The 56,555-nt window shown below is 42.8% G+C and overlaps 1 protein-coding gene across 1 annotated transcript; it reads left to right on the top strand.

The window, feature by feature from the left end:
- Window positions 1–371: 371 nt before the first annotated feature.
- Window positions 372–50,343, top strand: zzef1 (zinc finger, ZZ-type with EF hand domain 1). Its single transcript, XM_080749174.1, has 55 exons — window positions 372–583; window positions 1,123–1,418; window positions 2,744–2,888; window positions 3,020–3,214; window positions 3,608–3,791; window positions 4,448–4,647; window positions 5,326–5,536; window positions 6,680–6,796; window positions 7,734–7,912; window positions 8,255–8,353; window positions 8,450–8,541; window positions 8,643–8,788; window positions 10,112–10,217; window positions 11,165–11,416; window positions 11,626–11,717; window positions 12,253–12,464; window positions 12,692–12,825; window positions 13,007–13,077; window positions 13,186–13,300; window positions 14,671–14,833; window positions 14,979–15,100; window positions 15,195–15,317; window positions 15,557–15,726; window positions 15,809–15,890; window positions 16,393–16,594; window positions 16,908–17,032; window positions 17,118–17,355; window positions 17,550–17,629; window positions 18,139–18,229; window positions 18,324–18,810; window positions 18,923–19,087; window positions 19,509–19,628; window positions 20,189–20,350; window positions 20,604–20,736; window positions 22,128–22,266; window positions 22,921–23,086; window positions 23,397–23,659; window positions 23,876–24,048; window positions 24,192–24,387; window positions 25,420–25,592; window positions 25,728–26,008; window positions 27,038–27,212; window positions 27,360–27,492; window positions 27,611–27,825; window positions 28,393–28,701; window positions 29,817–29,917; window positions 30,062–30,197; window positions 30,497–30,856; window positions 31,082–31,225; window positions 31,459–31,627; window positions 31,717–31,815; window positions 32,234–32,399; window positions 33,869–34,019; window positions 45,659–45,730; window positions 47,624–50,343. The coding sequence occupies exons 1-55, from the start codon at window positions 436–438 to the stop codon at window positions 47,705–47,707; spliced, it is 9,162 nt and encodes a 3,053-aa protein (XP_080605300.1). The 5' UTR covers window positions 372–435; the 3' UTR covers window positions 47,708–50,343.
- Window positions 50,344–56,555: the final 6,212 nt, after the last annotated feature.

Raw genomic sequence — 56,555 nt, 5'->3', positions numbered from 1 at the left:
CTCTGACGTTTTCTTTTAGAAAATGTCAACTGATCGGGTAAAAGTGCTTTTTATTAAACAATACAGAAGATACGGATAATTCCGTTTAAGCGTACCATATTGTGACACCAGTGATCCTTTGGTAAGCACTTTATTTTTGAAATATGGACGTTTGTGTAGACGTACGTGGCATATTGGCTAAACTGCTCAACACCAAGTTGAGGTCGATCCATGACGGTCGTGAGATAAAGCGAGGGACGTTCTACGTCACGTAAGCTGACGGCTGACGTACCGTACGTCAATGCGGTAGTGACTGAGTGAACTCCGGATCGCAGGTTAGAAAGGTCTGTGTGTACATGGTGTCTACACCGAGCCAGACCTGACCAATTCGGTTGAAACGGCTACTAAATCGGACCGCGAACGACTTCTAGGGAAAGGCTTTGCCGCTGAACAACGATGGGGAACGCGGAGAGCGGCTGCGGGGCTGGTGGAGGCGGTAGCGGCGACGAGGAAGACGTCGAGACGGAGAGCCCCGCCGCCGGGTTCCAGGAAGACAGCCCGGCCTCTGCGGCCACGGGCGTCGGCGTCGGAAGCGGCGGGGGAGGTAGGGATGATGGGACGGTGATCCTTATGATCGTTTATCGTGGTAAAAATCCCTCGCGATAATCGTATCGCGGAGATTTAATTTGATCATTCACTGCCTGGGATCAATTCGCCCTTTCTGAGCTGCATCTCCGGTACCACGTCCACTCATACGGTCACTCTGTAATTGGTAAAGAGGACCGACCTGTAGAGCTATTTGGTAGAAATATGCTCTACAGGGGTTACACAAAGGCACTCCGAATCATTGCTATTCCGACCACCTAAACCTAACCTCAGCTCAGTAAAACTAACGCTGGTGAATGCTAACCTGCCGACGCTGGTGAATGCTAACCTGATGTTACTGTTGAGAATGGATGTACAAGCTTTTAGGTCTGCTATTTTTGGCAAACAATCCCGCCCCAGAATATGGATGCTGGGGTTCAAGTGGTTTAACAAAAGTGTAATTTCAAGAGTTTTAAGCATAATTTGATTTATCGCGATATTATCGTAAATAGCTATTATTTTTTGACATGACATTTTCATATCGTCTCCCATCCCTAGGGGGAGGCTCTGCTTCGGCGAAGAGCGGAGGAAGGGGTTCAACCAACAACCCGGCAGTTCCCAGCCACGGACCCCCGACCCCCGGCGTCCTGCTGGAGCAGGTCAAGCTGAGAGAAGCGGCCGCTCGCATCAGCGACTCCGGGGTCGCCATCCCAGAGTCGGTCCTGGCTGGTAATGAGGGCGTGCTGGTGCGGTGGCTGGAGGACCGGCTGAGCCGGGGAGAGGAGTCGGTGAACGTGGAGCAGTTCTGCGAGATGCTGGAGAGCAGGGATGCTCCGCGAGATGAATGTGAAGAGGTGCAGTATATGTTTCAAGTGCCAATCATCCATCATATCAGATCATTAGTGTGGGTGCCTATAGGGCAGTTTATAGAGTAAAGGTCGTTGCACACTGCTGTGTTTTTTTGGCCGAATATAGGAGCACATTTCAGAGCACATAAATAAAGAAATCAACCTCACGTCATGTCAATCACGTTTGCACACTGCCGCCCGTTTTGTATTTATTTTCGGACTACTGGGTCCCTTGCTCTCTCTCCTTGCCCTGAAAAACGCAGCAGTGTGCAACCAGCTTAAGACTTTAGAGTAAACCCCAAAAGTCCATTGAGTTCAATGGAATAGTGGTGCAAGCTTGAGGATTTGTCAAGTATCACATGACATTTTGGCTATCCAGACTATAAATTGGCAACCACACTTGCAATTTCCCAGAACAGCATCTTCCTAGCTATTCTGTCAACGCGGGCCCAACAAATACAAAACACTAATCCACACGAGACGTGACACGTGAGAGAGTAGTAGCTATGATCGGAACCTCTCCCTGAGGTTCCAAACGGGGCTACTAGTGACAGTGACAGAGCTTCTATAACGTTTATTATATATGAGTAAAATTGATCACGCCTTAATGATGTCAATGAGGATTAGATATCTGTTGTATTGTATATTTAATGTTAAAGCAAAATTCACAGGCGTGCATGTGCTATGATGATGTTGCCTTGTGAGTTGTGACTGTTGTTTACGTTCACCTTTGGCTGCCAGGTCCATTGTTAGTTTTCAGGTTTCAGCTTTGGTCTCTACTAAATGGCGAAGCCAGTTGCTTTGTTGCTAGTACTACATTTGTTCAGTCAAAGGTTTACAGATGAATGGCATATCTCTAATGAATGAGCACCGTAGTCTGTGTTTGTTTTTGATCAGATGCACATGGAATGCCATAGCTTTGCTTTTGCTTTGAATACAATTGCACCACTGCTGCCTCACATATCACAGTTATTGTTTCTTTCAGATAGAGTGTAGAATAGCCTGTGTTCTGTGGGAAGAACAGGTTCTAACTTCTAAACCTGTAGTGTACAGTGATGAAAAATTAGGAAGCTGAAAAAAACAAAAAACAAACACTGAGTGGGGGTGTAATTTTGACATGCCATTACAGTGCATATTGGCATGTTATTGTAGTGTGTTGTCAGGTTTGATGTCTGACTTGTCTGTGGTCTATTTAGTTTAGTTTAGATTACATACAACCTACAATACATTGGTTATACAAAACAATCAAGTCCAGGACTTGTTGTTGACTGTGTCTATGTGACTAATAACATTGCAAATGACTCTCTACTGCCTGTCTGTTCCTGTGTCAGGCCTTTGGTCAGTTTGATGCAGAAGGTGATGGAGTGGTGGAGGTAGAGAACATGTTGATGGCCCTGAAGAACTCCAATGGGGCCAATCTTCAAGGAGAGCTGAGTCATGTGATCAGACAGCTCCAGGCATGCTCCCTAACCCCAGGTAGGGAAAATTCTTTATGGGACGGCTCAACGTCAACTTCATTTGACTAATCCTTAAAGGCATTTCATAGAGGATTTAGCCTTGGACATTTTTGATTTGAACTAAATGAAAATGGTACTATGTCTTCCCAGGATTTGTTGACATATTCTCCAAGTCGAAAGACCGGTTGGGGGCACACTCCGCCAAGATCCTGAAATTCCTTCACAGGAACCGCATTCCCAGCAGTGCCATCCCCTTCCCTCTCTTAGAGGGTTACAATAGCATCTGCACCATGAGATCTACTGTGGTGCAGGATTATCTTGAATTCCTCTTGCAGAAGGAGAAAGGTAAGCCAAGATCAGAATAACAGAGCACAGTCATCCAGCATTTTGTAGTATTAATGGTATAATTAATTTGATTTAGGTAGGTACTATATACATACAGTAGGTACCTTATTCATCCCAGAGTGGTAGAGACATCAATAAATCAGATCTACGACTACACTAATACTGTAGGCATCTAAGCATAGTCAACCTACAATACAAAAAAAAAAAAACGACCAAACACCACGAGTCCAATGGCTTGAATTCAACATCCTCCTAATCAGCCTGATCATGCCAACCAGAAGAGGAGTTGTACACTCTTATTGCTGCAGGCAGAAAAGATAGAACAATTTTGAGCCTTCGATGCATTTTAGCAGCAATATATTATCGTTTCTTTATGCTCTTGTTTCACATCAGATTTAGACATCCAGTACAGAGCAGAGCTGAACCGGGACCCAGAGGTGGACAAGGTGAAAGTGGTGACACAGTGTTTCAGCTTCATAGAAGCTTCATCCAATGCTGCTGACATTCACAAGATGACAAATGGGGAAACAGGGTCTTTTTGGCAGTCTGACGGCAGCGCACGCTCGCACTGGATAAGGTAAGCACTCCTGGCCAGGAGAGACTTCACCACGGTAACCGGAAAGCTCGCCACCAAAACACGCTCGCTTCCATCTTTTTCCAGCCGACCACACACTGGGGCGGATCTTGTATTCTTGTATTTGTTTTACTGAGGATAAGGTTAGAAATAAGTTTAGCGTTAGATATAGGTGGAGGTTAAGTAAATATGGGTTAGGGTTAGGGTTAAGTTTTGGCACAGTTTTACTGAGGTTAAGGTTAGGATTAGGGTTAGGTTTAGCCATTTAGGCATAGTTTACTGAGACTTAGCCTCGCGTAGCCAGGCTTACTCATCTGCAAAGAGAAAAGCCTGGTGACAATATCGGGCAGAGACTGTTCAACTTCCGCTGTGAGAATTTCAACGGAAGACTACAACGCATGACGTAACTTCCGTTAAACACAGCACCTCCGCCACTTCCGCTAGAACCAACCGGAAGTCCTATTGTGGCCAGGGTGACTGAGACTTAAGTTTAGGAATACCGGGTAGAGACTCAGATCAGCTGATTTGCACCCGGGGCAACTGTGTTTTGGGGCAAGAGTTTTGGTATTCTTCTAGCACTACCCCTACCTGGGTTGACATAACCAATGCATTTTGCCATACATTTTCAATGTGGGCCACTGTCTTCCTTTTGTTCTCAGGTTAAAAATGAAACCAGATGTGGTGTTGAGACGCCTGGCCATCGCCGTGGCCTCCAATGACCACAGCTACATGCCTCAGCTGGTGTCCGTAGCTGTTGGGAAGAACCGACGCTCCCTGCAGGAGATCCGTGACATTCGCATTCCCAGCAACGTCACTGGCTATGTCGCTCTCTTGGAGAATGCCAACATCACACACCCCTGTGAGTTGTGATCTCTACAGTATATCTGTCCCCTCAAAAGTATACCAATCACGTTTCCAACTCAAGCATGATGTTACCAAACAGAACCACCTCCAGCCATGAAAGCCCAAACCGTCTACTGTAGGAAATCATGCCTGGTGAAGTAGAAGCAAAAACTAATTAAGTGTGTGAAAGTTGACTCATAGCGGTTAAAAAAGAGAACCAGCAAATCTCATAGTTACACCAAAATTATAGGAGATGATAAGTATTTACATTCTTCCAAATGAGAGGTAGAATATCATTATGAAATTGCATGCATAATAACTTACTATCTATAGCTAAAAGAGCTGAACAGAGAGACTATGTAGTATTGGCTACTGTCTTGTTTTATTCAAAGTCAAAAGGGTGGGTATTCTTTTATATGTTACATCATTTTTCATCATTGTGCTAACCATATCATCACTGTCGGGGCGGAAACATTTTATCTCCAAGTTTCAAATTTGTACATTTTGTGATGCCCTGCTTCATTACACAAGACTGTCGCACAAAACTAGTGAAAATAGCAGATCTACAAGCACACAACGCTAGATCGGCTATTTTCTCTATTTTAAATCATTTTTGAAATGATAAATACAAAACAAACGGTTATGGACATACAAGGTTTCCACCCGACAACGACGAATATGATGTGTCCCTCAGACATCCAAATAAACATCAAGCGGTGTCTGAGTGACGGATGTGACACTCGGCTCCACGGCTTGAAGACCCTGGGCTATCAGATCACCAAGAGTAAAGAGGTGTCTGTGTCCGACGCCTCGGCAATCTGGTACCTGTCTCTCCTCACCTCCCTGGTCACCGCCTCCATGGAGACCAACCCTGTCCTGGCGCAGACTGTCCTCCAGAGCACACAGTAAGAATCACCAATACCTCTGGCTTGTAAAGGGCTTTAATATCATGTCTTAGAGCAGTGGTTCTCAAACTTTTTACGCCAAGTACCATCTCTGAAAATATGTGTCTCTCCAAGTACCACCATATACCGGTATGTTAAAATACAGGTGCGTAGACCCACCCCATATATGCACAGTTAGCACAGGTGGCCAATTTATTCCTTGAATTAATGAAGATTTTTTTAGTTTTTGTTGCATTTCTAAGCCAATAATTTGATGACCGGGTCATCAAACAGATTTATCTATCTGTGATCTTCCCATGCAAACTGATGATATTTCTAATGTGATTAATCCGTTCTCAAATCCTCTATTAACGGCTAGGTGTGATGTCATGCTCATTTCAGCACAGCTGGAGAGCCTATTTCAATCAATTGCTTGGTCAGAAGTACTACCTGTAGTATAATATAAATATTTCACTCCACTTGTATATTTTTTCTTATTTTTGGGAAACTCCTCTGAGTACCACCAAAGGGGTGCCCATGTACCACCAGTGGTACATGTACCACAGTTTGAGAACCACTGTCTTAGAGCAATGGTTCCCAAACCTTTTAGCTCGAGACCCAAAAGAGAGATTCTGACAACGCGTCGCTTCGTGCCGCGTTGTTAGCTTGTAGATCGGCTATTTTCACTACTTAAACATGTGTATTCTAATTTATGGAATTTCTTAGATTTTTATTTTATTTTTTATTGACATTACTTATAAAATGTTAGAATTTTGAAGAAACCAATTTTCTTATTCATGAAACCTTTTTGGGGAATGTTTTTAGAAAATGTTTTGAAATAATAATTAAAAACAAAATGTTGGAAACAAAAACCCACAAATGGGTCCCGACTCAATTCTTTGGGAACCAGTGTCTTAGACACTATCTATTGTCACTAACCATATTCACATGGCACCCATTTTGCACTTATGTCTTACTCATATTTGAGCTGTGAGAAACCCCACCCATTTGTTCATGCACTTAATGGTGTAAGCTGTTTGACCGACAAACACCTTCTCTAGATGAAAAGTGTTATGCTTACAAAGTTAACATGAGGCTGGAGTATTCTTCCTGTATTTCTTCTTGTATTTTTTGAGGCTATCTCTTGATTTCTTTTCTCCCTAGGAAAGCCTTACGGCACATGCCACCGTTGTCCCTGACTCCGTCATCCACAGAGTTCCCCAAGTTCTTCTCTATGAACATCCTGGAGGAAGTGGATGGATTTCTCCTCAGGATAGCAGAGTAATAATCAACCTTATATATTTGATTAATATCAGTGACATGTCATTGCTACGCTGAGCTAATTTTGGCTAAAATCAACATTTTCATTGAATATGATAATGATCTAATACAATCAGGGTTCCCACGGTCATGAAATTCCTGGAAATATTTTGAAATTAGAAAAATATTTTTCCAGTACTGGAAAAGTTTTGGAATTTATCAAGGGTCCTGGAAATAGCTATGCATTGTCTTTGGTTATTGATTTTGTTAATACCTCTGAAATGACAAATTAAACATTGGCCAAATTGTCAAATATTAGAGGCAGAAATTGTGAAAATAGCCGATCTACATGCATGTAGATCTGCTATTTTCACAATGGAACCGTGTTATACAAAATTCCTCTACTCTTAGTGCTCGTCAGGGTGGGGGTCCCCAGTTAAAATATGATTATTTTGGGGGTCACGGCCTGAAAAGGTTGAGAATCACTGGCATACACTACCTGTCTTTGGGCATTGCACATAGGAGTAAGCAACCTGTTATTGAGATGAATTATTGTTATATAGTTCTGGAAATCGGGTTAAATATTCTGGAAAAGTTTTGGAAATTAATTGGTAAAAATGTGTGGGAACCCTGTACAATGTATGCTAACTAATATTAGGATAGACAGGTGATCACACACACATTCTCTCTCACACACACCCACACACACACACACACACACACACACACACACACACACACACACACACACATACACACACACACACACACACACTTTCAAAGTAGTAAAAGGATAAAACGTCAATTACCCTTAAAAAACCTTTTAGGGCTCTTTTTTTATATATACAGTATATATTCATTGGACTGTCACCTATGCTCTTAGTAGTAACACTTGAGAATAAAGCCAATAATTAGATTACAAGCTAATGACACACACTTTCCTGTCCTCTTTGTTTAGCTGCTGTGTGAGTCCTGATGCAGAGCTGACCCTGCTAGCTTTTGCCTTGGCCCGAGGCAGCGTGGCCAAAGTGCTGCAGGCCCTGTCTGGCATCAGTGATCACCTGGAGGCCGAGTACAGAGCTTCCTCCCTCATATCCTCCATGGCCTCCGTCAGGCTGCGGCTGCTATACCGAAATGGTAACACAAGGAGATATTTGAAACCGTATGCCAGAGAACTAAAGAAAGCCGCAACACTTACAAGAGAGCGATGCATTAGAATCAGAATATGTGGACTCTAAGAGGAGAAAATCTAAGGCAACATTGTGGTGCTGTGATTCTGTTGGATCAGCCCTTCCCCCACTTTACGAATATGGATTAGAAGTTAACATTTGCTAAATCATGGCTGACACTTAAAGCGTTTGAGCGGGAGCCATCTCCACCCTCATGAATGCTCTTGCCATTACACATAGTCTTGAAAGGATGATAAACTTAAATATCTTGAAATGCTCATCTCTCCTGTATATTTATTCATTTATCCAGGGAAGTCCCTCCAGCTGCACCTTCAGGCCTGTGATGTGAAGAGCAAAGAAGAGAAGTCTGGACCAGAGAACATGCTAACGGAACCCTCCACTGGAGATGGTATGGACAGGAAGTCGATTTGGACATTTTGGTGAATGGTTTGTTGGAGTACCGTATGCATTATTCCCTAAAGTGATATTAAACGTTTCTTCAAAGGTTTTCTCACAGAGAGTGGGCGGAAGAAAGCCAGCATCATCTTGTCTACCGAGGACCAGAGCAACTTCCAGATCACTCAGATGAAGATCAAAGTGAGGCCGCTTTTCATTACTCAGTGAACTGTTTATAAAAATTAGAGTACTTTGGTATTAAAAATATGTACACATCACCTCTGTCTACTTTGTATGATAAGGTACGAAAAGGAGCCATCGGAGCAAAGTGCGGCTTTGTGTTTGCATACAAGGAAACTGACCCTTTTGATGCAGAGAAGCATTTCAGAAGATTCAAAAAATACGACTCGTGGGACTTTAAGGACTACAAGGAGTTTGTACAAGACAAGTGAGGACTTTTGCAAAAGCTGATCTGTTATTGATTTTCTTGATATTTCAGTTTAATATTTTAAGTGATACTCTCAAGGATATCAGGAGCAACCAGCTGTACCCTCTGCAGAGCTTGCAGGCCACAAGTGTCTCTCTAAAGTTAATTTGCAGATCTCCAAATGACAAAATAGTCAATTTAATATAGTTTGCATCACTTGCATCACATGGAAATCAAATTGTCCATAAATGTCCATAGAACATAGAGCCAGTATAGCAGAGACACCCCACTTCCCGTGTCTTCTATCCGATAAGAAGAATAGTTTTGTCAGTGCAGCTACTGTAGTCATGAGCCAGATGGATTACAGAAAGGTAAATAAATCAAAGAACCGCATTCCTTGGCTACTCAGAATGATACAGTAGAAGAGCTAAATGAATCAAATCAGCCTGATTGGTGGTCTGAGGTCAAAGGAGTATTGTTTCGTTTCCTTTAAGTCTGGGCCTGTAAAACCATTTTAATTTAACAGTGTCTATACAAATAAGCTTGACTTGACCTGTTCTCAATCTCACCTGAAAGTCATAAATGAAAAAGAACAAGCAGTGAAATTCAGTGTGTGAGGTCTGCAAAATTAATGTGCAACATAACAACACTAGCCATAATGAAACTAAGAAAGATTAAGATAAGATAAGATATTAAAGGTTAGGAAAAATAAGGATAAGAAAAAGAAAATGAATACGGCAGCAATGGCAACATCAGCATAAGAACAACTGAAGAGACTGCAATAAGGCAAACCATGTCTACAGAATAGCAGCATAACACTAGAGGAAAAAGTACAATCTGTACAGGCATACCGGTAATTATAATTAGGGTGCCATCACACTTTTTATTTTGTCTGTTGGGTTTTCCTTCTATTTTTCCAATTGTCCATGTTTTTTTTAATGGCTCTTAACTCTATAACCGCTTTGGACGTTCCCGTTCGCCCCATTTTTCCCGGCGGCGCGATGCCAATTGTACGTTCTTTGGCTCGTTCTTTTGTACCTTGTTTTTATGTCTGTAAACTGATGAGGGGTCGCGCGGGTGTGTACCGTAGAGACAGCTCCCGTAAAAGTGCTCTAAAAAACCCACTGGACGTTAGCATCAATGGAGTAACAAAACATTGCTTGTTATTTTCTCTGGATCTATTGCTCTGTAGCGGTTGAGCTGTCTTGACGGACGGTAGCCTACCGCGGCCATTTCACATTAATCAACAAATGAGGTCTGTTTCGGTGTCGTGCAAGGCCTGGCCTCCATGGGAATGGTTTATCTATGCAAATAGCTTACTGCCCATGTCATCTGATCCTGCAGTGTGAGGATTCCAGCCCAGTCTGAGGATGAGCCCATTGGCTGGTTTGAGCTGGAAGATGACTGGAATGACGTGGAGATCAAGCTGCAACAGTGTCGTGTTGCAAAGGTCTGTGCTGCCCCTGGCTTCACATCCATTAAATAATACACAATATGCATTTTTTGGGACCCATTTTAATTTTAACTCACCTTTTTCATGTGTTAACAGCTTTATGCTTCTCTAGAGCAGGGGTCTTCAACGTTTTCAGGCCAAGGACCCCTTAGTTGAGTGAGAGAAGCAGGGACCCCCACAAGCTTTTCATAGATTCCATATAAAGTTCGTTTCATCGTTTGACTGCACAATCATCAGTTTATTTTGGATTCATGTCAATTTGTGTTTTCAGATATTTAACCACTTGAGCTGTCATTACCTATAATGGGGCTTTTAAGCCGTGACATCATTTTGTAGGCAGAGGAGAACTCTGCCCCCAGAGCATTTTCTTTCCCTCGCTATTTCAACAGATCCGAGACAAAAATAACGACTAAAGTATAATTCTAACACTTTCCTTTCAACAACAAAGAGAAGAAAAATGTGTAAATAGTAAAAATTGTAAAAAGATTCACGGAAACTGTGGGCAGAAATTCTCCTCTGCCTACAAAATGATGTCATACTTAACAGCCCCATACACTTGACCTTTTACTGTGTACTTAGTCTGCTCTTTTTCTCATCTACACCAAACCTCTTTGCCGAAAACAGCAGATCTACAAGCTCTTGTGAGCTTGTAGATCTGCTATTTTTGGCTACAGTTCTCAGAATATGGACACTAGGGTTCAAGTTGTTAATATAAAATTGATTGGGAGATTTGGAGGATCCCGTGTAGTAACTCTGAGGACCCCCTAGAGGTCCCGGACCCCCTGTTGAAGACCCCTGCTTTAGAGTGTTAATGTGCATGTTTCCTACAGCCATAACTGTTCCAGAGTGGGTCAAAGCATCATGCCGCTCTGTTAACATGGTATATTGTCCGTTAAAGCATCCACCATTAACATGGTATATTGTCCATCACCATGTCTTCACAGTTTGTCATGGTGAAGTTCCTGTGTGCCAGGCAGGACTCTGCCGAGCGCCTGGGCGTACAGTCCCTTAGCTTCAGTGGTTACCTGTGCCTGGGGGCTGAGAGGCTGGGAGACCTGGACGACCTCAGCCCAGAGGCAGAAGGCTCAGATAGTGATGCAGTCACCGGACTTGCCCTGCTGAACAAGACGTTATTCTTCATCCAGCAGCTTACACGAGACATGGTAACCGCTCATCACTACTCAAGACCACTCAAGGTATTAATCATCCTGCCACATAATTTCCCTGTCGAAGGCCTGATTTATACTTAGTTGCGCAGCGGTGTCGTGCCAACAATAGCAGATCTACAAGCTCGCAACACGTCTCATTGCAGCTTGTAGACCGTCTATTTCTGGTGTGCAACATGATGCGCGACAAAGTATAAATCGGGCATAATAACGGTGAACTGTTTTCTGCTTTTCTGTAGGATGTGTCGCACTTCAAACAGAAGATGCTCCTGGACTTCAGTGGTCTCAACCTCACCCTGTTCTGGAACTTCTACAGTAAACTCGGGGAGATGTGAGTAGTTGGACTGTTCTTCATACCCTGTGCCTGCTAAATGCCATTGGCTTGACCAGTGTCTTAGGTTATGGTTACACTAGTCATTTTAGAGATCTAAAAATATCCAATCTTCTCAGGCCAGATTTCAGTTCCATCCATATTTGCCCGCTCAGTGCGAAGTCTTTGATTCGATAGTAGTTCGGATATCATGATCCTTCACAATAAGTAAAACAGCAGATAATAACATCACTCATAAAAGTGTTTTGTGTTCCTTCACATTCCAATTCTTGCATAAGTAAATACATAGTCATTGCACTGTATGACATAAGAAATGAAATAAATCATTTAAAATGTAACTATTAAACTATATTAGTGCTTTAGGGCAGTTCAGAGGTCAAAGAGCACCTTTAAAAGCAAGGATAATTTCCATTTGTGTTCCTATTTGTGTTCAGGAATCAAAACTTGACTGAGTGGATTCATTCACCAGTATGTCCCATTAAGGCATAATGTCTGATGTTGATTTGTGTGCTTGTTAATGTGCGTATGTGTTCAGTGAGGGAGAGGAGGTGATGAAGAGCAGAGTTCTCCTGCTCCAGCTGCTTCAGAACTGTTTCCCCATGCTCCCCAACCCTCTGGAAACCTGTGAACCAGAGGAGGGGATGGAGGCAGCAGCTGCAGAGCCATGTCCATCTCCATCCAACAGTGCTGACCCTCAGTCTGACCCTGCCAGAGCTGTGTGGGAGCTCTACACTCACCTCTGCCACAGTAAGACCTCCACCCTGCATCATTGACACACCAAAATGTCCTTCTAGACTAGAGCTACTTCGGATGTAGTTAATCCTTTGTGCATTTTAGATTCTTGTAGAAAAGATTTCTCCTCTAGGAAAACCCTGTATTGTTTTGGCAGTATGTACAGTAAGTCATGATCTGTGTCCTAATTCTGAAAATGTAGTTTGTGAACGTGAGACTGAGTGTTGTTGTTGTTCTGTTAGTCGTGGACGCTCCTGAGGCGGAGGAGATGGTGGAGAAAGTCTTGCAGAAGGAGGCGACCAAGGCCATTCTTAATGGAGCGGCTGTCTTCTTCCCCGATAAACACAGCAGGAGGGACAAACTCTTCCACATGATGGTAAGACTGTGAAACAATTCCCCTTCCCTTTCCTTCACAGCAAAATCCAATTAATCTCTTAATTGAACTGCAGAGAGTGTAAACATTTGCATAAAAGTTTGATTAACAATGAGGATTTTACTGTGTTCTTTTTGAAAGAATATTTATCACTAAATATTATATACTTTTGTTTTTCTCCCAGAAAAACATCACAGAAGAGGATCAGCCTAAGTCAGTGAAGGTGACCTTTGCATCTCTATGTAATTACTTCAGGTAAGCATGTGTTGATTCATGCACATCAGATACATCCACAATGCACCTGCAACCCAGTGTATTACAGCAAACTGGAGCATGGTTTTTCCTTTCATCTTGTCCCTATAGTGACCAGGATCCTAGCGGCCTTCTCTTGCTCCCGCCCAAAGGAGCGCCCTCAGACTTTGACATCAGCCCCATCCTGTCCGTTATGGAGACCCTGCTTCTAGTAGCAACCAGAGAGGTCAGATGTCCTTCATTTCCTTCATGGAAATATCACTGATGCACAATCGGCTAAAAGTTCTACTTTAATGACCTCTGTTCATGTTAACTGTGATTTCAGCCTAGTCCTACATTGTGCGACGAATAGGCTGATCTACTGTATCAGATAACTGCAGCAAGCACAGTAGGCTGTCGGGAATTAACCCACACTTACATTTCATGATAACATTTTCAATGATTATGATAGGTTGTAAACAACATATTGCAACGTTGTGTTACTTTATCCAAATAATAATTTTAATAATAGGCTTAAATTATAAAATAATAACAGCATTTTCCCAGCTGGCCACAGTGGCTGGTGATGTTTATAATTAACAGTCAATTTAAAATGTTATCGGTCAATGGCAGATATGTACCCGCTAACGGAAACCTTCCTCAGGATGCAATGATAAAAGATAATGTTTATTTACAGAGCTGTAACAGTCAGACATCATACAAATAGCAAACTCATAATTGGTCTAAAGTAAAACAATTCTCTATTCAGCTTGTTTCCCAGTCCTAAAACAAAAGCTGTCTCTCACCTGTACCAGCTGTGACCCTAGGATCCTCCCTGCATACCATGCCTATCTAACACAGGCTCACAGGTTTTAGGAAAACAAGGAAGGATTATTGTTGTTGTTGGAGCATCTTTTTCATGGCATACTAGATATATATATTTAAAAAAAAAAGTTTACAACAAAATAATAGATGAAAGACAAAGTAGCTCAATTGACACTTTTCTTTAATCTTCCAGCTGCTAATGTGTTCAAGGCTTGTAGCCTTCATCAGAGCAATTATGTGGTGTACAATGATCCACAGCTTTAGAGTGGATGCTCTTCTGAATTGTTTTATTTGCCCTTAACCCAAGGGTCTTCAACAGGGGGTCCCGGACTCCCAAAAATCTTTGTGTGATAGAAACTTTGTTTCTCCTTTTTTATATGCATGCACTTGAACCCTAGTGTCCATATTCTGAGAACTTTAGCCAAAAATAGCAGATCTACAAGCTGCTCTACAAGATCACAACGCCAACGCCTCGCGCTGCAAGGCGTTGTGATCTTGTAGAGCAGCTATTTTCAGCAAAGAGGTTTGGTGTAGAGGGGAAAAAGAGCAGACCAAGTACAGAGTGAAAGGTCAAGTTTATTAAGTATTGACGGTTCAAGTGGTTAAATATCTGAAAACACAAATTGACATGAATCCAAAATACACTGATGATTGTGCTGTCCAACGATGAAACTATATGGAATCTATGAAAAGGTTGTGGGGGTCCCTGTTTCAAGCGTTGAAGACCCCTGCCTTAACCAACAACCCAAAACATACATGTAAAGGGTGCTCATGTGGTGTCTTCCTCTCCAGTGTGAGGTGATGATGGTGGATGTGAGCGGCGGTGCCAGCCGCACCGTGCTGCTGTCTCTCTTCTGGGCTCTGCAGGGCAGCCTCCTCTCCTGGTGCTACCTGCACCTCAAAGCAGGGGCCTCCTCCACCGCTGCAGAGCTGGCCAGGGATATCCTGCTCAAATGTGAGTAAACATAAACACTGACTCAGTGTGCTCAACAGTTTAAAGAATGGCTGAACAGAAAGGGATTGCATTGCGATTCAGTGGTCAGATTTGTATTATTTGCATACTCAAAATGTATGCATCCCATCTCTTCCTCCATATACAGATGTGGATCAGTTCTTGGGCAGCACCAAGGCTGTGCTGAGTTCCCTGTTGGAGAAATATAGTGGGGCTGAAATCACAGACAAACTGAGCAGCTCCATCCTGGCCATGGTGACCAGACAACTGGTAATGCATTTTGTTGTAAATAATGTTAACAAGAAAAGCCAGTGCAGTGTCATTTGAACAGTCGATGCATATAATAAGTGTTGTCCCTCATCAGATGATATTCCTCCTGGAGCTGTGCTCCTTGGACATCCCCCACAGTATGCTGCTGAAGAGCTTCTCTTCTCTGGTGGAGCTTCTGAAAAATCTCTCCAGTGATACAGGAGACATCTTCTCCAAGGTGAGCTTACACTCAAACAGGTCATTTCTGTGGGACGATTTAGTCATTGTCTCCGCAAAGGAGGGAAACAATGTTTTCGCCCCTGTCCATCCGTCTCGTGTGTGTGTATGTGTGAGCTTGAAGATCTGCTTTTTTCAGCGAAGAGATTTGATATAGAGGCAAAAACCTGGCAGGCCTTGTAGTATGACACAGGTCAACAAGGTATAAGTGGATAATTGTTTTAACAATCCTTGTTTCAGGTGGACCAGGAAAGCTGTCAACAGCCACAGCAGCCGGTAGTCCTGAGAACCTGGAACATGGAGTCGCCTCACAACTATGAGAACAGCCGTCATGAGACCACCATCTTTGCCTGCCCGGGCGCCACCTCCTTTGAGGTGGAATTCGACGAACGCTGTGAGACAGAGAAAAGGTGAATGGCAAAGTAAAACCTTAGACATTATTTACAGTGCACGAACACATGACATTTACCAGTGCTCTCTGAATATTCCCAGGTACGACTACCTGGAGTTCACTGATGCCAGAGGTGGAAAGGTTCGTTATGACATGAAGGTGGGAACAGAGAAGTGGCCAAAGGTAAGACGGCACCACCAACATGTTTATTAACACACTGGTTCTCAACATAGGGTCCGGGTTACACAAGGGGTTGAAATGGACCCTTATGGGTTGTTAAATCTGAGTTAATTTAACACTGAGGATCTTACTGTGTAGAGTCTCATAAATAAATAAATACATATCAAATTGGGGTCCATGGCCTAATGCATATAAAAATGGGGGTCCTTTAAATGTAAAAGGTTGAGAATCACTGAACTTAAATTATACTGGAACTACAATCTGCAGTGTAAAATCTTGAGCACTTATTTAACTTTGCAAAAATTAAGACAAATGTCGTGCACCCTAAAATGGACCCAGAAGTTTGGTCCATTTGGTTCCATTTGAACAATGGTCTGTTTGGACTGGTGGTCTCTAGACTAGACGTTGAGATCCAGTGTCTTAACGTCAGCACAAGAGAAAGATCATCAAACCTCCAGCATCTCTTCCTTGGCTCACACTAGTCTCTTCTCCTGCTCTCCTGCAGAAAGTAACGTTTGACACGGGCCCTCAGCTGCAGTTCCTTTTCCACTCCGACAGCAGCAACAATGAGTGGGGCTACAAGTTCTCTGTGACGGCCCTGGGCCTGCCAGACATCACAGTCTCCTGGATGTCGGACCTGCAGCTGCTGGTGGCTCGCCTCATGGGTCGCTTGGCGTCTAGGACGATGGCCCTGAAGTCCCCACATGGTGAGACTTCATGGTCTGACAGGCTCTTGTCAACAGGCTGGGGTTTCTCCGCAGTGACTCCGGCTTGGCTGGAATTGGTCGTGTTCATGGGTTGGAAGCCAAGCAGAAGCAGGTGTTCTCTGTTTTCTGTACTAGCTATTCCATGTAGTGGTTGGCAGTGACAGGGACTATATAAATATTGGGGGAATTGGCAATGACTAAACTGAGGAGAAAATGAAAAACAACATTACATGGAGTGTTTGCCATTTAGACTGCTTTAAAAGTTTTCGTGCTGGCCTTTGTATAACCAATATTCTTTCTCTATCCCTAACAGAGATTCGCAGTGTGAAGGAGCTCCCAGCAGGGAAGATGTCCCATGTTCAGTCCTCACCTTTATGGAAACCAGTTTTCAAACACGGACTGCATGAATCAAAGGATGTGGGTACACAAACAAACCAGGTATGATCTCTGAAGAGTTTATTGTAGTGGTGTATTATATGTAGTCATCTCAATGCTTACTGTAAGCGAGTTTTCTTTTGCACAGCAGACATGCCATGCTGAAGAATTCACAAGCTTCCTGGAAGACTTTGCCAGATGGAATCCTTCACAGGATCCAACTGATAGCAGAACCGAGCTGATGAGGACCCTCATGCAGTCCTGTAGAAAGCAACCAATGAGGAATGAGATAGGCACCGGGCCAAAGGTCGACCAGGCTGTGAATGCCATCTGGGCAGCCATGGTATACCACACACCTGCCCTGAGCAATGCCCTAAAAAACTATGGTAATGGTTTATTATAATTAGTGGTCACAGGGCATAAAACTACAATATTCATGGTTATAGTTTTTGTAGGATTCCTGCTTTAATGGAGCTAATCTTAGTAAAATGTAATGTTCATTTACTTGAGTGGCTCATCAAGATAAAGCATGATTTCTCCTCACCGTGTTTTTCTCCTCTCCTTGTTTTTGTATAAGTAGTCAATCAGGCCGGTAAGCCATGTCTGAATGAAGACTTTGTCCACGTGTACACCCTGGCCGATGGCATCAGAACATGGATGGTGAGTGATTTTGGAAGTACTCATCTAATTGACTCACCGAGTCATGCACAAACATATGCATGCATGTACAAACACATGCATAAACACATGCATGCATACAGGCTATAATAATAGGCTAAATAAAATGATGAAACCAACAACATCATATTTAAGAGTTAATGCTTTAATATACAGTTGGTACATTTTCTTCGATGGGCGTTTTGTTAAGAGGAGTAATATTAAAACATACCCAGACCATGCGTCCAAGAGGAAAATACGCACATCTTCCCGCACTCCTGTAGCCTGGCCCATAGAGCTATATACGTAAAGGTTTTGGTGGGGATCAATATTGCTGGGGACATCATCACTTATCACTGCTCATTTTGTAGTGGGCTTACAGAAATTATTTATTATATATTATACCGTATATGTATCACCTACAACAACACTGACTACTACAGTACAGTTTTGATTTTAAAAAAAATACTATTGAAAGTTAATACATGTGTCTTTTTTTTTTTTTTTGCAAGTTGGAAATGAAGCAGAGATACCTGGTTGGCAAAATGAATGTTCCTGATGAGAAGGAAGGGGTTCATGGGGAGGTCACGATGGAGACGCTGGGTGAGGAAACTGCCTTTTCTTTGTACAGTATTCTGTATTCCGCTGTTGTAACCATATCGCAGCCATTTTACTCTTATGTCATGTCTCCCTACAGCTGAGGTTTGCATCGAGAAAAGCCTGCTGCTGTTCAGGTTTGCCCCCAGCGGAGCAGCTTTCCAGGACGGCGATGCCTCCACTTCCACAGCAGAGGGCAGCAGCGCTCCACTCCTCCGCTCCGGTTCACTGTCAGAAGGAGTGTTCCAGGCGAGCCCCGCGGCAGGCACCCAGGCAGCAGCACCCGAGGGAGACGATGAGGCCAAAGGTCTTAAGGCTCAGGCACCAAGTTCCTCGTCCTCTGAGGCGGGGCCCGTGTCCAGCAGCCATGGCCGCAGGGGATCCACAGAGAGTGTCTCATCCCAGACAGGGGAGCCAGCATCCCCTTCCACTTTCCCCCGCAAAGCCACCTTTAGTCGGGGATGCTTGCGCTTGCTCTCCTACCGCTCATTGGAGGAGCCACGCACAGCACCCTCGGTCAAAGAGCGCTACCCCATACTCAAAGACATCCTCAACTACATGAAGGACCAGGCTCTCACCACTGCCAGGTGTGTAATGATTGCTTCATTTCATTTATACTCCGTCATGCGGCAGAGTTACACAATCCCCATCCCCAGTTCCTTGTGATTCCTAACAAACAATGTGAATATTATTTTGCAGCATTCTGCAGACCTTGTCCTTAAACAAAGCCCAGGCTCTGAGCGTGTGCAAGGTCCTGGAGACGGTTCAACAGTGTCTGCAGTCCCTGGGAACGCCACATCTCTTCCAAGCTCCATGCATTCTATTCCTACAGGAGCTGCTGGCATGCCAGAAAGACTTCACTAGGTATTTAGAATGAGAATACCAGTCAGTCTATATAAGGATAAGGATTTATAATATAGATTTTGTACTATTGATCAAGAAAGTGCAGTGGACATGTTGTGAGGATGAACCCCACCCCCCAACTGTGGATCCATATAATGTTTGTTTCTATACCTAGTAAATTTACTTTCTCGCTTAGGCTAATAGTTTTATCCTTTGGGAATTACTGTAATGTCCCGTTGATTCAATGCCATTGTACCCCTATGACATCACTGATCCAAGTCCCATAATCACTGTTGGATTTTGCAGACAGTTACAGATGATTAATGAATCTATGGAAGGGCCTTGCATGATGTTTCCCTTGGTATTCCCCCTTTAGGGATTAGATAATCATTGTAACTATTAGCTCTATTCAATGTATCCTCTTCCTTCTCCGTCCTACCAGTTATTACTCTCAGTTGTCCAGCAGCGGGCAGGAGCTGAGAGAGGAGGTCCAGTGCTCCTACCACAAGCTGGTGCTGATGCTGGTGGAGGCAGTGCAAGGTTTCAGCAGCCTCAATGAGAAGTAAGGCTCTTTCTTTCTAGCTAACACCATACTCTCCCTGAGGTGGGGTTTCCCCAAGTGATAAGATGATCATTTGTAAATGATCAATGCGCAGCTACCCTCTAAACCAGGGGTTCCCAAACCTTTTTGTCTCAGGGCACCCCATGAATATTTTTTTAATCCGAGGCACCCCTACATTATAATTCTTTCCTTGTATGTTCAAAACCATTCATATTTATCATCTATAAAATATACTAAACTAGTGAAAACAGCCGATCTACAAGCACACAACGCCTCGCATCGCAAGGCGTTGTGTGCTTGTAGATCGGCTGTTTTCACTAGTTTTGTGCGACAGTCTTGTATGATGAAGCAGGGCTTTGCTTTACCAAAAGACGTACACATTTGAAACTTGGAGATACGATACGAGGAAAACGTTGAGATAATAGCCATTTTGGTTAGAACTGACTGAAAATAACTTATCTCGCGGCACCCCAGGGTGCCCCGTCACCCACTTTGAAAACCCCTGCTCTAAACACATCATACATGCTTTATATTATGTCTCCATCTGTCCTTGTCCACAGAGCGCTTCTGCCGGCCCTGTCCTGTGTGCAGACCTGCTTGCTGCACCTTCTAGACATGCACTGGGGGGTGCAGGACCTCGCTCTGTTCTTACAGATCAAGCTGCCCGACCTCCTGCTCAGCATGTCACAGGAAAACATCAGCGTTCACGACATTGCCATCAGGTAACTGAGACATGGCAGAGAGAGAGTGTGCACTACCGTGAGGTGCTTTTAAAGAATTGTTAGAAAAATAGACCCGGCCAAATTACTTGGTGTTTCATTGCCTGATTTCCAAGCTCATGGATGTGATTGGCCTTTCTAGTAAACTTGTATGTGTCAAAAGCAGCAGAAAGAGTATGAAGTACAGTAAATGTTTCTGAAAACAGAAAGATCATGTACAGAGTAATCATTTTCTGATGTGATTTCAACTCGACAGTCAGTGGACAGAGGAGGATGAAATCGCAGACTACAAGAAAAACCAGGACTGGATGGATGAGTGTGTGGACGGGATGTTTATGAAATGGTACGACAAGATTGATGAGGAGGGCTCCATGGACGACAGGAGAAAGGTACAATATAATATTAATAATATTAAAGGGAAAATAACTGCCTGGGGGGGGGGGGCCTGAACCTCATGCCTGAATGACACAAAAGATGGAAAACAGAATCTTACATTTAAGCTGGTTGCACACTGCTGCGTTTTTCGTTGCGAAATGCGTTTATCAGGGCAAGGAGAGAGAGAGAGATAGAGAGAGCAAGGGACCGAGTGTTGCGCGAAACGGGCGGCAGTGTGCAAACGTGACTGACATAACGTGAGTTTGATTTTTTTATTTGCGTGCTCCGAAATTCACTCCGATATTCGGCCCGAAAAACGCAGCAGTGTACAACCACCTTTACTGTCTGTATTTCACCTTATTTCACTTCAAAACACTTCTGTGGTCATTTTAATGTCTACTCTGCCTTTTGTGTGAACCCCTGGCAGTTTTTAAGTTGCTTGATTACATTTTCATTTAGATAATTGATATTTTACATCAAACATGCTGAATACCGGTACTATATACCAGTAAGGCTCCCTAATCGGGAGATAAGCGACCGTAGGTCACTTATCTCCACAAATAGGGCAAAAATGTGTTTGGCCAAAATCTTCCTGATCCATGTAATAAACAGGGATGTGTGTTTTCAATGAGTAAAAAAATGGAGTATGAATTTCAATGTGATGGGACCATGAATTACATTGTTATGGCACCATCCATCTAGTACTCTGTAATGGCTCAATACACCCTCTACACCACCCACCTTGTACAGTGTTAAATTCACAGTTTGCAATGTACAGTATCTTTGGTTTCTGTTCAAATATTTGCTGTCCTCGCTGTTGAGAGTGCAAACAAAAGTTATCGAGGATGCCTTTTGTAGTGATGAAAGACTGTAAATTCACTGTGTATATCTGCAAATATTTGACGGTGGTTTGTGCGCAAAAGAACCAGGATCTCAGTAACCTCAGCATATGATAGGCCAAATATTTACTTTAAGGTATTAAAGGAGCTATAGTCAACTTTTTGTCAGGCTGACACTTTGTTTACATTCTAGAATATTCTTTGATAGTGTTAGACTAGGATGTAAACAAAGTGTCAGCCCGACAATGGCCAAAATGATTATTTTATCATTATTTTACGCTTTTTGTGGTCATCTTTTAATAGAAACACATACCGGTATATGAAGCTTATTTTTTTTATAAAATATTTTCGAAACATTATTTTTATTTTAGCATCCGTTTTTCAAGAAAAAGTTGACTATAGCTCCTTTAAGTTTAAGTATTAGTTTAGCATTAGGATTTAGAGTTTAGACATATTCGGAAGACAATTTCATATACTGCATTAATTAATGTTATCTCAAGAAATGCAAATCCCAAGGACAGTCATGCAGTCTAAATGTATACATTTTATTCGATGGTTCTGTCCAGATGCACATGTTCATAGCACGCTACTGTGACCTGTTCAACGTGGTGATGTCATGTGACGGCTGTGAGAGGATTGCTCCCTGGCACCGCTATCGATGCCTGCAGTGCATGGATATGGACCTCTGCAAAACCTGCTTCCTCAGTGAGTTCACACACATAACCACCTGTGTTTGGTTGATCATATCTTTGTTGTTACTGTTACTAACAGCTTTGAAAACTTTGAACTTTTTCATAAATTGCGCTATTCTATGAAAAAGGATAAAGAAAGAAACTCAAAAATGAACGGAGGAGAGGGCGTAAAATCAGTGTACTTTTACCATTACAAAATGTGCTGTTCTATACTTCGTTGTATGACAGGGTCACTTAAAAGTAGCAAACATAGATCTTCAACTTCATTTTGAGAAATGTATATGAGAAAGCGGAAAGGGGGTCAAAATACTTTTGCACATACGTGAAAAAGTTCCTCTCCATTTAACCTTCCAAACTATTAGGAGCAGTTAAGGCTCAAGTACAAACGCATACACACGTCTCCTCCTTTCTCTCGACTCCTCAAATGTCCCATTGTTGGTATGTAGGATATAACATTCCTAGTGTTTCTAAGTGTTGTGTGTCCATGTTTCAATGTTCATTCAATGTCATATGAGATACTTCAATGGTTTCCAGTGGAAATAAGCTTAGTCTTTTCATGGATCTCCTTTTAGTAGACCTTGTACCAGTGAACTGTACCGTCATGAAACTGTACCTTTTCCTATGCAAACTTCTAATAAAGTCTTCAATCAATGTTTGGTTGACCCAGGCGGTGCCAAGCCAGAGGGGCATGAGGATGACCATGAGATGGTGAACATGGAATATGCCTGTGACCACTGCCAGGGCCTGATTGTCGGCAGCAGGATCAACTGCAACGTGTGCGAGGATTTCGACTTGTGCTTCGGCTGTTATAACGCAAAGAAGTATCCCGACAGGTAGCAATTACAAATTCAACTTTTAAATCCTATAATATATACTTTGTTGTTGACCGGGGCCCGCCAGGGCTCTACAATGTGAGGCATTGTGATTTTGTAGATCTCTATTTTCGCTGAATGTTTGCCTATTATGCTCAGAATAGGGATGCTAGGGTTCTGTTGGTTACACTCTTAACACTTAACACTATAGATAAAAATAAAGCAACATGAGCAACATGTCGACGTGTGAGCTTTTAGATTGTCTATTTTCTTAACTTAAGTGGTTAACACATATTCCTATTACCTCACTCATTTAATTCTTGGTCTCCAGCCACCTGCCCACCCATCGGATCACAGTGTTCCCCATGGTGACCATACGCATCAGTGACCGCCACCGTCTCATCCAGCCGTACATACACAACTACTCATGGCTGCTGTTTGCAGCGCTGGCCCTGTACACATCAGACCTGAGCAGCAAAAGCCAGCTGGAGGGAGAGCGTCTAGACGCCAGCACCCTGACCCTGGCCTCAGACCTGCAGACACGTTGCTCCAAACTCATAACTGAGTGCTTGCTCAAGGGACAAACAGGCAAAGGTTGGTAGTTTTGAATTCAGGTCAAGAGTTAAAGAGTTGAGCCTAGAAATATATAATTACCATTTTGAAGTTGGATCCTTCAAGTGGCTTTCTGCGTTTGGCATATATTTATGTTCATTTTTGTATAGATTGAGTTTATTTCATAATTATTGTGGGTTTACCACATTGATAAAGTGATAACAAATTATTTTGTCAAACATTCCCATACATTTACAGGTCTGCGTTCGTCTGCCCTGTTGTCGCTGCTGATCTCCAACGAATCGACCTCTGACAGCGAGCTGGGTCCAGTCTCTCCCGAATCATCTCAGGATCTCAGCACCACCACGGATACCTCCTCCGTACCCGGCAGCACGGCTGCCATTTGCTCACCTTCGTCGCCCAGGGACAAGGTGACATGTTGTTTATTAATGTTGTTGTTAATATTCAGTACTTCCATACATCCTGTGTTTCTCTTAATTAACACAATGGTCCGTGAGTTAACATATTTGCTGCTCCTTCTGTTCTTTAACTTGATTCATCTGGCCTTCGTTAGAGAAAAGTGCCAAGCAAGGAGAAGAAATCTAAAGAGGTGAGCGCTTCTCCCACTGCTCTCTCTGAGGCAGCCTCTCGGCCCAACGTGGGGGAGGAGGAGAAGAGCAAGCTGGTGACTCAGGACACGTTGGATTCGTCCAGCCTCAGCCAGACGCCCTCCGTTTCCAGTGAGGATACCCTCTCTCCTGTGGTTCGACGTAAGAGCTGACACTACTACCTCAGTTAGTCTGATGGCATGCCGCATACTGTGAAATTTAAAGTATGCTACATTCGTAGTATGCCGGTCTAACAAACCGGAAATAGGATCGCTTGCAATGTGTCGCATCCGTGATGTGTTGTGTGATTGTAGATCAGCTATTTTTGGCAGAGAACGGCAGAACGCCATCATGCAATGAAATATAAATCAAGGTTATTGTGTTAGTTTATCAGATACTAGAAGATAGTTGGGTGTGCATTTGTTGTATTTTAGAACAGGGTTTGTTTGTATGTGTACTGTATACAGTATGTGACCATTGCCCAACGGCCTATTCAGGAACAATGCAAGTCGTGAACATTGCAAGTTGGGATTGCATGCCCCATCATATACTGATATTGGCATACTGTATCAGTCAGATCGGCGGGTCTGGACAACCAGATCTCAATATACTGTATTTTCCTATATATGGGTATATCGGTCCTGTGGCGACTTTGAAGTTGATTGTTAGGGCAGTTCTCAAGATGTGTGTGATGGAGAGATACACATGCACATAGAGATTTGCATAATTATTAAAAGGCTGTCTCCTGAAAAGTAGTCTTGCAGCGTATGCCTTTTGCTGCGTGATGTCACAAAGCAGAAGCAGTGCTCTGTGATGTTAACAAACTGCACACATTGCAACTTATTATCGATAGCTAAAGTTTGAACAGGGACACCACTATGTGTGTGTTATTATGGGGCGGCATAGCTCAGGGGGTAGAGAAACCGTCTTTAGAACAAAAAGGGTTCCCAGTTCAAATCCGGGCTCCCCCTGAGGTAATGTGGAAGTGTCCTTGAGCAAGACTCTGAACCTCTAATTGCTCCCGGTGAGTAGGTTGGTGCCTTGCATGGTTTCCTCCGCCATCAGTGTATGAATGTGTGTGTGAATGGGTGAATGTAATGCACAATCTATGTAAAGCACCTTGGATAAAAGCGCTATATAAATACACCATTTCATTTACCATTTAATATATGTATATATATTTTTTGCCCGTAGCTTCAGAATCTGGTTTGGAAACCGTCACCTCTCCGACGTCAGACAGTGCTGATGTGGTCAAGGTACCACAGGAGAGGATGGCCCAGGTGCCTCTACAGGAGCATGTGTTTTCAGAGTGCTCCAGAGAGAGGATCTTGGGACTACTGGCGGCCATGCTGCCTCCTGCCAAATCGGTATGAGATTTAAGTTTTAAATATCTTTTACAAATATACTATAGTTAATTATTTTCAAACATCAACATTGCAGAATTGTGATCTTATCGAATGCCTGACATTTGTTAATCCCTGTTCTCTTGTGTGATCTATCAGGGCAGCACTCTGTCTCTGTCCAGCCTGAGCCCCATCCTTCCCCAGCTCTTCAGAGTTGTCATCTCCAACGCCGGCTGCCTCAACGAGACCTACCACCTGACCCTGGGCCTTCTGGGCCAGCTGCTGCTCCGCATCACTCCTCCCGAGGCTGACGCCGCAGTCGTGGAGGCCCTGGCGGACAAATACGAGCTGCTCAACCAAGGAGAGGCGGTTGCAGCGGACATGGTTGGCTGGAAGACCACCCAGCTTCTCTTCAGCCTAGGAGCCGTCTGCCTAGACAGGTAAAATGGCAGTCATGGGTTTTAGGGTGTCGTTTTCACCTCTCCCAACATGCATTAACAATACCTTGGGGGATCTTGTAGTACACACACAGTTATTACGCACTTGTGGAATAACAGTATCACTTATTCTCCTCAGCTACCCAGCTTAAAATAAAAAAAAATAAAAAAAATAAAAAATAAATAAATATATATATATATATATATATAGTATATAGATACTGTACATATGTTACTACTGTACTGTAGCATAGTGAGGAGCATGAACCCCTAGGTTGATTGTGTAGTATGTTTTTCTGTAGTACAGGTTAAAAACTGCAGAAGGGTAAATACACGGCAAGCTTAGTAATAAGCGATGCAGCTGCGCATAAAATGAGTAACTGCTTTGATAGATTTACTGTAGGTGTGCCAATGTGCAAGCATAGACCGTTGTTCACAGTATTGTCAGTGCTTGTCACATTGACCCTAAATCTAACATACCCATTATTAATTTTATTAGCTGTAGCTGGGTTATTTACACCACGTTGTATTATAAGTTCAGCCTTAGGAACCGTCTAATCTTTCTTTTGAGCTACCAGTGCCTTTCTGCCATGCATTTCTATGGTAATGACATGCTTGAGCGAGTATTGCGTTTCAGCGCTCTTGGCATCCAGCATTTTTTGGCCGGTGCTTGTAAGGGAAGATTCAGAGGAGCGCCGCTCATAAATATTCCGCTTGATCAAAAATGATTTATCGATCAAACGTTTTTACCGACGTTTCAATTAGGTTTCCTGATGACACAATGTTAGAGCACAGCAACAGTTGATAGGTTTGAAAGTCACAGCCATCAATAAACTCTGAACATGCTCTGGACATGATATCCAAAGTGCTCCTCCGCTCATAAAATGCTGCACCTTATGCAACAAACTGCAAAATTTCAAATTGGGTATGATTTCGCTCTAATATCCAGACACATCTGGTAAAAGTCTGCTATGGACTGCTGCTGTTATTGATAAAACATATATTTTTCCCTCCACTGTTCTGTGTGTGTAGTCGTATTGGTCTGGACTGGGCGTGCTCTGTGGCTGACATATTGCGCAGCCTGAATGCCTGTCCCCAGTGGAGCCCAGTCATCGCCTGCTTCACCGACCACTGTGTCCAGCAGCTGCCACGCACACTAAAACGCACCAACCTGTTCACTCTGCTCGTTTTGGTGGGCTTCCCAGAGGTTAGACCCCCTTCACTGCTTTTTTATTGTTATTTCTTTACTAAAATCCATGTTCTATAACATCGTGTCAGTCGCTAATCTGCAGAGGACCAGTCACCTGCCTCATCCTGGCCTGATTCAACCCCCTCTCTATCTCATCTCTCCTAGGTATTGTGCATGGGCACCCAGTCGGTGTTTATCGACAACGCCAACGAGCAGCACCACATGATCCTGCTCAAGCACTTTACAGAAAAGAACCACGCTGCAGTGGTAGATGTCAAGACACGCAAGAGAAAAACAGGTCAGTTGCGCTTTAGTGCATTATCCCCCGTTCCCCACACACAGAAGAACTGCACTGCATATCAAAGGCGTCCCTATGCCGATAGACACTAAAGTCTGAGTTCTTTGTACTTTTACAGTGAAGGACTATCAGCTGATCCAGGCCCAGGACTCAAGCAGCTCAGTAGCTCTCCCACAGAGCGCCCCCCAGGCCCCGCTCACCCACTATCTGAGCAACTTCACTGCCATCATCAGCCACCTGCTGCAGGGCAGCCAGGACAACAACTCCCCTGATGCAGTGGAAGCTTCCTGGGTCCTTTCTCTGGCCCTTAAGGGCCTCTACAATACACTCAAGGTAATACAAAAATAAATGGCTGATATCATCTTTAACGAAAAAATATGAAAGCAACTTACAGTTTAGGCATTTAGCAGACGCTTTTAATCCAAAGCGACTTACAATAAGCAGGTAGTACATCAATATAATAATAAGCAAGATAATGTCAGTTCATCAACAACAATACAACAAATGCATAGGAATATCAATCTAGAAAAACAAATATATATATACCAGGTGGCCTAATCAGTAAAAAACTTCTAAAACCTAAAAAAAAAGAAAAATGCTATCTAGCTTCATGTGTGGTCATCGAGGGAAGGGGAGTACTTGGATATGGTTTGGACTTTGTATAGATTCTATATTTGTTTAGAGTATATTCATGCTTCCCATTCCTGGTACACCAGGTAGCTAATTACGTTCTCCTTTTCATTCAACTGTTGTCCTTTAGATTGCACTGAGAGCGCTCCTAGTTTACGGTGCTGTTAACAAAACAAGTTGGAATACAGCAATGTTTGGATTCTGGCTAGCAGCGTAAAGTATCAACATTTCAAATATTGTTCTTTTGCTATGTGTTGTTGTTGTCTGTAGAAACATGGAGTGGAACAGGCCCAGGAGGCCATTCAGCAGTCTGGTCTGACCCAGCTGCTGGTGAGGAAATGCAGCAAGGGCACAGGCTTCAGCAAGCTGTGGCTGCTCAGAGACCTGGAGATCCTCTCCATCATGCTCTACTGCTCCAAGAGAGAGATCCACTCCATGGCCCAGGACCCAGAGCGGGACGACCGAGAGCAGGAGAAGGAGCACGACTCGGACCACTCCAGCTGCTGCGCCGACGACCCCGACCCCAACCGGCCCGACCCGCTGGAGGGCCTGGACGAGGAGACCAAAATCTGCTTCCAGGTGAATAATCCAATGAACCACTGGAACCCTAGCATCCCTGTTCTGTGGGGGGCCAGATGAGGGAAAAGAGGAGGAAGTCCCATATCAGGATTTTTTTCTCCTTCAAGTCTCAAAACACTTGAGTTGCAAACGCTCCTTTCACCTCGAACCGTTTGGTAGTCTGAGCTAAAGTCTTAAGTCGGTCTTTTTCTCGTTCTTGGCGGTTCCAATCAAACCAAGCATGTTTTAGTCTTTCTTGGTGCATGCTCATGTGACGTGAACCTTATCGACGACAACCAGGTAGCATGGAGCGGACAACAACAGGCGGTGATGTCTGATAGTCTGGTTACCCGAGTCGAGAGAAAACGTGTGTGGTTCGATACTGCGTGATTACTATTAAACAAAATGTAACTCTGCGTGTTTGAAATTTGGAGGAAGTGTCTAGTTTGGCCAGATGGTGGCGCTAGAGGGAAGGTCATGTTGAGAGTATGAATGTGTTAAAGATGTGCTGTTTGATCGGTGAGTGATCACGATCGGCTGATAATGCCTCTATCAGCAATATTTATCTGTGGGACTGAATGTAACCTCAGCTTCAACTCCTACAAGTTGAATTGGATACTAAAGGACCTCAGCCTGCAATCTCCTAATGTTTATACTTAATGTCAATATAAGAAGAATCATTAAATATATAAATGCTGCTAAAGTAACACAATAAATAGAAGAATTTATGGATTTGATGCTGTGATCGGGAATATCCGTATGGCAGATACTGATTCCAGTTGATCGGTGATCGGTATCTGCCCCATAAATTGCAATTGGAGCATCTCTAGAATGTGTGAATAAAATATCATGGCAAACTGGCCATTACTTCAAGAATCAAGAATATTCAAGATTGTTACATACGGAGTCGGAAGTCATTACACATCCTCCTTTTGCGGAGGAAACAAAATGGTATCATTTAAGTTTGAGTGAAAAGAAATAATCACAGATTTTTGAGACTGGCTAATAGGGATAATCTAGAGGCGATCTATCCTCCCAGTTATTGTAAATCAATAGTGAGTCATACGGCTTAGTGTCTACAGTGTGCTATAGTATTTGATACCAGGCATCTCAATATGTCCTTTTGTGTGATACAGATCACCCACGATGCCTTAAATGCACCTCTGCACATCTTGCGAGCCATGTACGAGCTGCAGATGAAGAGGACTGACTCCTTCTTCCTGGAGGTGCAGAAGAGGTCAGCGTTTAACTTTGACACTGCAGGCAAACATTCCTATTCAAGCAGTCATGCATATACAGTATTCCCTGTATATTCTTTTTATCGTCATAATACGGAGCCTCATGTTTTACATGGGAATGTTTCTATTACTTTTTATGTCAGATTTGACGGAGATGTGATCAAAACGGACGAAACGATCCGCACACTGGCCCAGAAGTGGCAGCCGACCAAACGCCCTCGCTCCGAGGAGAGGAGCACCAAGGCTGTGGACACCGACATGATTGTGGTGTCCTGCGTGGTGAGATTTTTGTGAAACACTGACTTGCAGTCTTTTTTTGGAACGTTAGAAAAATTTTAAAAAGTTCCAGCAAGTCTTTGTCATGCTAGATGTAGTTCAAGCGATCGTGGTGGCTACACTGTTGGTACTGCTCTGTTTGGTGTGTATCCGTAAGCTTTCAGAGAATGTACTTAAAGACAGAAGAAATGCATGCAGAGAACAGGCTCAGGCTGTACCTGTTTAGGTTCAGTATTTAATGTTGAGTATAAATTGGCCTTTACTCCATCTCCTACTCCTTCTCTTCCCTTTATCCATCACAGTCCAAGCCTAGTCACTGTGAGAAAGCCACAGAGGAGATCAACGTCGTTGCGCAGAAGCTCATCACCAACTCGGAGAGCGACCTGCAGCTCAGCTATGCCAAGCAGAGGCGCACCAAGAGTTCGGCGCTCCTGCACAAGGAGCTGGACGCACGCAGCAACCGGAACGTCCGGCAGTACCTGGTGAAGGTGAACCAGGCCATCGCCACGCTGTATGCTCGCCACGTGCTGGCCTCGCTGCTGGGCGACTGGCCCGCCGGTACAGCACTGAGCGAGGAGGCCCTGGAGCTCAGCGGAGCATCCCACATGGCTTACATTCTGGACATGCTGATGCAACTGGAGGAGAGACCTCTCTGGGAGAAGGTAGAGAGAGAGAGAGTTTGCATTAGTGTTACGTGTTTTGCGTGATAACTTGGAGCAGTGTAGGAAATGTGTAAAATAGAGGGGGAAATGTTGCCCTGTATGTCAAAATCTTGCATTCTATGACATTTTAAAATTTCAGGGACATTTTATTGCTCCAGTACAGTGTGTGTGTGTATACTGTACTTACATACTGATACTCATGTTGTGCGTGCTATGTTCCATCAGATCCTCCAGAGGGTGCTGAAGGGCTGCAGTCAGAGCATGCTGTGCAGTCTCTCTCTAACTGCCTGCCAGTTCATGGAGGAACCAGGGATGGCCGTGCAGGTCAGGGAGTCCAAGCATCCCTATGATAACAACACAAACTTTGAGGTGGGTAAACTAGTATTCCTGCGACCAAGTCAACGCACTGATTCGGGTATCCTAAGGATACTGTCGTCGTTCGATGTAATGCACCATCCTGTACTGTTGTTTATTTCATTGTATACCTGGCAACAAAGTAGAATTCTGGGTCTGATACCCGTTTTGGAGAACTATTGCATACTGTTTTGGTGAGGAAAATGGAATATTTGCATGATGAGATTGCATTGTGTGTGTGTCTGCAGGATAAGGTGCACATCCCTGGAGCCATCTATCTGTCAGTGAAGTTTGACTCGCGCTGCTATACGGAGGAAGGCTGCGATGAGCTCATCATGGCCAGCAGCAGTGACTTCCTCCAGGATCTCCACAACTTCAGTGGCTCCCCTCAGAAATGGTCCGACTTTGAAATTCCTGGTAAGAACCACAACTCTCGACTCTTCGTGTATGCATACTGTAGGTGGTTGTGACTGACCTGTGACTTGCCGTGTGCGTTTCTCTCTCAGGTGATACCCTCCACTACAGGTTTGTTTCTGACATGAGCAACACAGAGTGGGGATACAAGTTCACTGTAACAGGAGGCCACAGAGGACGTTTTCAGACAGGTAACATAATTGTATACTGTTTATCCAGGGGTAGGAACGTGACTGAGAAACTTAAAACAGCAACAGCTCATTATTATAATAGAAATGTGATTCCAAATTCCAAAAGTAGACTTTGTACCCAGAATATTGCTTTGCAACATTTTTAGATTATAAAATGACTGTAAAATGATGTCAAAAAGGCAGTAATGTACAATATGATGCTAAAAGCTCATCACGAGTTCTTTGAAGCCAGACAGACACGTTGAATATGATTACCCAGCAATCAAAAACATAAACTTAATTTTATTTCTTAGTTTTATGTGACACTTTTGTATGAAGAAGCAGGGCTTTAATTTACCAAAAAACAAACATTTGAAACTTGGAGATAAGAGGTTTCTGCCCGACAGTGACCAAATTGTTGTTGTTTTACTTTAAACAGGGTTTGAGATCCTGAAGCAGATGCTGGCTGATGAGCAGGTGCTCAGCCACCTGCCGCTGTCTGACATCTGGGAGTGGCAGGTGGGCGTGGCCTGCCGTCAGACAGGGAACCAGCGGCTGAAAGCCATCCACCTGTTGCTCCGCCTGCTGCAGTGTCAGTCAGAAACGTGAGGTTCTACCCATCCATTCCACTCCTATCACTAAATTAGGGGTCTTCAACGTTTTGAGGCCAGGGACCCCTTAGCTGAGAGAGAGATGAAGCAGGGACCCCCACTACATATTGTATAGAATTGTGTTGCAGATTAAAAATGTTCATAGATTTCTTAGACAGCTTAGACTTGTTTGACAGCACTGTCATCATGTGGATTAATTTGTGTTTTCAGACATTTAACCACTTGAATGTCTGCTCTTCATTTCTCTCTACAAACCTCTTTGCCGAAAATAGCCGATCTACAAGCTTACTGTGTGGCGTTGTAAGCTTGTAGGTCAGCTATTTTTGGCTAATGTTCCACTCAGAATAGGGATGCGAGGGTTCAAATGGTTAATGTAAAAAACATGATCATATCACACAAAGATTTGGCGGCCGCCCTGTAGTAACTCTACTCTACTCCCCCTAGGGGTCCCGGACCCCCTGTTGAAGACCCCTGCAGTAAATGCAACGCAAGCGTTAACACACACACACACACACACACACACACACAAACACACCCCTCATGCTGTTCTTAGTTTGGTATAAGCATCAGCTGTCAGAGGAGCCCACTTTTCTAAATGGTAAATGTGGACTACGTTTATACTGCTCTTTTCTCCAAAGCGCTTTACAATGTATTTCATGTTCACCCATTCACACACCGACAGCAGAGGAAACCATGCAAGGCACCAACCTGCTCATCGGGAGCAATGAGGGTTCAGTCTGTGATACAGGAGGAGCCAGGGATTGAACCTGGAACCTTCGCTCTACCTCCTGAGCCACTGCCGCCCCTTTTCTTGTTAAAGCCTGTGTCGGTTGTTGTCCCAGGAGACACAGGATTTCACTTCACACAGGGTTTGCATAAAGGCTTTACGGAAGCTTAATATCCTGATAGTTGCCATGGAGATGAGCTAAGGGATATGTTTGAGGATTTGCATAGCTTCAGACTCTGGTCCTTTCTGACCATGGTGACGGCATCACCGCGCCCCAACGTAAAATCCTGCAAGAGCCATTTACCTGTGCCAGCAGAGCGTGCGATACTAATTTCGGTGCCGTCTATGTTTCCAGACGACGGTGCAAAGGCAGGGCCTTTAGCCAACAAGGGAGCATCGTTCTTGGTGACGTCACCACCAACAAGTGCGACCTGATATAAATAACAAGGCGCCAAGTTGCACCCATATGCATTCAGACAGCACCGAAAGTAGTGCCATATATGGCCATGAGTGCACTTTTCTTTTTTTCTTTTTTTAAGATTTGTTTTTGGGCTTTTATGCCTTCATTGGATAGGACAGTAGACCGACAGGAAATTGGGGGAGAGCCCGGGAGTGACATGTGGAAAAGGTTGTCTGGATCGGGAATCGAACCAATGACTATATAATATGCTGTTTGATGGGTCTTGAAGTGCTGCATACTGCTGTGTCATCTCTCTGTTCCCTCCCTGTGTTGCAGGGCCTGTGAGCTGACCCTGCTGCGGCCGCTGTGGCAGCTCTTCCTCACCATGGAGAACAGCCTGGGCCAGGACCCCACCAGTATCACTGTGCTGCTGCCCCTCCACAGAGCCCTCACCGAACTGTTCTTCATCGCAGAGTCCAGAGCCAATGTGAGTGACATGACATCGGTGGTTCCCAATAGTGTTGGGCGATTAATCGAAAATAGATCGCAATCTCGATTCAGACTCCTATGCTGTCTCATTTCTAATAACGGGGTTCCCACGGTCATGAAATTCCTGGAAATATTTTGAAATTAGAAAAATATTTTTCCAGTACTGGAAAAGTTTTGGAATTGATCAAGGGTCCTGGAAGGTCCTGGAAAAGATAGCTATGCATTGTCTTTGGTTATTGATTTTGTTAAAGCCATACTGTGTAAGATGCCCAACTAGTGGTCATTAGCCCTATAGCAAACCGCGGTCGCGTCCGCGTCTTTCGGACGTTTTTCGTACCTTCAGACCCCCGCGTCTGCCTCCACCTCGCTGAGATCTATCTTTTAAGGGGTCCCTTGTTCCTGTGCGTTCAGTAATTCCAGAGATACGGACTCCTTCACCCTGCCTGGTAGGCGAAATTACCTAGAGAAGGGATGGTACAAACGGGCGACAACAAATATGGCTGCCATAGCGACCCCACTTCAAGATGCGCTGTGATTGGCCGGCAGTTGTATAACCCTCGCTGTGATTGGCCGGTAGTGTGATGACGCAATTTTGGCGCGAGATCCGGTCCACGGCAAGGATCTCAGTTTACATACAGAGAAGGCTTTACAGGCTGAAATTCACGGCGCGGATCTTCTAAAACTTTTGTGATTTAATAGTTAGGAGAATTTTAAGATTTGTTTTATAAAAAAAGTTACATAGTACAACTTTAATACCTCTGAAATGACAAATTAAACATTGGCCAAATTGTCAAATATTAGAGGCAGAAATTGTGAAAATAGCCGATCTACATGCTTGCGAGGCGTTGTGAGCATGTAGATCTGCTATTTTCACAATAGAAACGTGTTATACAACATTCCTCAACTCCTAGTGCTCGTCAGGGTGCCTGGTCCCCAGTTAAAATATGATTATTTCGGGGGTCACAGCCTGAAAAGGTTGAGAACCACTGGCATACACTACCTGTCTTTGGGGATTGCGCATAGGAGTAAGCGACTTGCTATTGGGCTGAATTATTGTTATATAGTCCTGGAAATTGGTTAAATATTCTGGAAAAGTTTTGGAAATTAATTGGTAAAAATGTGTGGGAACCCTGTAATAAGATCGCATTACGGCATTTCTATGACATCATGACACTGTGGCAGGTAAATAAAAATGTTTGGACAACAGCTGTCCGCACACTGTGCATTTGAGCAACAGTCGCCGTCTCCCCCCCTCTCTATCACCACGGCACACACACACACACACACACACACACACACACACGCACGCAGTCAAAGCTCTTTCTCCATCGCTGTCTCCCTTCTCTCCCCCTCTCTTTATCACACACGCACACAGTCAGAGATCATTCCAGCGTTTTCCCAGCAGAAAAACGGAAAGACTGTCTGTCTGTCTGTCTGTCTGTCTGTCTGTCTGTCTGTCCTGACGTTAACATGTGAAGGAAAAATGTAGTAGCAAGCAGCTACTACTAGCTAGCACTATAATAGCCATCTGTTGTGGTCAACGCATAGCAGCATGTGTCAAGTTAGAAGAACGTCAATTCTTGACTTCGTTGGTGGACTTAAGAGTATTTTTTCCCAGTCTGCGGACTTCAAAAAAAAAACTAGAAAAATATTGTTCCTTCGAAACAATTGTGGGCTCGCTTCAAGCCAGAAAACAATGGCTATAAATGTACAAAATGTCAAGATCGCAGGCAGTGCTCTCTTTGACGTTACTGACGTCAAAGATTGGTCCATTTTGTTCCAAAAATGTGTTGTGCAAAAGTTGACCCGCTGGTGGCGCTATAACAGGCCAATGTAAGAAGGGTGGTATCTGTTCCTTGACCTATTGGGAATGTGCTTGCAAGATTTCACGCACATTGCAGGCTGTGTTCATGATTTGAGGTGTTTTTGGCTTTGGCCACTTTATCGCTGCTTGCAGCTATATTCATTATTATTTTATTTTTTTTGTGTGTGTGCACTTCATATGCATATTAGATAAAGGTCCTTAGATTGTGTGTAGAATGTTTCATGCAAATTGCAAAAAAAAATCCTAACGGGTTTAAGCGTTTCACAAACTGCTCAAAATGATATAGCGCCCCCCTTTGGCCAATTGGGGTAAGATTGGTTTTAGTGATATTTGGACTAACACTCTACATCTTTGCCAAATGCCATGAACATGTTACTTTGCATGTATGATTTAGAGGCAGAAGAATAATTTGCATAAAACTGCAATATTCATTGAATTTATTTAAAAAAACATGTTTCAATTTTAAAGAAATCCGATCTGACAGATCTTTAGATATCGGTCCAAAGTTCACGTAAAAAAAGTTTTGTGCACGTGGAGCGAAAATTCGAGAATAAAAGCGGGTTTACGCGTTTTACAAACTGCTCAAAATGGCGGAAAATTGAAGGGCGGAGCTTACTTAACAACGACACAGATGTCTTCCGCTCGAGTCAAAGCACGCGTGTAACAAGTTGCATGTCTTCAAACGAAACGAGTCATGACTTATGCCCGTTTGAAGTTTGAATTTTCAAACACTTCGTATAGCGCCCCCCTTTGGCCGATTGGAATAGAATTGGTTTCAGTGATACTTTGACTAACCCTCCACATCTTTGCCAAATGCCATGAACGTGTAACTTTGCATGTATGATTTAGAGGCCGAAGAATAATTTGCATGAAACCGCAATATTGATTGAATTATTAAAAAATTATATTTCACTTTAAAAAAAATCTGGTTGATCAATCTGACCGTATTGGTCCAAAGTTCATGTGAAAAAAGTTTCGTGCGCGTAACGAAAAAAACCCAGGAGGAGATAGATTTTTACTGTTTTTCATATAATTCCGAATTGTGGGAGACCTAAAGGTCAGAGGTCAAAAGTTAGAGGGTAAAAGTTGTTCGGCATGAGGAGACGCATAAGTGTATACAGGTTTCATGGCTGTATCTATAACACAGCATGAGCTATACCTGTTCAAAGATCGCACTTTCGAAGGCTTCCTACAGCGCCACCATTTGGCCGATTGCTATAGAAAATAATAGCACACTTCGCCACTGTAAACTGAACACATTGATGTTTTTATTTTCATTTTCTCACTAAGTATGTAGGAGTAGAAAGGAACCGAAGTTTTGAGGAGAACTTGATATAGTATAGGAATAAATAACTAGAAAATGTGCAATTTGGGAAATTGCGAGTGTGGTTGCCTGCCCTGCCGCCCCCTATGGGTCGAAGTGGAAATGCTTTTGGGGATTTGTTGAATATCCCACACGCGACTTGTGGTTCAAATTTGGTGTTGACTGGATGTTTCGTTTGTGATTTATGGCTATTTTTGGCGAAACTGGCCCCTCTCGCTAACTTCGTAAGCCTGTTCCGGACGAACGGTATGGACTATCGATATATCGCTTGAATATGTTTATCGCATGGGTCCAGAGATCATCTGTACCGATTTTTGTGACATTTGGAGAAAATATGTAGGAAAAGGAGCAAAAAGTGTGTTTTGACGAAAATTCAAAATGGCGGAAAATCTATCCTGACGCAAATGGGCGTGGCCTATATGGTGAGATGCGTCATGACCCAAGGAATCCAGGGAAAAAATAATTTTAATTTTCCGACCTACGGTTCAAGAGTTACAGGCCGAAACGTAAAGTGGGCTGTTATAGCGCCACCATGAGGCTGACTGACAATATTATTTTTTATTTATTCCTTGAACTAATTATGCATCTCCTCTCCAAGTTTTGAAACTGTAGCCTCTATGGTTTGCGAGAAAAAAAATAATTGAATGTGAGTTTTTGCTATTCCCATTATAAGTCAATGGGTTTGGTCTGAAACGGTTACGTTTTGCGCATTTGTGGCGCCCCCTAAGGGTCGAAGTGGAAATGCTTCTGGGGATTTGTTGAATATCCCACCCGCAACTTGTGGTTAAAATTTGGTGTTGACTGGATGTTTCGTTTCTGATTTATGACTATTTTTGGCGAAACGGGCCCCTCTTGCTAACTTCGTAAGCCTGTTCCGGACGAACGGTATGGACTATCGAAATATCGCTTGAATATGTTTATTGCATGGGTCCAGAGATCCTGTGTACCAATTTTTGTGACGTTTGGAGAAAATATGTAGGAAAAGGAGCAAAAAGTGTGTTTTGAAGAAAATTCAAAATGGCGGAAAATCTATCCTGACGCAAATGGGCGTGGCCTATATGGTGAGATGCGTCATGACCCAAGGAATCCAGGGAAAAAATAATTTTAATTTTCCGACCTACGGTTCAAGAGTTACAGGCCGAAACGTAAAGTGGGCTGTTATAGCGCCACCATGAGGCTGACTGACAATATTATTTTTTATTTATTCCTTGAACTAATTATGCATCTCCTCTCCAAGTTTTGAAACTGTAGCCTCTATGGTTTGCGAGAAAAAAAATAATTGAATGTGAGTTTTTGCTATTCCCATTATAAGTCAATGGGTTTGGTCTGAAACGGTTACGTTTTGCGCATTTGTGGCGCCCCCTAAGGGTCGAAGTGGAAATGCTTCTGGGGATTTGTTGAATATCCCACCCGCAACTTGTGGTTAAAATTTGGTGTTGACTGGATGTTTCGTTTATGATTTATGGCTATTTTTGGCAAAACGGGCCCCTCTCGCTAACTTCGGAAACGTGTTCCGGACGAACGGTATGGACTATCGAAATATCGCTTGAATATGTTTATCGCGTGGGTTCAGAGATCTTGTGTACCGATTTTTGTGACATTTGGAGAAAATATGTGGGAAAAGGAGCAAAAAGTGTGTTTTGAAGAAAATTCAAAATGGCGGAAAATCTATCCTGACGCAAATGGGCGTGGCCTATATAGAGAGATGCGTCATGACCCAAGGAATCCAGGGAAAAAATAATTTTAATTTTCCGACCTACGGTTCAAGAGTTATAGGGCAAAACGTAAAGTGGGGTGTTATAGCGCCACCATGTGGCCGACTGATGTAATTATTTTTTGATTAATTCTTACCCTTATTATGAATCTCCTCTCCAAGTTTTGAAACTGTAGCCCCTATGGTTTGCGAGAGAAAAATTATTGAATTTGAGTTTTTGCGATTCCCATTATAAGTCAATGGGGAAAATTAATTCACTAATAAATTCATATCAATTAAACGATACAACCTTTCTCTTAGAAAAGTAATAGCACACGATTCCCGATTAAGCCGGTCGATTTGACATATGGCGCGAGTGTGTGGCGCAAAAACTGTGGGAGGAGATTCGCGCCAAACTTTTGGTTACACTAGTCAAGAATAATAATAAAGTTACCCTAGAACTATAGTGTGTTGCCCTGTTAGGGCAACCACACTAACTAGAAAATGTGCAATTTGGGAAATTGCGAGTGTGGTTGCCTGCCCTGCCGCCCCCTATGGGTCGAACTGGAAATGCTTTTGGGGATTTGTTGAATATCCCACACGCGACTTGTGGTTCAAATTTGGTGTTGACTGGATGTTTCGTTTGTGATTTATGGCTATTTTTGGCGAAACTGGCCCCTCTCGCTAACTTCGTAAGCCTGTTCCGGACGAACGGTATGGACTATCGAAATATCGCTTGAATATGTTTATCGCATGGGTCCAGAGATCATCTGTACCGATTTTTGTGACATTTGGAGAAAATATGTGGGAAAAGGAGCAAAAAGTGTGTTTTGAAGAAAATTCAAAATGGCGGAAAATCTATCCTGACGCAAATGGGCGTGGCCTATATGGGGAGATGCGTCATGACCCAAGGAATCCAGGGAAAAAATAATTTTAATTTTCCGACCTACGGTTCAAGAGTTACAGGCCGAAACGTAAAGTGGGCTGTTATAGCGCCACCATGTGGCTGACTGACAATATTATTTTTTATTTATTCCTTGAACTCATTATGCATCTCCTCACCAAGTGTTGAAACTGTAGCCCCTATGGTTTGCAAGAGAAAAAATAATTGATTGTGAGTTTTTGCTATTCCCATTATAAGTCAATGGGTTTGGCCTGAAACGGTTACGTTTTGCGCATTTGTGGCGCCCCCTAAGGGTTGAAGTAGAAATGCTTCTGGGGATTTGTTGAATATCCCACCCGCAACTTGTGGTTAAAATTTGGTGTTGACTGGATGTTTCGTTTCTGATTTATGACTATTTTTGGCGAAACGGGCCCCTCTTGCTAACTTCGTAAGCCTGTTCCGGACGAACGGTATGGACTATCGAAATATCGCTTGAATATGTTTATTGCATGGGTCCAGAGATCCTGTGTACCAATTTTTGTGACATTTGGAGAAAATATGTAGGAAAAGGAGCAAAAAGTGTGTTTTGAAGAAAATTCAAAATGGCGGAAAATCTATCCTGACGCAAATGGGCGTGGCCTATATCGGGAGATGCGTCATGACCCAAGGAATCCAGGGAAAAAATAATTTTAATTTTCCGACCTACGGTTCAAGAGTTACAGGCCAAAACGTAAAGTGGGCTGTTATAGCGCCACCATGTGGCCGACTGATGTAATTTTTTTTAAATTAATTCTTACAATTATTATGAATCTCCTCTCCAAGTTTTGAAACTGTAGACCCTATGGTTTGCGAGGGAAAAATAATTGAATGTGAGTTTTTTCGATTCCCATTATAAGTCAATGGGGAAAATTAATTCACTAATAAATTAATATCAATTAAACTATACAACTTTTCTCTTAGAAAAGTAATAGCACACTATTCCCGATCAAGCCGGTCGATTTGACATATGGCTCGAGTGTGTGGCGCAAAAACTGTGGGAGGAGATTCGCGCCGAAAAAAAGGTTACACTAGAAGTCAAGAATAATAATAAATAAAGTTTCCCTAGAACTATAGTGTGGTTGCCCTAACAGGGCAACCACACTAATGACAATATCTAAAGTGTGCTCGCCTTATAGGCGAGCCCACAATAATAATAAATAATAATAATTTAAAAAAATAAAACCAAATGGACCCTTATTTGGCTTCATTTTATGCTCACAGACAATCGTGTGAGAATCGTGATCTAGATTGTTGTGGAGGAAAATCAAGATTCGCCCAGCACTAGTTCCCAAAAGAAGCTTTTTTAATTTCGAGGACCCCCAGATTGATATTATATTATTATTGGTATTATTACAGATTCTTATAACTCTTGAGTGTGTCCATTTGGGTCCTTACAGGTTTTACAGACCTATAAGGGTCCGTTTGGTTGGTTAGTGTAGAAAGTGTAATGTAGAAAAAAACGACACTTACAGCCAGGTCCATATCAAAATCGTAACTCGGCCGCGCCATCTGCCAGCACAGCACGGCACTACCCGTCATTTTACATGCGTGCACGTGTGGCCGTTCCCAGCCGTCTGTAATTTCTAAGAATAGTCACAAGGATTATGTACACCTATTTAGCAAAAAGACACATTTGACATTCGTACAAGTGTGTTTTGATCCGTCTCAGAGTTCCCCCTCTTCAGACTGTCACGCTGCGACTGATAGCTGACTTAGTGAGGGGGCAACTTGGGATGGATTTTCAATGCTTGATGCTGAGTAGATGGATGGACTGCATCTGTGCCTGCTGGATGTTGCCGCATTTACTGTCACAAGCAAACACCAGGGGGCAGTAGCAAGACGAAGACATGGTGGGACGTGGAGGATGATGATATTGGCCTTGGACGCCCTTCAGAACACATGCATGGGTTAAATACAGAAAACGGCGTCACAGCAATGCTGGTGTTGTGTGCCTCCATCCAGGGGCCTGTTTGCCATCCCGCAGAGGAGCATGGCCCTTTGTTTCGTTTTGTTTTTTACCAGTGCCTCACCATCGATCGAATGGGTTTGCTGCTATAGTCCCTGTTTAGCTCCTGTTTAATGCTTAGTCATCTCCTGTTCATGACACAGCATCTGACATGTTCAGTGAGGCAGAGCATAGCGTGTGTGTGTGTGTGTGTGTGTCAGAGAAGGAGAGAAACTGAACTAGTACTAGGCTAACTGTCACAGCATACGTTTCGTGCACTCACACGCACCATCAGTCCATGCACATATCACAACTGAAGTCTTGCGTTGTTGACCACTACACTACAGTTGGGGGTTAAAGGCCACACTAGCCGCTCAACATGGCTGTTGGGACGAATGCTCCTCATTCAGCAGACTGACCACATTTTACCTGCTGTTCTGAGGATACTTAATCCACCAAAACCTTTTGATCCTATGTTTGCTTCTCTAGACATTCTGCTGCCACCACCACTGACTATACCCTAGGGGTGGGACGATATGAAAATTTCATATCACAATTATTGTGACCAAAGAAATTGCAATTTACGATATTATCGTGACAATCAAAATATCCCCCACATCCATTATACTTGGGCGAAACATTTGCCAAAGAATAGCTGATCTACAAGCTCAAAACATGTTGTGACGCGTTGTGAGCTTGTAGATCGGCTAATTTTTTGGCAAAGAGATTAAGTAGAGAGTGAAAAAAAGACTGTATCAAGTACGTATATTATAAGTACGTTTTACCAACAGAGGGTTTAAATGGTACCAGTATGAATTCGACTTATGCCAGCTGGTCAGCTTACTCATTTGGGAGGTGACTTTATTAGTACAACACAACACCATGCCCGCGCACTGGCAGTTGAGCAAAAAGTAAAGTGCGTTGCTGAAAGAGCATTGTCAACTTCCTGATGATGGCTTAAAAAAAACACGATGCAATTACTCTCTCTGCCGCTCAGCCTGGCTCCTCCCTCTGCCATTCTCTGACTGGTGCCTGACGACGTTGCATTGCAGGAGCTTCAGGATGTGGTTCATGCTATTATGTGAGGCTTCAGAAGGAGACAGATACACAGTGCTGCACCTGAATCAGGTTGCACACTGTAATCTAGGTTGCATGCTCTGTTCTCTTGCAGCCACTTTGCAGGCTTAATAGATCCAAAGCAAAAAACGTGGACATTGTTTTCTTGTTCATGTCCGCATTCACTCAGATGCATATCATAGACACTGGATATCTTCTAATGACGAGTGCCGCGCAGTGAGCTTGTAGATCTGCTATTTTTGAAAAATCGTGAAAATTAGAATTTTGACCTGATTCTAAAAGTGTCTTGAATCCTTTTAAGATTTTTAAAAAAACCTATGTTTCTGTGTCAGCAATCTGGCTAGCCATCGTCAAAGAAAAGGTCCTTTTCACTTAACTGGAGCTCAGTTAGTCTGTTCTTGAGAGACTACTATGTCAGTGGTTCTCAAACCTTTTCATGTGAAGGACCCCCAAAATGATATGTATTTGGCCACGGACCCCCATCTCAAAATATTTCGTTCCAGGGAGTTACAAACGTTCGCTTTAAAAATACATATATTCAAAGATTTGCACACATTTTCACGACTTTTTCCAAAAATAGCAGATCTACAAGCTGTGAGCTTGTATATCTGCTATTTTTCACTGGTTAAAGCATTCAATAATTCTAGGCCTAAATAGTACTGTTGTACTGATGTTCGAGCTGTGCAGTCATCGCGTTGCTAGCCAAAACATAAAGGATGTGCGTGGACTGGGCTCCACGGCTCACACAGCATGTTGACGCATGAACTCGACGGCAGTGATGACATAAGGCCCGGTTCAACAGCTCCATGTTGATACTGCTGCAAAAACATGGCGAACTGCTGAGCAGTTTTGACGTGCCTTCTTGCGAGTCTCCCCAAATAGCCTTATTTGGACTGGGACGTGGACCGCTGCATTTCTTAAGGTTTAGCAGTTAATGCCGGCCAGATTTCCTTGTGTGATGGTTGCAGCTGGGGGCATGTCCACTGAGATATAATGAACTTTCTACCCCCAGGAAGTGAAATCTATATTTAGCGACCAAAATGGCGCGTCATGCGCTGCTGACCATACAAATGGTGCTAGGATGTTCCCCAGAATAAACATTTGGGGTGTTGTGAGATGGATGGTGGAGTGTGGCTCTGGAGTGTGTCTCCTGGACCCATAAAGGCTCCATTTCACCAGTGTCTCGGCCCATTTAGTTTGTATTTAGTCTTATCTGTGTGTCCCCAACTTCCCATGCTTATCGTTTCTGTCACACAGAAACCTGGTATGTCCAAAACCATTACTTTTTTAGAAAATAGGAAAAATAACTTGTGTTCCAGTGGAACCAATGTAATTATTATCCACAAGCTCTTGTTAATACATTTCCTTGGTTAAATATTTATAAAACCCCACAGACAGACTTGAAACCTGGTGTTAATATCTAGAAAACCGTTTCATTATTTTCGCTACTTTTACAGGACACTGTGATATAACAAAATATACAATAGATCACTAATACAAAAAAAGATATATGAATTATGGAGATACAAGGTGTCTGCCCGACAGTGGTGTTATGTAACCTGAGGTATGTCTTTACTATGGGGCTTTGCTAGAAGCTCTACTTTGTTTGTAATTTTAAATTACTTTTCCAACATTCCACCGTAGCTTTGACGGAGATATGGAGATGAAAAGTGGTCAGGGGAACCAAGCCTCATTTATAACTGGAGTATGTATCCTTTATGTAACCTCCCAAGGCAGTTGGCGACGCATGTTCCAATGCTGCAGTTATCTTACTTGTCTTTACTTAAGCCCTTTGCTCCTCTAGGTTGCATAGGCTTTTGAAAAAAGTCTGCCACTTGACTCTGGTAATGGTGGTTCTTTTGAGATCTCCCCAAGTCAAGCCCGCTCTCTGACATTTCTTCCTGGACACTTCTTATCCAGCCATTTCTTGGGCGACATTGTCACCTCTTTCCTTGGGAGTTACTTTTCAGGGCTTGTCGGGGGATATTTGTGGCAGAGTTTCTGAGGGTGTGACCAATCCAACACTACTTTTCTCTTTCAAATTTGTAAGTCAACTTGAGGTTCGCGGGCCTTCGGCCCGCTCACATCTAGAGTCCACGCCCGCTAAAAAAAAAAAAAAAAAAAGAAAAAAAAATGGGGGGGGGGGGGGGAACTATTGTGGCGGAACTATTGTGCCGCAGCGCACGTTTCCGGTTGGACATATTTGACCGCCGGACGCACTGGAGAGAAGTGACTGTTAAGCCTCTGCTATTTCTCTGCAGCAGGCACATGCAAACACAGTGGTGTCAAATTTCACTCTCTCTCTCTCTCTCTCTCGCTTGCCCGCACCCCCTCCCCTGTTGCCTCCTCTCTCTCGTGCTTAGCGAATGAGCGGACGGCATAGGGTTAGGGGCGGTACTCCTTACGTCCTAGACGACTACCTATGAGTTGAAGTCGATGTAAAGGGGGCGTGAAGTGGGATGCGGCTCTTAGAGGAATGTATATATAAGATGGGATCCTGACTTGTTCTTTACTTCTTTTCCACAGGTTCATATTGCTTACTTTGTCTCTCCACCAGATGTTTAATATCGTCACTGTCAGGCAGAAACCTTGTATCTCCCAAGTTTCAAATGTGTATGTTTTTTCCGTAAAGTAAATCGCTGTTTCACCATACAAGACAACGACCATATTCTCCTGAGGCATGTGTTAATGAATGTTTGTAGACTGTGTGTTTGTGTGTCTTGTTGTCCCCCAATATCCATACAGCATAACCTGTTTTGTGTGGGAGTTGAAGATGCCTGTTTTGGTGTTGATATTGACGGCTTGTGAAGATTTTGGTTCATGATCAACCACGTTTTAATTTGTTTTCCAGGCACAGGGCATTTTCCAGGAGTACCTACTAGCAATGACCACTGATGAGCAGCTCCTGAACCACACCGCTATGGTAAGACCATTCACTTATGTCTCTCTACGTCAGGGGTCTTCAGCGTTTTCAAGCCAAGGACCCCTTAGTTGAGAGAGAGAGATGAAGCAGGGACCCCCAGATTCATAGTTTCATCGTTTGACAGCACAGTCATCAGCGTATTTTGGATTCATGTAAATTTGTGTTTTCAGATATTTAACCACTTGAACCTTCAATACTTAATAAACTTGACCTTTCACTCTGTAGCCTACGTAGTGTGCTCTTTTATTCTCCTCTACACCAAACCTCTTTGCCAAAAATAGCTGATCTACAAGCTCACAACGCCTCGTGTGAGTTTGTAGATCTGCTATTTTTGTCTAAAGTTCTCAGAATATGGACTTTATGGTTCAAGTGGTTAAAAAAGGAGAAAAAAGGTTTCTATCACACAAAGATTTGAAGGACCCCTTGTAGTAACTCTGAGGACTCCCTAGGGTTCCCGGACTCTCTGTTGAAGACCCCTGCTTTACGTGCATGTTGTCCCCCAGGGTTCTAAAATAGTTGCACTACTTTTTTCCCTAGTCTACACCAAATCTCTTGGCTGAAAATAGCCGATCTACAAGTGTAGCCTACTGTATAGAGCAGCTTTTTTCATGCGGTTTTAAGGCGTCTCTAGTCCTAAATTGTCATAAGCTCATCATTCTTTTCGTCTTGTTTTTAACTCACCATTCAGATGTTTCCGTCAGTCTTTGTTTTTCAGAACTACTCAGAAGAAATATTTGCATTTGTGTAATTCACTATACATTATAGGCTCAATAAGAGTCAAAAAGAGATGGTGCTAATGCACATCTCGCTCAGTGTTCAGGTGCTGGACAAACGGCGGATCAACAATGCAAAAGAATAAAGTCTGCAATAAATAAGTGGAGCTGACAACCAGTGTGCAGACTTATTTTTCAAACACAGAGTCCCCAACCATGGGGTTAACATTTCCCATTGACAGCCAGGATGTGCCCCCCCCAACAGGCTCTTTACTGTGAATGGGGTGTGTGTGTGGGCTGTGTTCAGTCTAATGTATTTAGTAATTACATCCATAAGCATTTGTAGCAGAATGAGCTACAGTATAGCATCCACTGTACTGTGGAGCCGGGGAGAGGTTTAGAGGAGGGAACGTGATGATGTTGGTGGGTGGTTGGATGGAGAAGTTACTTTCATATTGAATAATAATAACAGCAGAGTAGAAGGTGTTGGTGATGCAGAAAACACGTTCACGAATCAGTTCACGGAGAGCTCCTTGGTATGGTAATACATTATTGTTAGATAGCAACCCGTTTCCACAGATTCTGGATTACTGAACTGAACAGAACAGACGTTAAGCAAACCTTCCACACAGGAGACCTCTTTGGAGTCATCACTGTAAAGCCAACTGTGGGGTTAATATATGATGCTACCTTCACCAAACGAACAAAGATACTCCTGCTCACCATAACAACAATTAAAACGTCTCTTAGACAGAGAAACACAACTTTTAGGCCCTCAGACATGGGGCAAATACGTATTTGCCTGATTGTCTATTTGCCTGATTTCTCTCTCTAAATGTTTTTTAAAGATTTGTTTTTGGGCTTTTGGGCCTTTATTGATTGGACAGTAGACCGACAGGAAATGGGGGGAGAGATGGGGAGTGACATGCGGCAAAGGTCGTCCGGATCGGGAATCGAACCGGCGACGCCGCCAGGCATCCATGCCTATGTGGCAATGCCTAAGTGGTATGCGCCTGGACCAGTAGGCCAGCGGGCGCCCCTCTTGAGTTTTAGTTGCTTAATAGACCTGATGGATCCCTTGCCTCCAATGTTACACAGTATTGTGCATCTTTCTGACCTGCTTTGTTTGTTTCATGTACAAATTCACTCACTTTTCCTTTGTCGTCTTCACATCACACAGGCTCTGAAGAACATCGCTGCCATCAGCCTGGCTATCAATTACCCCAATAAATCCACCTCCAAGCTGCTGGACGGGTCCCCCTGAGAGGACCAGATGAAGTGAAGCCAAGGTGACTTAGAGAGTATGATGGCAGCCTGGAGGCAACCCATCTTCACCTTAACTCAGCAGGCTCACTTGTGAACCAGGGATGAAGGCGGTGTTCCCCCACACAACATCCTCACTTAGGGACTCCCAATGACATGACACTCTCTCAATTTCTCTGGACATATGTTGCAGTGGGGGGGCTCCCTCACTAATCACAGTTCCGTTGGCCTTAGGTGAATCCAATATATCAGCATGTGCTTTATTGGAACAAGTGTCTTTTTTATTTTTTTATTTTTAAGTTTTACTTGACGATGCTGTGCTAAAGTTGAGGTGTGCCAAATCTGCCACTCCCACAGGGAAGTATTTTCCTTCTTTTTCTTTTTCTTCTTTTTTTTTAAATTCTGTTCATTTTATTTTAATTGTCTAAACAAATAGCCACCGTGGGTACACGATTGATAATGGTGAAAGCAGCAAGCAGGTCACCTTGCCTGCTTGCCGCCTGTCTCTGTGGACATGTAGAACGTGTCTAAAAATACGGCCCAGGACAGTGGATTCTCATTAGTCACTATGGGGAGACAGTTCTGACCTACTAGCTCACTCAACTCCTCTCCTCCTCCTTCATCTTACTGAGAAAAAAGAACATGTTTGATTTAATTTATTTTTTTAACACTAGAAAGATTTTTATGGGGTTACTTGTTAAGAATTAAGCAGTATTTGCCTGTAAATTCCTTCCTGAAGAGATCAAAAAGATGAAAAGGCTCTCTGTCACTTTTTGGTATGAAAAGTAGGAGCCTTAATATGGCTACTGCACCATGGAATGATTTACAGTAGCGTTGATATACTGTACAATTGGACAGACATCATTTTTCCTTTATTTTTATTTTGACAGAAATTATAAAGTATAATTTAACAACTTTTTTCCCCCCTTTCTTTCTTTCTTTTTGGTGCATAAACACAACACACATAGGACTGTACAAACAGAACATCAATGCAAACATTTTGCCCAGAACAACTTTAAACTCTCCTATGACAGCCTGTGCTTACTTCAAGGATAGCACAAAACAAATGCATATACAGGAAAAGAAATACAAAACATATTTATTTTAAGCAACAAAAAAAGCCTGTACTCAGTTGAGGCAATCCTAAAATAAATGTCAAGTAAAAAAAACTAACCATAGTGATTGAAAATAGGGAAAAGGAGAGGTGTATCATCTGTTCTGGAGGGGGGGGATGAAAGGAATAATGAATACATTTCCTGTGATTACACAAAGCCAGGAGCTGTGTGGAAACGGAAGAGCTTACGGACATGCTGTCAGTACACAGAAAGAGGTGTTGGGTGGTGGATATATGTTCTAAATATACTAAATGTGAATATTAAGTATGCATCTGAATTCCTTTGTCATTGTACAGGGCACAACAACATGTAATAGAGTACAGATTGTGCACTCACAAACAAACAGTTAAGCATATTTAAAAGTGTGATTCTGAATGGGGGGTGGGGGAAACACAACCCATGTAGAATGCGTAGATTACGTCAGACTTCGGTGCTCTACACACACAAAGGCAAAGATATTGCCCTTAAGGATATTGCGCATTTTCTGAATGTGCAATATCTTTGTGAACAAAGGTTCAATTAAAGATGTACTGTAGTAATGGGGATAGATAGCAGTGTCTGTTTGGCAATGTTCAGTTCCTGCATGGCTCTGGGGTCAAAGCTGTACTTAAGTCTGTTTCCGCTTGATGGTGGAAATTTAAATTTCAAGAAGTAGAGGTTGTAGGATGGGATGGGGGCTCTATTATCGGGTTTAAACTCTATTTCTTTTTTTCTTTTTCTCTATTATTATATTTCTTTTGAATGAAACCACAGTGGTGTATGCCAAAGAAACCCATTTCTTGTGAGCCATCAAATGAGCTCCCTCCACTCTTCATCACATTGCTGCCCTGTGAGGAGGAAGAGAAGAGAAATAGATTAGAAGATGGCTTATTTATTTTTTGATGGCCCTACAGGGCTGTAGGATCTTTGGTGTTTTTGTTTACATGACTGTCAGCCACAGTGGGGGAGCCTCCTAATTCATACTTGGTCGCTCAACCATAAATAACAGATTTTCAGAGTTTAAAAAAAAAGTGACTCATGCAAGTGACTAGATTGTGTGGCGAAGTAAAACTTGAGCTCAACGTTCTTGACTTGTGAGTTCGATGGGCCCCAGCATGGTTTATTTTCCTCTGAGAATTTGGTTGGATGACGCCTCACATACAGTATATACCATGTGCCTACAGCTAAAACAAAAAAAGCAATCGTTTATTTAACTCATGATATTGGAAAGATCTTTAATTATATTTTAAATGAGAAATATATTGTTTAATTTGAGCTTTTTCTATCTTTTTACCTTTTTTGTGTTAGTGTCATTGTTATGCTTGTTACTTGAGACTGAGATTTGAATGTACATATCTGTGAATATTGTTAATTGCATAGTAATAATACGGGGGGGAGTCTTTCATATCAGCCCCTTACCAATTTGAATTTTAATATATTGGTCACTTAAAGGCTAGACACATTCTTTTGTTTGATTTTTGTATGCATGGCACATTGGAGATCAGAATACTGCTTGGGTTGAAATGTGATCCATTTCTAATTTAAAAAGAAAAAAACAATTTTGATGTGAGAATGTTTCTTTGTGTCATCTTTTGTTTGTCTGTGCTCACTGGGGGGTTTATCTTAATTGAATCATCATAGATTATCTTATCTGTTATTGTACTCTACCAGCTTTCCTTAACTCTAAAAGTCAAGTGCCTTCATTTTAACTCTGCTGATCAATTTCTGTCCTTCACCTGTTCCCTTTAGCAATGGAACAAAACCTCCCCATTCATTCGGATGTTGGTGACCGTGTCCTGTGTCTGCTTTTTATCTCGGCACGGCATCTGCCCTGAGTTATTGTTTAGTCTCTTTTGTCTCTTTTCCCCTCCAGAAGGAGAGCTCTTAATATGACTTTAGGTTCTCTCTGTTCTCCTTCCTATAATCTCCTTCTCGGGGACGGGCATTTGTGAAGGGAAGGATGATGGTCGCTGGGGGTGATAATGATTTCAAATGGAGGAAATATTCAATAAGGGTCCAGATGATTCAGCTGGCTATCTGTGCCACTGGAGTGAGTCAGCTCATCCACCTCCGCCCCGCCCCTCCTTACCTCTCCCTCTCATGCCCGATCTCCCCTCCTTCCTGGCTCCTTTCACTGCTAATCTAGGTCCCCCAGCTTTTTCACCTAACCAAGGTGAACGAAGCATTACCTAGCTGCCTGTGAATGCAGAGAGAGAGAGAGAGAGAGAATTTGAGGGCAGGCAGTGATTTGGTGTGGCGCTGGGTGTTGAGGGTATAAATAACCTCTGACACCCATTCTTGCAGGATATCACTGCGGAGAACAGTAGTAAAATAGTCCATTTAATTCCATAGAATGGAAAGCAATAAAAAAAAAATGCTTTTTTTGTTTTATTTTGCAGGGCACTTTTAGTGTAGAAAGAAAAATGCATTCAACCGGACTGCCTGGCCCTTCAGTGATTATTTTATAAGCCCACTGTACAAGTAAAATCATAGACCTAAATTTGGTGTGTTTTACGCAGCAAGTGAAAATACTTTTCCAGGTTATTCGCAGTGATAAATAATTATATTCCTTAAAGGACGACTTCACCCATTTCCAACATATCTTTGTATAATTGGTTCTCATAATGCTCATGATAAAATGTTACCTTTTTTCTACTCTGTCTCAGAGGAGAGCTGTGGAAAGTTCAGAAACCCACCTACAGTACCAGTGACATTATAGTTTTTTATTGATTAACGTGAGAGAACCATTGCTTCCATTATAGCATTCTAACTTTCGAGAATTGTAATCCTGCAGTTTCTATAAGCTTGGGTGGGTTTCTGTAGTGTCCACTGACACAGACCAAGTAGAATATTTGGTATTGAGTGTTACTAGTGAGGACCAATTATATGAAGCTACTGTAGGTTGAAAATGGGTGAAATTGTCCTTTAATGACACCATTGGTAGCAGCATAGCATCCTAAATTAATATCCGACCCCTCTGTCTCATCCTGTGTTCTTGTGCGACTGTGATAAATGAGGTGACCATGACTCAATTTATGAAGGTCAGATGTGGGACGCCCTGCCCACTTGGATTCATCTTCATTTATTTTTCCCTCGTCTCATGCAGGCTGTGAATTTCCCCCAGTGCCCTGGTAGGTGGATATTTGAATATGCAACATCTTCAAGATGCAAATACTTGTCAGAATGTTGTCACTTATTAGGACTGTTCATGATGATTCTGCCAAGACAATCAAGTAGCCAGCTTTTATAATTTACCAATGTCGTCGTCGTCCTCCTCCTCCTGTCTGTGTTTCACTCAGACGAGAGCGCTTGGAGATGGGATGCTGTTACTTGCATCTCTCTTGCTCTCTGTTACATCATGTGCGTGTGTGTGTGTGTGTGTGTGTGTGTGTGTGTGTGTGTGTGTGTGTGTGTGTGTGTGTGTGTGCGTGTGCGTGTGCGCGTGCGTGCCTGTGTGCGTGCGCGCCTGTCTTTCTGTCTGCTGCTTTGCCTCTAAATGGACCCTTTGACCCGGTCCAAATATCCATCATCTGGTGATGAAGCCAGAACAACAGATGGTCAGGCTGGTGTTAAGAGTCCTCCTGATGGCGTGCAGTCTCCTTCACCTTGTCTCTCTTGTCATAATGAGAGACCTACTTCCTTTATCCCACTCGGGACATGAAGGACCGTGTGGGTCACTTCCCTTGAGGCCTGTGGATGGATAATTGGGAAGTTTAAATAACCCAGGAAGAATATGAGATACACTTGACTCAACCCCAGCCCTTTTAGTAACTCCTCACATGCATTATGTCTGACTGCGTTTGGATAGAGCAGTTTGTGTTTGGTCTCCTTGCTGGGTGTGAGGTGTGCTGCTGCTATCGGAACACCCACCTGTGGCACCAGAAGGGGTTGGATTGTGATGGATAGCTGGTTGCCTCTGCCATGACAGCCATAATGTTAAGCCTATTACCCTCAGGTACTCTAGTCTACACTAGTAAGACGCCTCAGGGCAACAAGCAGCCCTAAAGGGCGAGGTCGCGCCATGTCTTGGACAACTGGCCAGTGATGTATACCAGTTAGCCATATATGGAGACCCCTGGTACCCATATATGGAGATCCATGTACTGTATATGGAGATATGCTGTGAGAGCCCAAAAATGCTTACTCAGTTATTCGTTATGTGAAAGTCCTATGATGACGTCTATGACATCTATCTGACATCATACATACAATCCCTTTTATGCCCATACATGTAGATGTCTGTAGAACCAGCCACACAGCCATCTGTCTTGGCCATATATGGATTCTGTTAGTGTGGTATGTGGCCGATGTGGCCTCCATATATGGGCATTCCCATATGAAGTCCTGTTAGATATGGGCTTAATATTGATTACATCAGGGAACTCCATATAAGGGCATAAAAGGGATTCTGTTAGTGTGTTTCCCCTGATATCACGCTGAAGTCAGAGCGGCAAACCCATTCTGTTAGAGTGGTTCCCCTGACATCACAGGTCTATGGGTTTGACGGCAAACCCATAGACCGTACAAAAGTGTACACGTCCGGACAGACGGAGTCAGCATGTGACGTTTCACATACCAGTAAGACGCCTAAGGCGCCTAAGGACCTCGCCCCAAAGGGCAAGGTCACGCCATCTGGGATACAATCCCTTTCATGCCCATATATGGAGATCCCTAACAGAATCCCTTTTATGCCCATATATGGAGATCTCTCCTCTGAGAATCTGACATCACTGTGATGTCACCTATTTAAGCCCATATATGGAGATCCCTGCTCTGAGTATCTGACATCACTGTGATGTCACCTGTGATGTCAGTGATGTGTCAGGGGAACCACAGTGTCAGGCAGTTACCCGCCCAGACGGACGTCTACGGACAAGCTGTGACAGTTCTGATAGTAAACTGCGACCTACAGTCGCAACTAATCTGCGACCTTCGTCGCAATCACTGTTTCCCAAACAATGGGCTGGGACCCATTTGTTGGGTCATGGACCACTTTTTATGGATCACAACAGCGAGTAAAAATCCCATTTTCTTTTCCTACATTTAAAAGTATAAATATATTTCAAAAGATTTTTTAAACAGTGTGTTGTTTTGGTGTGTTTTTGTTTTATGTTATACCAGGGGGAGCTCTGTCTTATTGTTTTTTTCTGTCTAACGTGATTAATATTCATGATGTTGCTGTCCTATACAGTGTAGCACTGGATATATCTCTTAATCTGTGTACAGATATAACATGATTAATTTTATTTCTTTGAATGTTAATGGGCTTCTCAATCCAGTTAAACAGAGGAAGATCATCTCAAAATTAAAAAAAGAAAATATAGATGTAGCTTTCCTTCAAGAAACGCATATGACAGGATTGGAACATGAAAAACTTAAAAGACAGGGATTTAAATATGTGTATGCATCTTCAAATGGTTTAAGACACACTAGAGGAGTGGCTATAATAATTTCTGGGAAAGTAATGTATGATCATATCTCAACCATTAAGGATAGAGAGGGTAGGTTTGTAATGATTAAAGGAAGAATTGATGGAAATATATTTACCTTTTATAATGTCTATATTCCCCCAAATTCAGATTTAGATTTTTATAAGCAAATATTTGACAGGATAGCAACAGAAGCACAGGGGGTCCTGGTGTGTTCGGGGGATCTGAACACAACGCTGGGACCCCTTGACTCCTCAGGACGGAGACCAGCTCAATCTAATAAAATAACAAAGAAGATAAACATGTTGATCTCAGAATTAGGGTTGCTGGATGTTTGGAGACATAGGAATCCATCACTTAGAGATTATACCCACTTTTCATCCCCACATTCGAGCTACAGTAGATTAGATTATTACTTACTATTTGGAACAGATATAAATAAGGTGCAAAAATGTCACATTGGAACAATGGACTTTTCTGATCACTCTCCAGTGTACCTTTCTCTGTCTACTACAAATGGAAAGAGAAACACCCTTTGGCGATTTAACCCTAGTATATTGAATGAACAGCGAATAGAACAGTTTACAAAAGATATAACAGATTTTCTAGAATTTAATGATAAAGATGGGGTGTCCCCTTCCGTCTTATGGGACACGTGTAAAGCTGTAATGCGGGGAAAGGTTATTGCATTAGCATCCTTCCTTAAAAAACAAAGAACAGAAAGGCTCAATACACTACAAATAGAATTAAAAAATCTTGAAATTAAACATAAAGATTCAATTGACCCCAGAACCAAAGTGGAATTAGCAGCCAAAAGAAATCAGATTGACCAACTATATAACCAAGAAATCCAGAAGAAAATGATGTATACTAAACAAAAATATTATGAGGGAGGTAGCAAATATACAAAATTATTGGCATATAAACTCAGAAAACAACAAGCCGATAATACAATATATAAAATAACGGATCCGAGTACTAAAGCTACTCATCATGGACTAGAGGAAATTAAAAACAGTTTTACAGACTACTACAAAAGATTATACTCTCAGCCTCCTGTTACCAATGATGAACAGATGCATACATTACTCGATTCATTGCATCTACCGACTCTCACAGATGATCAAAATACGAGCTTAATGTCACCGATATCAGAAGAAGAGATTTACTCGGCTATAGCCAGGTTGAAAGCCAATAAATCACCGGGAACTGACGGCTTTAGTTCCGAGTACTACAAGGCCCTGAAAGAGGTTTTGACACCTATTTTACAAAAAACTTTCAACTGGATTTTGGAAGAAAATGAGATTCCAATATCATGGAATGAAGCAATTATTTCGGTCATACCTAAAGGAGGTAAAGACAAATTGGACTGTGGAAATTATAGACCAATTAGTGTATTAAATCTGGATTATAAACTGTTCACATCAATATTGGCTAGAAGACTTGAAAATATTGTTCCAAAGATTCTAAATTTAGACCAAACAGGCTTTGTTTTATCACGCCAAACACATGATAATATTAGAAGATCCATTCATGTTATTAGTCACATAAATCAGAATAAGATACCAGCTATGTTGATAAGCCTAGATGCGTTTAAAGCTTTTGATTCTGTTCGCTGGAAGTTTTTATTTGGAGTTATGGAAAAGTTTGGATTTCATCAGGCCTTTATTAAGACAGTGGAATCCCTTTACAGTAAACCATCAGCTAGACTGAAAATTAATGGTGAGCTCACTGACACTTTCTTGCTGGAGAGGTCCACAAGACAGGGCTGTCCAATATCTCCAGTACTGTTCGCGATTTTCATCGAGCCTTTGGCACAATGGATTAGGCAGAATAATTCAATTAAAGGTATATTAATGCCAGCAGGTGAACAAAAATTGGCCTTATTTGCGGACGATGTGCTGGTGTATATTTCAAGCCCAACTGAATCCTTGCCAGCGCTGATGTCTGTGTTGGAGGAATATGGGTCTTATTCAGGCTACAAAGTAAATGAACAGAAAACACAAGCTCTTAGCATGTATTATGATCCTCCTCAACATCTTCGCTCTAGGTATGAAATTGGGTGGGATAAACAATCTGTTAAATATCTAGGTATTATATTACCAACAGATTTGTCCAAGTTAGAAGAGTTAAATTATAACCCCCTAAGAAGAGAAATACTAGCTGATATTGATAGATGGAATTTAATTCCATATTTAAACATAAGTTCTCGCATAGAATCTGTAAAAATGAACATTTTACCAAGACTTTTATATTTATTTCTATCAGTTCCTATTGAGAAACCAGAACAGTACTTTTCTGATTGGGACAGAATTATTTCTCGATT

The sequence above is a fragment of the Nannobrachium achirus genome (genome assembly GCF_963921795.1).
Source record: "Nannobrachium achirus genome assembly, chromosome: 19".
Classification (NCBI taxonomy): Eukaryota; Metazoa; Chordata; class Actinopteri; order Myctophiformes; family Myctophidae; genus Nannobrachium; species Nannobrachium achirus.
Note: the sequence above shows the minus strand (reverse complement) of the source record. Positions and strands in the feature narration are given on the sequence as shown.

Coding starts and splice junctions, on each gene's coding strand:
- zzef1 (XM_080749174.1), top strand. CDS start 436: ATGGGGAACGCGGAGAGCGGCTGCGGGGCTGGTGGAGGCGGTAGCGGC. Junction 3,215..3,607: donor CCTCTTGCAGAAGGAGAAAG/GTAAGCCAAGAT, acceptor GTTTCACATCAG/ATTTAGACATCCAGTACAGA. Junction 45,731..47,623: donor TCCTGAACCACACCGCTATG/GTAAGACCATTC, acceptor CACATCACACAG/GCTCTGAAGAACATCGCTGC.